Source organism: Cyprinus carpio, chromosome A19 (assembly GCF_018340385.1).
Source record: "Cyprinus carpio isolate SPL01 chromosome A19, ASM1834038v1, whole genome shotgun sequence".
In the NCBI taxonomy this organism is placed as follows: Eukaryota; Metazoa; Chordata; class Actinopteri; order Cypriniformes; family Cyprinidae; genus Cyprinus; species Cyprinus carpio.
This window is the reverse complement of record NC_056590.1, coordinates 8,007,044-8,067,991: the sequence shown is the minus strand read 5'-3', so window position 1 is coordinate 8,067,991 and position 60,948 is coordinate 8,007,044. Positions and strand designations below refer to the sequence as shown.

Below are 60,948 nucleotides of genomic sequence, written 5' to 3'. Positions count from 1 at the left end.
AAACACTCTAAAACCAAAGATAAACTCATCAAACAAAATCTCAAACACGCTGCCTGGTGCGTGCAGAAACGTTAGTGCTTACGGTCTTCCTGTGGCGTGAATTTCCACTTCATTAGGAAAGCAAATCCTGGTTGATTTTGCATCTCGCTTCAGCTCAAACAGGATCTGGAATAACAGCCCTGGCTCTTTTGCGTTTCAAACTGAAGCACAACATCTAGAGTACACAGGTAACGTGAAAAGCCCTTAACCACGTGTTTGTGTGTGCATGTGCAGGCCTGGATTCGTGTTTGGCAGCTTTTGTTCCAACTAGTCCAAAAAATACCACACGGTCCGTCACTTTAGTACTATTCCAAATAAAACACATATCAATTAAGTGAAAATCTGCCATTCTAATTACTGTAACTTCTTGAGTTAGTTTTAAATTGAATTAGATTTAATTAGATAATTATAAGTTTCAGTTTTAGTTGAAGGTATAATGAAAATGTTGAAATATTAGTTGTATTTCTAAGTGTTTACCACATGAAAGACACCATCAACAGGACAAAAGTCGGGAGTAAATGAAGGATGAAAAATCCAGATCCGTTTTTACCTGTTTTAATGAACCCTGATTACAGATTTAATTACAAGAGCAAAAGAAACCGCATGAGAAACTAAAGTATACATGGTTCCTTGTAACGTCAAGTTTTGTCTCTCTTTACAAAGTATTACATAACCATTGAGAGAGAGATGGAAAACTTTAAGAAAAAAGCAAAAGGAGAGAGACCTTGAACACAATAAAGAAATATTTCTTTTTCTTACATCATCCCCTCAAAATTGAAAATATATATTTATATATGTACACAGCCAAAAAAAAAAAGACTTTAAAATAAAAAATGTGAAAGCATAATGTCACCCTCCCTCTTCACCTGGTTTTCTAAATTACAGCTAAAAACCAGCAATAATACAAAGCCAGAGCACTTTTATATCATGGTATCAAAGAGGGTAGAGGAATACGCTTTATTAAAATGTTCATCTTAACAGGTTAAAATCCAGGTAAGGGGTACAAACGAAATACCAGCAATAATATCAACATTAAAATGATAAATGGTAATATAAACAAAAAAGGTATAATGAAACAGCACTTTTTATATCAAACAGAGAGCGAGAGGACAACAAAGTATTTTCTAACAAATAAGGCAGCTGTCAGTTAAAATACACAGATACTGAAACGGTGTAAGGCCACCAAACAAACTCCAAAAAAGTAAAAAGAGGGGGAAAAAATGAGTGTTAAGTGTGTCAGGTCCTATACTTCCTCCTGAGATCAGGGCTCAGAGGCTGAATGTCCACTGTCTAGTTGTCAGTTTGGTGGAGTGAGGTCCCTTTCTCGAAGACGTCATTGACTACGAAGACCCTGCATTTTGCTACAAATGGAGCTGGCCGTAGCCAAAGGCTAAGCCAAATAGGATGTGTTACCTGTTCAATCTTGATCATCGTAGATAAAGAACAGCCTCCTACAACTAAAACACTGCAGAGAGACTGAGATGGAGAACGCAAATGTGACGGGTTGAGTTAAAACTATACGTAGACCTTATAAGGCCAAGTACAGCTGTGCCATTCTGGGTTCTCAACGATTGGTCAGTTGTGTTTAACTTTGTCTATAACAACACTTTTCTTTCACAGTAAAGCACTGTAGGGCCCTGAAACTAAACGGAGTTACCATATAGATTTAACTTCTGAAATATAATTTGTATCAAAACCAGCGTTTGTTCTTTTATCAAATATATATATGACTATCGTGCAATAAAGTGAGAATATACGGACTCTAAATGCAAATCTTATTTAGGATAGTTTTTTTTTTTTAAGGTACAAAACTAAATAAGGCATAAAAGCAGTGTTTGAGGTCATGTTTCTAAGGCCTCTCCTTTATGTGAGTTTGTACGTGTCGATAAAGTAACCCATTTGAAAGCACTGTGGGCAGTCAGTCTTCTGTAAAAAGGCACAATGTTTGTTCAGCTGAAGGCTTTATATTCAAAGACAACCTGTTGAATAGAGGAAAGGGATGTGGGGAGGTATGCCTGAGATTTACCGCCAACAAACCATGAAGATTTGCGTTCTTTACAAAACAGCAGGGTGTACAGGATTGTTTAAGTGGTTTTAGGGATGATTACGAAGCTAAAACCATAAAGCGCCCTCTGATACGTTGCCCCAATGTTCCTATTACGTTCCCTCAGCATTATGAAAAATAAATAAACATGTTGGAGAAAGGATAATCATGTGATTTATAAATTGTCATCCAGCTGGTGGTCATAAAGATGGACTAAAATATATAAAATGAATCCCCCAATGTATATACATGTGTTAAGATACGTTAAGAGGTTGTTGAGTGGTCCCGTCAGCCGGCTGAGCTTGCTGGACAGCTGGTAAAGTTGGTGTCTGGAGCCGGGAGTGAAGGCTGATAGCACGCTAGCATTAATGGCTCTGAAGGCAGAGACATGAAGGTCCTGGTTTGAGAGCGAAAGGCAAGCTGGTACTGCAAAATGTCTGTGACTTGAATCTTGGTATGCAAAAAACAAGAAAGAGCGTCTGTAATTGCAGAGTCTGAGAACTATGATTGAGTGGGGAGTGGAGTGGGGGGGGTTTGTCAGCCAGTATCCTTCCTGCATTTTTCACTTCATCCAAGAGTGTCTGTTTAAAAAAAAAATAAAAAAAATGTCCACTTGCCTGTGACCCTAAATTTCATGGGCATGAACGACAAGACCAAAAAAAAAAATAATAATAATAATAAAAATTTAATCACCACCATCTTTACCCAGATTTTACAGAGGTGCATCAACATCCAGTTTCGGCACTACTGTAATCTCTTTATTTAAAAAAAAGTATTGGGTTGATCCCTAAATCCTAACAGAGAGCTTCTAGGGGTAAAAAAAAATCAATGAGACTAGTGGGATGATGTTAGTCTAACACGGCAAACAAAAAGGAATGGGTTTGGTAAGCAGGTGGCTCTGGCTAAACTTGAGAAAGGGGCCTGGTTACTTAAAATGCATAAAAAAAGATGTCAGTATTAATAATTTTTAGTGTTGCAAAATTTTGAAGTGAGTGAACCTGTATGTTCAGAAGTTTAAAAGGTGGTTTGGGCATCTGAACTTGCTGAATGGATGGTCTTCACGTAACATTTGAGAGCAGCAGTTGCCTTCAGCCCTTAAGGAGGACAGCTCTGTGTTGGCAAGTTTGTGTTTGACCACGTCCTCTTCAGCAAATGTTGTTTTCTAAAGACAGCTGTGCTGTCGCTCGCTGCAGCTCAGAGCTCACCCTCCTCTGGCCCGTCCCCAGGGGTGCAGCCAAAGTCTCCGGACTCTTCCGGTCTTCATTTTCCTCCACCAGTTTAGGCTCCACATCCTGGGTAATTTCCTCCCTCTCTGCCCTGCTCTTCTTGTCCTCAGCCTCTTCAGTTCCCGCCTCCATTCGCTGGTCCTCACTCCAGCGACGTTTAAAACGTAGCTTCAGAGGGATGCAGCGTGTACCCCCAGGGCTAATGGGAGCACCCTGGCCCAGGTTTAGCTCTCGGGGTTCCGCTTTAAGACCTAAAAGACTTGCCCCAACCCCTGAGGTAGGGGCAGCTGGGGTCTTGAAGACCTCTTCCTCAAGATCATCATCATCAGTCATGCGATCGTGGTTGGGTGGAGGGGCGAGGCCACCATTGGGGTGGGGAGGGGAAAAGACATCACATTCGTCATCTTCATGCTCCTCCTCACTGATGTCAGTGACCTCAACTTCTTCCTCCGACTCCATGTCTGAGATAGGCTCAACCTACAGAAGGAAGCAAAATGAGTGTTATAGAAAACCATTTTAATTCTCAAAGGATCTACAGTGTAGGGTTTTTTTTTTTTTTTTTTTTTAAGGTGAACATACCTTGATCTTTGGTGGACCAGCTAGGGTTGAGTTATTGGTCATCATTCCAGATGGAGCAGAGTTTGAGGCTGAACCAGGCTCCCCGCTGTAAGAGAAGGAAGCAGTAGCGCTTCCAGAATTTGGAGCATGTCCTGCTCCAGCCGGGTTTGGCCCTTCTCTCTGTTTGCGACCCAGTGGTGGTGGCTGTAACTTAAACTTGAATGGAGATAGATGAGGCTCCTCAGCCTGGTGGTGCAGAGGGTGACTTGACAGGTGTGGACCTACACCCGCTGGTCCTCCCAGTCCCTTGTCTGGGCGATGGGGCTGGGGGATGACGATGTTGGGGTAGTGCAAGAATGCACGAGGACTCAGATGATAGTTGTAGACACTCTGAGTGTGAGCTTGCAGGTAGCGCTTCATGTCTTCTGGATTGAATGAGAAGTGGGAGCCCAGCATGGGTGACAGGGATGGAGAAGGTGTGTAGGGCATGTGAGATGTAGGGGTCATGGAGAGAGCTGGAGAAAGAACAGGAGCCAGCAAGCCTCCAGGGCCTGGGAGAGGGGACACTGGGAATGGAGACAAGGATTCAGGGTGGATCCTGTGTGGGGGCGCATGGGGCCCGCTCCTGGGGAGCCCAGCTGGGTTTGGCGGTGCACCGTAGACACGGAACAAAGTGTCGTGTGACAAGCGCGGATGGAGCAGGTTTCTGAAGGCACGGTCAGCCGGGCGGTCATCACTGGGAGCCATGCCCGTTTCCTCAAGCTCCGAGTTGGTGGAGGTGCCATCACTGCAGTCTGAGACAGAGCCACGAGCAATGCGTCGAGGCACAGCACTGAAGACACCAGGACTGCGCAGTTCCTCGCTAGGAGAGAGGATGTCAGATGGTGTGGATGGAGGGAAGCGGAAATGAGTGCTTACACCAGACGGGACAGGCGGTGCACTTTGTGGAACACCAGAACCTATAAGTAAGGTTGAGAAATGTTAATAATTGTTTTACTTTGTACATCAAACTAAATGGGTGGGTTTGAGAAAGATTGAGATTATGAAGCGGGGTCTTCACCTGCAGAGCTCATGTCGATGAACGGATAGTTGACCAGCACTAGCTTGTTAAAGTTGAACTTGTAGGTGAATCTTTTCCCTTTGGTCTTGTGCAAGATCCTTTTGTTGTAGTAGTATCTGTGGAGACAGTGTTGGCATGGTTACACAATTGCCAAATCCATTATTAGGAGTCACAATTTGTTGAAGGCCGTCCATTTTTATGTATTTGACATTCTTGCTCGTTAAACTTTACAACGGCAATGACCAGTTTAAAGATGAAAAAGTTACAACAGAAGCACTGAATTTGCACATTTAATCAAATAAAAATGGAATGATCGGTTTTCAAACACATTAACATGTAGTTCTCTTGCAATAAGTGATGCATCAAAAATGAAAATTCTTGGCTCAAACTGGAAACTTGGGACAGAAAACCCAAACTGTTAAATTAGCTTCTAAATATCTGTAAATTCTATAAGTAATATCAATATTAATATTTAACATTATTAAAATTAGTCAAAGTAAATTCACTATATTCTTTCTTTAGTTAGACTGGCTTTACAATAACAAAAAAAATAATCATTCAAACGGCAGATTACATTAAATCCAATTGACCTGGATCAGATTACGTGCATACCGCTTCTTATGCTTAACAAATTTTCTTAATTTTAAACCGATCTGTTAAAAATCTTTTGTGTAGCCAAAATTGTAGTAAAGTGGTGTACATGTGTGAAATGATAACATGCAGCACCTGTCGGGAAGCAAAACGTCAGACCAATTTTCCCGAAGAGAGAAAACCCAAACCCTTTTCAGTTAAAGCCTGGCATAATTACTGTATCATTAAGGAGCACTGAAGTTTATTATAACACACATGTTAATTTCTCCCATACATGAAAGGATTCGACCAACCAGATTAAGATATGTGCAGAGCAGATACGTGACTTCATGGCTATTTGAAGCTTCGGATACTGAGATGATTTATGGGTTCAGTGTGTTTAATTAAGACGTCACTGAGGGTGCGGAGAGTGCATGTGTGAGAAGACATGATGTGTGAATCGGGGCACTGAAAAGTTCACAGGCGCATACTCAACCAACAGAGAAAAGGGCACATACACAACACTTACACATGCACAACACTCTTTGAAGTGCATTTGAACTTGCTTCAAAAGAGCACAAGATCTCTTAAGCGTGTCTGTATTTGCACACGCGTGTTATGCAGACATTCACATACATGCAATACATATGCTGTTGAGTAAAACGGCTGATCCATATGACCTTTTGTTTACTTTGAGCTTAACATGGACGACATCCATTATGAAAGCAACGGTCTGGTTATGTTATGGTCTACAAGCGGCATCAGGTTAACAGAACGAGTGTGTACATGTTATTTTGCATTGTGTGTTGGCCTGCAGTCTGTTCATTTTCAACAGCTCAACAATGGGATGCCTGTACAGCCTGAAGTCTGTCTGAATGGTGTTTGAATTTTAGGGAACACGTGCAACCTCTTAGGTATGGATGAGAAGAGTGAGCAGAGAGAGAATGCCTTTTAGCCTTTCTTTCCCAAATGACTAGAATCACGCTGAACATTTCCCAAAAAAATAAATAAATCAGAATAGATTTACTAGTAAAATCGGTAAACTAAATTAAAAAGTACTGTTATTGGTAGCTGAACAAACCATGATAAAATTAGCCAAAAGTGTACATATTTGACCATCTCTTCAAGTAACATTTATTTGAAAGTCTTTTAAAATGCAATTATATTCTTATAAAAGAAAATAATAATAATAATTAAAAAAAACCTAAATATATTAGTGATGATTGCCTGGAAAAAAAATACAAAGGATGAATGATTTGTAGAGTTTCAAAAACACTGGGCAATCAAATTTTTGCAGAACTCTGTGTGGGACTAGAAATCAGCGCAAGTATAGAGCCCCAAAATTCACAATTACGTGAACGAAGAAAGCCATCTTAAACAGGAGCTTGAACAGGTCAGTGTGAGGTCACAGTAGAATGTATGTGTGCGTGTGCATGTTTTTCAGAGTTAACTTAAAGGACATGTTTTGTGTCCTCCACACGTGTTGAACAGAGGCAAATTCCCTCCGAGATCTCTGCTGTGACACTGAAGAACTTTCTGGTTCACATCTGAACTATTCATAGCTTTCTGTTGCCTTTCTTCTCCCCCCTCCCTTCCTCTTTCATTCATATGTCCATATATCTCTTTGAGAAATGAAAGGAGTTCTCGGAAGTACAGGACGCACACTAGTCCTGTAAATGATGGTTGATGAGCGCTAAGTGTGCTTGATTATTCTGGGATGGTGAAGGCAGGTTCAGTAGGTTTGAGTGGGCATCCGCAGGTTGCCATGGTGACTGGTCCAAAGTGTTGAATAACACGAAGAGACAGACAAACAGGCAACTGGACAGATTGCGCATGACAGACGAGGACAGAAAAAGGAAAAGGCAGAAAAATTGTATACTTGGAGGAGCACTAACACAGAAAGACAAAAAATGCAGAGGTGCTGTTGATCAACGTAGTCAGTAACAAGAACAAGAGCACAAAATCATCAGAGAAACAAAGCGCTCTAGACTGAGCAAAGATAAAACTGGCAGTATTATTAGCCTACTTTACCTTGAGCTGGAAGCTTAAGTTTACAGCTACAAAATGCTGATTTTGTACAAAATTTATTAGATTTATTCCAAACTATAGCGAGTTGAAATGGACTAAAGTGAGTGAGATGAACTGCTCTTCATGGGAAGCAACTCGGCTAATGGTTACCACACAAACACTAAAATGAACCACGAGAGACTTGACTAACATTTACAGTTGAAGTCAATAATCTGATGTTGTCAAGTTGCTAATCTATGATACTATTTTATCAGTCTGGTTGTTAGCTTTTTGCCAAGTTAACATTCTACATTTATGCTAGCATGTCAAGTTGACACTCTAAGCAAAAGTGAATGATGACATTATTGAATATGCAGTATATAGCTACTATCTATTGGCATAGTGTTTCAGCAACTTGCTAAGCTAGCATGCTATCTTAAGTTGTCATGTTGCCAAAAGTGATAAGGCCCATTAACACCAAGGACGACTATTATGCAAACTATTTAACTAATGTGTTAGTAATCATTCTAATTCTATGACAACAGTGGCATCCACGTCACTGCTATAATAATGAAACACAGAAAAAATACTGTTGGAATTGCTTGACTAATCAGAATCCATCTGACTTTAAAGCACGAGTATTTAAAGCAACAGACGTCCAACAGGACTCTTCTAATACACATAATGTTATCAATAAACCATAATGGATTTTATTATCAGATTTAGTCTTCACCTGAGTGCTCGGCTGAGCTTGTCATAATTCATCTGGGGCTTGCACTTGCGGGCGCCCCACAGTCGTGCCACCTCGTCCGGGTCTTTGATGACGAATTCGCCGTAATCCCCCTGCCAGGCGATGACATCGTGGTACTCCTCCTTCCGCAGCAGCTCCAGGATGAAGTGCCAGAGCTGGATCTGTCTGGAACCAGGACTCGACTCCGGCTTGTAGGCCCAGTCTGGGAAGGCAAACCCTAGAGGTCAGACACAAAACACACTTGAAAGTCTTGACACTTCCATGCAATCTAGCCAACGATTGACGAGAGTAAGGTGAGGGCATGTTTCACCACATCTTATCTCGAATAATAAGGGGTTGTATTACTTCTGTTGTCTATTAAATTACATTAAGCCAAGGGAACGATGTGTTTCCAAGCCTGTGGGCCTTTATGCAGACTAACTCTCTGGATTTTAGTCTGGTAAAAGTTTGTATGCAATTTCTATTTATCTCTCAGTCACCTCCGATTCTGAATAAGCTGTAAGAAATGCCATAGTGTCTAGCTAACAAGCGCTTCTATCCAGAATCCTTGAGGCAGTAGTCAAAATAACACTCATATACACACACACACAGATGGTACACAGCCTCTACTATTAGACTCAATACTTGCAGAAAAAGAAGCAGAAGGGCGCTGGAGGCAACACAAAAACACAGCCATGACTTTAAGGGTCTATTGTCTCATTACAGAAACTGTTCTTTGAGACATTAACATGGACAGACGGTTACACAACATGCTAAGTGACAGACCCATTACGAATCCATGCACAACGCTGAGTCAACGTGACATCGTGAAACGGCGGAAAAGCTCTTTGAAACAAGCATGTCAAACACATCAGAGAAACACCTGAGAATGTTCGCATTTGGTGGATTTGGACGAGTATTAAACAGCAAAGTCTGCAGACTCAACCCGAACGAGGTGAAGTATTTTTACTTGATCTAAATTAGACACAATGTCCTATTAAGAAAGAAAAAACTAAATCAGAGCAAAAACAATGAACCAAGATTCTATCTCTCAGGCAAGCTATATCAGGTGGGAACGACTGAAAATAACAGCATAATAATTCACACACTCATACACGAGAGAGAGAGAGAGAGAGAGAGGGTCTAGGCACATGACGTGTTGTGGTGTTCACTGGAATGCCCCTTTCCAGAGGTGTAAAGAGTACATGAAACCATACTTGAGTAAAAGTACCTTACAGTGAATAGGGCCTTTCGCACCGCAGGAACCTATTCATAGTACCAGAACTAATTGTGGAACTACCCACTTTTGGGCATTTTCGCACCACCAGAACTGGATGCGATTTTAGTACCGGACTGCCTTTTTCGAGAACCAAATTAGCTCCTACTCCAGAGCAGGGTCTAATCAGCACAACTGGTACTACCCGTGACGTAAGTAGATATTGATTGGCCAGACGCATTCGAAAACACCCTCAGTGCGCCATAATTTAAAACGCTGTGTAACATACTGTAAACATTGTGTCAACTTATTTCACAAGTATGACGAACAGCGATAAATATACGGACACTGAAGTGCAGGGACTTGTAGCAAATGTAGCACTGCCAGTTGTCGTTGGAGATTCTTAGTCCTCCTTTCCGTTCTTTCAATCGCTTTATGTATACGTCGACATTCCATGTCCATTATTGTGAAACCCGTGAGACACAGCAAAAACACAGCTCCGATCAAAGCGTCCTCCATCCTCCTGTTGTAACGTTATTGAAAGCCGTGCACAAATGACATCGCTGTTCACTGGCTTACGTCGCGTCCTAGTACACACACTCTCGGTGTGAATGCAACCCTTTAAATGGTACTGGGAAACAGGTCACGCAAAATCGTCACAGTACTTTAGTACTGTACATTTAGTTCAGGAACTAAAGCGGTGCGAAAGGTCCTTATATTACTCGAAACCAACTTGAGTAAAAGTCTTAGAGTATCTGATTTTAACAGTACTTAAGTATTTTACTTATATTAAATATAGGCTCAAAGATGCACAAGTCAAAGAGACATGCCAGTGAAAACTATTATATATATATACTTCATAAAGTTCTCTTTAGCATAACAGATAAACAAAATAATGTTAAGTAAAATTAAAAAGAACCCTCATCGCCAGCTGCAGTCAAGTCCTCATCGTAGGGCTGGGCGATATGGCCTAAAAAAAAAATCCCTGATTTTTTAACAAAAAATCCGATTCACGATTTAAATTGTTTTTTTTTCACCTACTTAAAATCAATATTCAGATGACAAAGAAATTGTTCAAAACAAGTTTTAACTTCATTTTGTTTTGATTTTACCTGAAGGGTTGTGAGTTCGAGTCTCGGGCCGGCAGGAATGGGGGAGTCGTGGCCTAATGGTTAGAGAGTCGGACTCCCAATCGAAGGGTTGTGAGTTCGAGTCTCGGGCCGGCAGGAATTGTGGGTGGGGGGAGTGCATGTACAGTTCTCTCTCCACCTTCAATACCACGACTTAGGTGCCCTTGAGCAAGGCATCGAACCCCCAACTGCTCCCCGGGCGCCGCAGCATAAAATGGCTGCCCACTGCTCCGGGTGTGTGTTCACAGTGTGTGTGTGTGTGTTCACTGCTCTGTGTGTGTGCACTTCGGATGGGTTAAATGCAGAGCACTAATTCTGAGTATGGGTCACCATACTTGGCTGAATGTCATGAATGTCACGTCACTTAAATTGCAATCAGAAACAACAAGCCAAAAAGACAAAATAGCAGGTCCTGCCATTGTAAACCGTGAAAACGTTACATAAAATAAAATGTAACGTAACATTCTTATCATACTGGATACAGTCTGTAAAACTGTCAAAGGTCTTTACTATTTATTTATTTTTTTCATGGGAGCCGCACTGATAGGGCAGAGTCAATCAGAGAGCCACTTTTACCGCAAAGTATCAAAAGCTACAAAAAGCATCTTTTTATCAATCTGTCATCCCTGATATGCAATGCAATGCAATACAAAAGGGGCTATCATTCTTTATCATTTACCAGTCAAATTTGTAACTGAGACAAGATGATTTAAAAAAAAAAAAAATCAGTATTACCTTAATGCTGGAAAGATTATACTAGCCCATCATGCATCTAACCATCCATGTGCACACTCGGTGTTAAGAGCTGTTAAGATTAAAACTGCCAACTCCGCAGTGAGTCAGTGTCATGGACGTAGGACAGAGCAAGTGTAAATATATTTCTAGTCTATATCTCCATCTTGTTGTAAATAGAGCAGACAGTGTCTAACTGTGTCTACACCGTTAGATAACAAGAATAACAACGGCAGCTATTTTCATGAAAATCAAATACACTTCTTCAGTTTTTGAATTTTAGGTAGGCTATGTTTACTGAGGTTAGATTAATATATTAAATACATTTTAATTAGCCTAATACAATTAATAAAATTAAGAAGAATGTAAGAATTTCGTTTTGAAAAAACAGGGGGGGCTGTTGAGCCCATTCTGAACTACGGGAGCCCTGAGTGGAGCGCCGGCGGATGTTAAAAAGAAAACCAATTTTCATTCAAACAAATCGATGTAAACTACAAACTCCAGCTAAACTAAAAAACCCATCAAACACAAAACACCTCCTCATCGCCAGCTGCAGTCAAGTCCTCATCAAATATAAAACACCTGTGATTCACAACTACTTGCTAAGAAACTGGCATTTGCGTAAAGTAGCCTTGTTGACAAGTTTGGGTGAGTAAAGGCAAAGCGCATAAGATATAGTACTTTCAGTGCCCTGTAGTTGGCGATGTAACTTTTTTTTTTAGCAGAAATAAACTGCTGCAGAAAAAGCCTGGTGCCATGCAAAATCTACTGTGTAATTGCAACACTCACTACAAATGTAATGGAGTAACAAGTACAGATTCAAAAATTGTTTGTGAAACTTAATTGACTTATTCAAAAATGTAGTGATGTAGAGAGTAAATGTTGCTAATAGCTTTGATACTCAGTAAAACAACAGAGTATCCAAAAAGATACTCAGGTACAGTAATTAATTACATTTACTCAAATACTTTACACCTCTGCCCCTTTGAGGTGGTTTAGAGCTTGGCTGCTAATAAAGCCTATCGCCGTGTTAGGCATCGAATGCAGAACAGCTCAGCATTACTGCCACCGCCAACCGCACACATGTGCTGCGGGGACCCATGCTGCGCAGGGGGGCGGTAGGATGATTTGGACACCGTGGGCTGGTACTAACTGTCCGTGACAACTGCTGAACAGTCTGCAATGTGGCTTGACTCATGATTGAGATGTTTGGTTGAGAGATCTGGCAGATCGAAGATATAAAACTGAAAAAAGCAGCGGATCAGTTAGATTTCTTGAGGTTAACAACACAGAGTCATATTAGCAACTAGTCAATTAAGTTTCACAAACAATTTTGTCTCATGTATAAAAGTAATAATAACAGTTCAATGAGCGAGTCAGACGTTGATTCAGTAGCCACTTAGCAAGCTCATTCAGTGAAGGATACATCGAGTTGAGAGAGTGATTTAATCATGAATCAGACAATGCTTCTGATTCCAGCAAATATGAGACAATCAATCGTGATTGGACTACGTACAGGTTGCATTGTATGTTTTTGATTCACTGAAGAACCAGCTCATAAGAGTCATTTGCTATTGAATCAACTCGCCATTATTTAGCAAAAGTAAAAACATTCAATTCAGACTGCAAACTCATTCAAAACTTGAGTAAAACTCAAAAGACTTGATTCCTTTTGCTGGGTGGTGAACATTCAGGAAACACTGGCATAAATGCAAAAGAAATTATATAGAATAGTCGAAAAGGACTAAAATAGAGAAAAAAAAAAAAAAAAAAAAGCAATTGGTCCTGTAATTTTGGCTCCTTTTTCAAAAATGTTTATAGGAATGCGACTTCAAAAAGTCTCCAGATCCTCAAGTTAAATGCATTTCCCACCATTCATACCAATTTTCCCAAGACATGTCACACTAAATGCCTCATACATGATTAGTGTTTGTGGGACCAGACCTCCACTGAGCGAGTGGGCACATAGAAACACAAAGCTTCCCACAGTGTGTGCGCGTCAGCACTGACTCACGGCATATGCGTGAGTGTATCTGTCATTCAGTTTTCACAAGAAGTGCGCCTTTTCCCTCCACTCTCATACCTTTTTGTCTCTCGTGCATTGGGTCCCTGGCTCCCACACCATCTCCTAGCAACAAGACACTTTAGTGCTATAAATACACGTATAGCAGAGAAAAAAGAAAAAAAAACTGAATGCAATTAATCAATTAATGAAATCAAAACGCACAAGCCAAAATATAAAAGTAAATTTGATTCTAATCAACAGAAAGATTAAAGGGACAGTTTATCCAAATATGAAAATGTATTAATGTAGTTTCAAACCTGTATGACTTACTTTATTCTCTGAAACACTGAAGATAAGACTGTATTTCAAAAAAATGTCTCAGTGTTTTTTTGTCCATGCAATGAGAGTCAGTTTTGGACCCCACTGACTTTCACTGTATAGACAAAACATTCTTCAAAATACCTAATTTTAAAGTCTAAAGGCTTGAAATGACGTGAATTAATTTTATATAATTATATCAAATACGTTTATAACTTAATTTTTAATTGTACAATATATGAAGATGTCAAACTTTACATTTGTGGGTGAACTATCCCTTTAAGTAGCCAAGTCTATTTATTGCTATTCACAGGTGGTCTATGAGAATTTTATCAAACATCTTGGAAAAGTACTCAATATGCAACACAATTTGACTGTAGCAGGATGAGTTATGTGCCAAATTTTACCACATAAGCTTAGTGGTTTGATAAAATCTCTAACCGTAACAGGGATGTTTGCCTTACAAAAAGTGAACGAGAAAGCCAAAATTGGCAATATGGTGATGATCAACAGGTAGACGCCCTTTAATAAGAAGAAGGGACATAAAATAAACCCCAGATGAGGGCTTAACATCAGACTCTGGGATAGGCTGAGGAATGACTTTACAAGAAACCGCTTTGAGGTACTTTCAAACAAACCAGTGTGCCATAATACACTTTTTTTTCCACATAAGACCACAAGCCCACAAGACAACTTAACGCGTGCACACAAACATGCTCAATCAAAGCGCAATAACAGCTAAAACAGGCACGTCCCCTGGTGTCTGTGGGTTCTGCTGGGACTGCTGTTTCTCTGACGGTTACTGTCACTAATGGGCATGGAGTCAGGAGACCGCCAGACAAAACCCTCACTTGACAGGGCCCTGAACACACACTTAGAAAAACAATATGACATAAGCCTTACATGATAGCACCTGTACAAACTGTACCGGCAAGAACAAACAAACCGGCTGACGAACATCTGACCGAGCATTACATGCAAGTTCGAGGAAATTGGACGCTAATATCCACCTTGTAGGGGTGTAACGGTGCATGTATTTGTACCGAAATTTGCAGTCGGTACGCATGTGTACCAAACAAATTCATAATTGTTTTAACCACTGCACGAGCGGAACTTCATTGGAAACGTAAAAGTTTTACATATTGTTACTTTTGACAAGAAACAAAGTCTCAAATTACTTAAATTTTTTCAGAAAATTCTAACTATAAATGCCGTCTTGGTGCTCTTTGTTGTGGCGCGACAGAACGCAAATAAACACCTCTGTTCAAATGCAGCGTGGAGCATGAGTCAGCGCGATCATCCCTTCCTCTTTACTACTAGTTTTAACACGAAATAAACGTGAATGAACATCTCATGCCTCATGTAATCTCTCAATCAGCGTTTCAATAGCGGAAAGATGGCAATAAAACAGCTTATAAACAAAATGCATTTCAATCACCTAAGGCACATCATCAGTGTCCAAAGCTCATTAGTGCGCCATAAATGAAGCCTTGAGAAGAGCATTTTGCAAAATATTAGATAGAAGTTTAAAGTTTGAATAAATCTGTTATGAAACAAGAAACAGCCACTGTGTAAATGATGATTTAAAATCTGCATTATGTGAAACTTATTGTATAAAAATAAATAGTTACTAAATATAAGTTTACTAAATAGAGCCCGACCGATATATCGGCCGGCCGATATTATCGGCCGATATGAGCTAATTGCATTTAAATCGGCATCGGTGTTTATAACAGCCGATGAAACATAAAAAAACAGAGTCTCATGCTTCACTCATGTTATGAGTGTTGCATAGTTTGCCCACCAGAGGGAGCCCTGCAACTCCCCAGTTGACAACAGCGCCAGAAATCCACTACAGAAGAAAGCTATCAGCCGAGCCACTGAGATGTACTCTTTTGACGGTGAGTCTGTTGTTCGTCATGTGAAATGGTTGTAGATTTAGTTCATACACTGTATATAAAAACAGTGTGGTAGTTCTAGCTAACGGTCCTATCATTATCACTTCTAAATATTCTGTAACATCACTTACAGCCGCTAATGCATTGCTATATTAGATTAGCCACAAAGATAATACCATGTTTATCAGTGGAAGAGCGCGAACGTTAATAAGAGGTCAAACTATAAAGTTAGCGTTTAACCTATTCTAAATATATCTGCAGTGTTTCCCACATAATGACCGCGTAACTGTGGCAGGGGGGTGCGTGTAGTCAATGACTAGAAGTTATGTATAGCGTGCCTCGAAAAAAAAAAAAACAGTTACGTTATTCTAACGCAAACATAGCTTCCTTTTTAGCAGGCCCCTTAAATGCTTGCTATTAACTTGTTTGAAGGTGGTTCTTCTCAAAATTGACAGCGGTGTGTTCATGACACAAACGTTAACCATTCAACTTCGAATTGATTCCGTAATCTTCCGGTAACAGTAGGCTAACTTTACGTTCGCCAGCGCATGACGATGTTTTGATTCAGACTGCACAAAGAGAAGAGGAGAAGATATACGGGTCCATTGTGAATGTGTCTGTGAGAGCAAATATAGTGTAGTTACAGTAACTACAGTAGGTGCGTCAGAAATGATTAAACCAGAGGGGACATGTAAATAAATGTGAGCTGAACAAGCGCTTTTTCTTCTTTTTTTACAGATTGTTTCAAAGCAGCTTTACAGACATAACAGGAATATGTTGTAATAATATAGTTAAATATAAGTAGGTAATAGGTAATACCTATTGCTTGACAAATAAAAAATATATATATATATATATATATATATATATATATATATATATATATATATATATATATATATATATATTTCTCTATATTTCTCATTTTTGCCTATGTAGGAGATCCCTGTTTATTATTATTATAATTCTAATGATGACATGAGTAATGATACATGGTGATATTATTAATACACATGCTTATTCTTTCTCTGTCTCTCTTTCTGCCCTACAGATGGCTGAAAAAAGTGAAAGCTGTAGCAGCAAAGTGTGGGACTACTTCTGCAAAGATTCCTCTAATGCAGTGTTCTTTTGATCATTAAAAAATATATACTTTTGATGTGCAATTGTTTAGTCATTGAGACTGTAATCTAAGGCTTTTTTTAACATAATCCCTTCTGGAAAATGGTTTGTACAGCCCACATACATAGAACAGGCAGATATTTTACTATTGAATGTTGTGTAAGTGTAGTTTATAGGAAATGGGTCTAATATCCAGTTTATTTTCAAAATCAAAATATCGGCTTATAAATCGGCTCTTTTCGAGTTAATATCGGCATCGGCATCGGCCCCCAAAAATCCATATCGATTCTGTTCAGTTCCTTATTGTATAAAAATAAATAGTTATTAAATTTAAGTTTGGGCTCTGTTATTAGTCGTAAGTTGTTACCATAGTAATGTAAAAGGGCTCCCAATAGTTAAGAGCAGAATCAGAAGAAAATTTTAATTGTAATTCAATTTATTTAAAGAAAGAGCCATTTGTTCAGCAAACCACTGTTTAATGTTTAACAAAAACTACTTTTTTGCGAAGTTTTTTCCCCCTACTGTACCGAAACCATACCGAACGTGACGTCAAAACCGAGGTAGGTACCGAACAGTCATGTTTGTGTACCGTTACACCCCTACTGCCTTGGCATCGTTCTTTTGCCATTTCTGTGCAAAACTATTGCCGTTGTCTCTGTTTGCGATTAGCTTTCAGCTGCAACAGCTCTTTTTTATGGCAGAGCCGTGACGCAAGTATGAAAAAGAAAACAAAAACGCCGTCCTCTGCGTCTCTGGTCTGTATTTAAAGGCTCAGAAATGTTTAGGGCCCCCGCGCTCATTCGTTCTGTTTCTCTCCATCTCTCCCCCACTTCCCTCCCTTCCTCCTATTCTTTGTGGGCTCTATATTTAGGCAGAGGAAAAGGTCGTTCTCCATCTACTAATGATGATGGCGACAGGAAAAAAAGGGTACGAGTGTGTGCCAGCGTGAATGTGTGCAGGATGAGTAATACAAAAGAACCACGAGCGGCTCTGCTGCCTAAATCTTCCACTTACAACCGACAATGTTACTCTGCCTTGAAAAATACAGACAGCCGAATGATATGGGGCACGTTGGCGTCCATTCGACAGTTGGTTGCATTGATCCGAGCTGTGTAGAATGAGTCAGTGTTGTTTTGTGCTAATGAGAACGCCCCCGACAAAAAAATACAACAAAACCCTGCAACTGCAACTGTTTATGTGTCTCTCATTCTCTCGGGCGATACGGATATCACCTTCTTATTTGCGTTAAGACGACTCATCTGGGTGATACCTGAAGGCTTGGTTTAGATACATATAATCAGATGCCGTTCTGTTTGTAATAGGCCTATTTGTGATATATTCGATATTATGGTATCGGTACATATTGAATCATTACCAAGAAAATCGTGATAATTAACACTTTTACCAGCAGTTTTGTGCCCACTGCTTGTCACAGATTACACGAGAGTGTCAAGACAGAGCTATTTATAATAGCATCTCCAATTTAAACCTCAAGAATCAGAAATGCCAACGTTGTTTGAGGTGTTGTGATTAATTTCCACTTATCAGTTTTTTTAAACTGTCTGTTTAAAAGAATCACTGATTCAACTGTTTGTTTGAATCATCAATCAAAAATATAATTAACAAAAAAAAAATTTACTATTTAGGGAACAATAGTAAGAAAGTTTTCACTGACTTTTCAACAAAGGCTGTTTGGTCAAACCTAAGGTTCTTTTGATTGAAAAAAAAAAAAAAAAGAACTTTTAAACCATTAACAAAAATAGATAAAACTTAAGATAAACTGCCATTAATATTAAGAACACACAAAAAAAAAAAAAAAAAAAAAAAAAAAAAATATAAAAATCATATTTTAATATTAATAAATATTAATGGCCATTCACACCAAGGACGGTAACTATAACGATAACTAAACATTTTTATTTAATAATCACCCTAATTCTATGAGACTGGGCAAGTACACAATAATGCTGCAGAGAAACAAAATCATTGTAATCTGATGAACGATACGAATATTGCCAGCCAATCAGAATCCATCAAACTTTAAAGAGCTTGAGCATTAAATGCAGAAAGTATATCATCCATTGGTGTGGATGCTAATAAAGCAATTGTTAGAGTAAATATCTCTAGTCATTGCTCTTAGTGTGAATGGACATTTATGTGGGAAAAACGTTTAATCACACTAAGCAGAATAAGGTGATCAGTGGACAGGTACAGCGCTTTTACACCGGGGCTGGTGCCAGAGCCCAATTACAAATAAAAATCATTAAACTCCCAGGCCAATCCTCTCGCCGTACTTTGATGTCAAAACACTGATCGGTTTATGCAGCACAGATGTATTGCGAACAAGCCTATATTTAAAAGCCATCAAGAGTTCAACAATTAACAACAACAATTAAATATGTCGCTCTTCTTCCGCAAAAGATAACAAGTTAACAGTTCCGGTCACAGGTTGGTGACGTCGAGGGTTCAGCTCCCTGCCAGTGGAAACGTGAGCCGGTTCTGAACGAGTGCCAGTCTTGGCTGAGCACCGGTTCCAGCTCTGGCACCAGCCCCAGTGGAAAAGCGGTAACAGACAGGGATAGGGGACGATATGAAGAGAGCGAGTCACCCAGAAAGAGTGAACAGACACCCAAGTTGAGAGAAGAGGATCAAAGTGTCGGCCAGTCATCTGTAGATGAGCAGCGCTAGCCTGCAGCCCTCACATGATCGCCGCCATGCACTCTTACATAATGCGCTGTGTGTGTATTTGTCTGCCCACAACACAGTCATGCATCCTCTTGCCAACCCTGACAGTAAAGGTTCTGGGTTGTTGCCCCCAACAGGCACATAAATCCCTCCACTTCATCTCTATAACCCCCAAAGCAAATAACAACTTCTCTTATGCATTCGAGCCGCACCGGCGCCGCTAACTGGAGAAGGTGTGCTGATGCTCTGCTGGTTAATCTCTAGTTACCTACTGAAGGGTCAGGCCAACGGTGTGAGTTTCTTGAGGACACTGACCAGACTGGAAAAAGGCAGAGAAACTGTCTGACAGTGGATGAATGATACATACACGCAGCTATCCAATGAAATTTGCTTACACAATTGACTTCAATAAGTTATGCTGCATTGAAGCTGGCTCAGATAATTGCTAGAACCAGTTTACATGCTTCCAAATGAATTTTATTGATTTTCCATCTACGCTAATAAAATGCCGCTGCCACAGCGCAAAGGTTTACAGTTGCACTAGGTTGCAAAATGGATGCTAGTTTACTATATAATGAAGTAAGCTTTCTTTTGCATTAACATTAAAGTCATATTGTTACTCTAAACACATTTTTGATTGCAACAATTCACCAAATATGATGTCAATATCACTTTAATATCAATGCACAGGCCAAGGTCCAGTAAATAATAAGCTTTCTCAACAGTATTTAAAACTGAACAGCGTGTTTGCAAGGTAAACACTTCGACAGTTTTAATTTAGGATTTGTTTGTCGACACGCAACACAACTAACACGTTTGACTGAACAATAATACCTGCCTGTATGACGCGCATGTGACATTACCACTTTAACTGTAAATAAGTCAAGGTTGATTGATCACAGCAGGCTATTTCCATGAAGGCCATCGGTGAAGTTTACAGACGCATGACGACATGCAAATGAAATTGAAAAGTACTGACAGAACCAGGTTTACACAGATAGCGGCATCTCTAGAATAAAGGAAAGCTAATTCATAGTTGAATAAACAAGTGATAAAGGATTAGTATTTTAATATAATACTACAGCATTTGAACTAAATAAATAAAAAATAAAACATTAAAAAAAAAATAATATTTAAATGCTAAATACATTAAATGCATTTAAACAGAAATTACAAATCACAACATTATATGTACAGTATAAATTAAATTGAACAGTGCTATTAAACTATTAGTATATTTAAAGATTTTAATAATAATAATAATTATTATGATTATTATTATTATTATTATTATACAATTATAATTACAATAATAATAATAATTATACAATAATCAAATTTAAAAATATGAGAAATGAGCATGCACAATAAAAATACCCAATACTGACCAAAATGAATGAATGCATGAATGAATAAATAAATAAACAGTCTAATAACAAATATGATACCAACATATGATTCCTTCCTATTTACGTTTATTTATTTATTTTATATTGCAATTTTTTCTTTACATTAAACCTCATTTTGATACAATTTAAATGCAAAAAAATAAAATAAAAAAAATACCTTGGGGAAAAAAATTATAGATAGACTCCACTACTCCAACAGTATGAAAATAATGCAACAAGCAACCTGTGCCAACAGTCCACATTATAGACAAAATACAGATAGTCTCCTTGATCTGAAATGTGTGATATTGCACACTTGGACAGGTGTTTTGGGAACACTTTAACCCAAATATGAGAACGGAGGGCAAAAGGGATCAAGTGTTTTAATATGTTTTCATGTGTGTTATCCTCTGCACTAAGCTAGACTCTAGGTCATTTTGCCACCCATGTCACAACATAATGGTATTTCCCACCCAAGCAGAGACTGAAGAGCGCCTTGTGTCCCGAACACCTTCGCCAAGGAGGAGCCATTAGCTATGTCTAATACTTTCACAGCTGTGGCTCCGTAAGCTAAACATCTAGTAGCTGTTATTTTCATGTCTACAATCTTCATGTCAACACCAGAGAGACCAAAAACTCCAGTTACCGGCACACGGCGGTGGAGACAGTGCTCCAGATGTCCGGGACACCGCAGCGCGACGGCCAACTCTGCCCAGACAGAAACCAGACGTGTCACAGGGGAGTTCCTCGTAGGGATATGATTAAATCAACCATAAATGGTCAGGCAGGGCGAGTTTCTGGGCCAATTTTCCTGCTATGTGAGGACTGCTGAGCATGAGGAGCAGCCTGCGACGGCCGCCTGCCAAACAATCCTTACCAACAGGCCTGTGCAGGTCTCCTGAACCGCGTGTGCACTCACTAACCAGCCTGCAACTATCACCAAAACCTTTCTGAAACATTAGCTTGCAGTGCACCTCATATGGCACATGAAAACTTGGCTGAAAAGCATGTTTTTGGGTTCAATATGTAAGATGAACATAATACCTGCATTTTTAAACTTCTGAAGAGGACTATACTTTTCTGCAAGTTTTGTTCCAAAACTTGGCCAATATTTACATTTTTTAAGCTGGCATGAAACATGAACTGAATTATTCCATCCTGGGAAAACCAAGGATTTAGCTGCACAAAAGTTCAGTGTCAATCAAGCACTAATTGTGGATTTACTACAGAAAGCAAATGTGCAAGAGTATAAAAATGCACAGCTTATGGCTTGTTACTTGAGACTGTGTACATGTAAACATGTTCTTCTCACAGAGCCGCTAATATCATAAGAAAAATCAAATAAACCGTAAATGAAATTCAATCAAATTCATTAAAATGAAGTAAAACAGAACTGGAATACTATGTAATTTAAATATAATAGGCTAAAACTGACACTAAACTAAAATGCATGCCTCCGAAACTAATTAAAATAATGTAATTTATGAAATGTTTAATCAATTTATCTTCAGCTTATTAAATGCTAAAACTAATAGAATTAAATAAACTGAAACAGACAAACCAAAAAACTGCTAAAACTAAACCAACTTAACAGAGAGAACTATAACTGTTTTAACAATCTATTATTGCTAAAAACTCTATATTTGTTTTAACTTTTTAAAGATTTCTTCAAAGTAAATTAAAAACTATAAGTTATCCTAATCAAGTTATCATAAATCATTAATGAAGTTACAGTTACATTACAGTTAATACTAAATAATCAAGTTAATTTTCCAGGGCAGTAAAGATAAAGTATGTGTGGTTCATTGGTCAAGTAATCAATGCCAGCCTCCAACTTATAAATTATCCTTCATACAAGTCAGCCTCTTATTATATGCCTATACATGACGCAATCTCTTAAGAGTTCATAATGGTCTTTGGCAACTCGATAGGAAACAAATTCTACCAACATTATTCTTGAAAGAAAACAAGAATTCAATTCCCTCAATGTGAGATATTAAAAGCATGATTTACCAGTGCAAAAAAAACAAAAAGCTAAAGTAGTAGAAGTAGAAAACAGCAACTCCTTTAGTTGACTGGTAATGTGGAATTGCTACGATTCAATCTTAAAAGCCTCCCAACCATCATGTTCTCTTCAGCAGAGTGTTAAATCACACACTGCAGTGGCCTTCGCTCATGCAGCCGAGCAAAAGTCATTAGAACTGCCGAGGTTGCAAGGGTGATAGTGGCATTAGGTTTTATCAGCGAGACATGGATTTCTAATATCTTATCAGAGTAAAGCTCTCATCCTGGTTTTATCTCCTGCTGGGAGCCACTTCTACATGAACTTTTAACCGCTTACTTTTCCTTCCCCCACTTCTGTTCTCACTTAGTCATGGGCAGAGAAGATCAATCAAAGGAAAACCGGTGCAGATCTGCTTGATTTCTCAGGTTCCAGATACCGTTTCTAGATAAGGAAACCCAAAAAAACTGATAAGACACCTATGCCACAAAGTTCAACCTAGATGTTTTTAATGCTTCCTCTACATAGGTGAATGCTCTTCAAAGTTGAAAAGAACTTTTTCACCAAGTTTACCAAAATGATGTCATCAATTACTCATCCAATCCTGAGGAAAGGAGAGGACATTCTGAAAAATGGTTGACTTGCATTGTATGGATAAAAACTGGGACTGGGAGACTTTTTAAAATCTATTTTTTTTTGGGGTCCACAGAAGAAAAAGTCATTGTTTTGGAATGACATGAGGGTGTGCAAATGATGACAGGATTTTAACTTTTGGGTGAACGGTCCCCTTAAACCCGAGAAACTCCAAACCAGAGACATTGTGCATGGTAATGCTGACGACTTGAGGGAAACTAAAGCGAACCTCACCCTCCTGGTCTTGGAGGGCAGGAGGAAGTCAGCCAGATTGAATCTGGCTACGATCATCAAGCTCAGCGTTTTCTCCTTGATGCTCCAAGCTCATTCAGAGCAGCTAATTTTAACTGCCATCACGCAGCCTGTGCCAGATTATACAGGGCTGGGCAGGACCGACCAGGAGGACTCTTCTCCAGAGTTGCCGAAAACAGCAACACAAACTTAAACTGACTTAGCGGAGCAATAAACATGGTGTGCGCCTGTCTCGCCCAGTCACTGTGCTCCCTGTTATTGGTCTATTCAGAAGACAGCTTACTAAATTCTCTACGATGTTCCCTCCCAGTTGTGGGCTTTGATTCTGATTCTTCCTCGTCCAGTTGTCGGAGATCACTGTTCTATTACTGGCTTTTCCACGTGGCTGCAACTGGCGACAGATGCCATACCTAGCCCTTGCAGTAGTGCAAAGCTGTGCAAGTTTCTGTCGTGCTGAAAAACGAGGCGTATTCGCTGGTGAACCCTGCAATTTATATGATGTTGAAAACAGGATTTAAGACAATTCTCCAGCAACAACGTCTAAAAGATAGCATTTAACACAAAGCTCTGCAACTTGTTGCAGCACGTTTGAAGACATTCTCAGTTGATGTCCCCATTGTGAGATTTACCTGTGGATTGGGGGATGGGGACAGGTACTCAACTGACATGCAAAATCGGTTGAGTTAGCTAGTGTTGACTCAAAGATATACCAAAAAAATAGTTGCCATAACAGCGTCTTTCAAACCTTGAGTGCTGTATCTGAAGTAAAGGTTGGAGCCAGCACTGAAATAAACCTAAGCTTGCATTTTGCCAATGATGCAACATCTGATAACGTGACATGGCAACGTGATTGTCTGATTTCAAGCCCTGGCACCCTGTTGAGAGCTGTGATTGGTCCACATCAACTGCAAGAAAGCACCATTTAACCCAAAGGCTGGCCAGGAGACAGTCATCTGGGCCCCAGGTGATTCTCTAGATTGTATGTGTGTGACCTGGCTGAGAAGTGTGTGTGTTGTGGAATGTTTAAAGAAAAGTGAACAAGTTTGAGAGTGTGGCAGACAGGAGACTTGGTGTCTGAATATCTCCATGGGGACCCTGGAGGCAACGCTCGGTGTGTTCAACCTCCCCCATTAATGACCAACCACAGCAGGCAACAACTATGACTTGCATCTCACCTTTAAAGTCAACAAGAATTGGCATTTACAACCAATTTTAATTAAAAAATATTAAACAATACTGAAAATGCTTAAAAGTAAGGTCTGAAAATACACTTTTAAGAGTTTTAAAGAGTTTTTATGCATTAAAGCATGGCAAATTTTCATGCATTGGTTTTATGGTCCAATTTGACACTCAAAATTAGCATGCAGTTTTGTCAAATCTAAAACAAAGAAAAACTCTGATTGGATGACCATCGACTAGTTATATCTAATATTAAGGTAAAACTTTTTTTATGAAAGAAACTTTTAATTAAGCACATTAAAACCAGTAGTGTATATTTAGAAAGTAAATGGAGGTACATTTTGATTTCATATTGACTTTAATTCCACTTTCCACCTCTGTATCAGTGTGTAGTATTACATAGTTTCCTAGACACTATTTTGTAGAGTACCACAATGACTACAGAATGCTGCGCATTCAATGCTGATACCACCCATCTGGAAAGAAGGTTGAAATAAAAAAGAATTAAGAACGAGCAAGAACGTACTATCACAAAAGAGATCAAGAGCATGATGGAGTGGAAAAAGAGGTGGTGGTGTGGGGCCAAGAACGAGAAGTCAATAGATTGCCTCTTTTCAAGTTCTCTGTTGTGGTTAAATTTCTAGACTCAGTCTTCACTTTCATTTTCCTCCAAAGACGAATGAACAGACACACACACACAGTTGCTGATGGCACACGCCACGGCTCCAGCTGTGGGATTAGAACGCTGTCGCCACGGTCGCTCCCTGCAGTACCGAAAACCCTCGCCAATCCCCTCCCTCACTGCTAATGGGCCTTTCATTTACAAGCTTTCCATTAGCGCACAGACATCAGGCCTCCGCAAACTATGCACAGCCACATGTCAGTCACAGCCACTAGCTCTTGATGAAGTTACAATTAGCCTAAATGTCCCATTGAAGCCGGCATGACTTTATGGGTCGTTCTACACCACACGTTTTAAAGGTCTGGAAATCACCTAAGAGCCACAAGATGTCAGAATCCCACTGAAAACATTCGGTTCACAAATAATTTCATCTGCTAATACTCTTATTTCCACTGTTCTGCAAAAGTGGCTGAAAGTTCCACCGCCACATTCAGTGGCCTACACGGAATCAGAAACCCACTGACAGGTTCTGAAAGTACTCTATCCTCCACACAGACCTCCGTGACTCAGATCAGGAGCCCAGATCGAACCTGCATGAGCCCTATGTAGTATCAATCATGATCACTGACTCTCTTCCTCTCTGGCTCTCTATTCCCAGCCGTGCTGCACCAACACTGGATTCTGCCTGCAAAAATAAATTGGTTGCATAAAAATAAAAGTGGGAGCGAGTCAAAGTGGCGTCACCACAAAGATGGCAGCTCAAGAGACGGAGAGAGCGCACAACTGTGAGAATTAGGAACGTGTGTGTGCTGCCTCCTTGAGCGTACGCTGGTGTGTGTGTGTGTAATGCAACACAGACAGCAGCTATTATAGTGGAATGTGGGGGGTCTGGGCCCCACTAATAAACTATGTGCTCCACACATATGCACACAAAACACACACTTCAACCGTGACTTCTTGTCTTCATTACAACCATATTACGGGAATGGGGTGCGCCATTGTCACAAATTCACCCCGATTTATATTTTTCACAAACATAACAGTTTAAATGATAGAATATAGAGTTTTAAGGCCCGTTCACACCAAGAACGATAACTGTAAATATAATAATATTAGCGTCCACTAGGGCTGCACGATTATGAAAAAAATCGTAATTGTCAATTATTCCCTTGAAATTGTAATTGCGATTATTAATTACGATTATCACAATTTACGTTGAATGATGTTTATAACATTGCTTGTTGCACTTGCATGCCATATTTTTATATAAAAATAAACAAGCTGAAAACACTCTAAATGAAAAACTTTTAGTGCTTTTCTATAGTATTAAGTCTCAAATTTCAACTATACATCGGATTTGTTTCTTCTTTAAATTATAAAAAAAGTAGAAATATGGATGGTATTATAATTTTATACTAAAATTTAAATAATGGGGAAAACCCTTAACATAACATGTAGAAAGAAAAAAAACGCATCTTAAGCACGCAGAATAACATAAGTGTACTTCGAACGATTAATTGCTGCTTTGAACAATTACGTAATTGTGGCATCCATAATTGTAATCGCGATTTCAAATTCGATTAATTGTGCAGCCCTAGCATCCACACCAGCGATCGATATCGTCTGTGTACTCTGAGCACATGCCGCTTTAAATTTTCGAGCTTGTGATAGCAAGATGGATTCTGATTGGCTGTCAATATTTTTATCGTTCATCAGCTGAAAAAAAATTGCTCGGAAAGTGATTCCAATGTTATCGTTTCTCTGTGCCTTTATCGTTATAGTTGTGATGTGGACTCTGCTATTATTTAATATTGAGAACCATTTTTAGAACTATATCTTTATCTTTACAGATATCTTAATTGGTGTGAACAGGCCTTTAGAATAGAATCTATACAAGACAAATTAAAAAATTAGTTCAAAGCAATTCACTTGAATGGACACAGTACTTTGAAACTGTGACAAAACTATAAGCTGCATATTTAAAATTTGTTCAACTACAGTTACTCTGGAAAACAAAGTTCTGGAAAAAACTGTTTAAATTATACATTCTAACAAATAAATGTGCATTAAAAACAAATTTAGAAAAACAAACAGAAATGACTTAACTGAGCACAACAGGAATATCTGAGAGAGTTTTACAATGCAACCTGTCTTAACAGTTAAAGCACAACATGTTAACTGAAATACAATAACTCTGATGGAAATATTAAAAGAAAAAATTGACCAGTCATCCATTCAGACTCATGTAAAACAAAAAAAAAGGCACAAATATTTAAAAAAGAAAACATAAAACAGAGATTTGCACAGAGACGCGTCATTTTTTAACTAGTTTATTCCAAACAAACTGATTTACTTCAACAGATAGGAAACTGATTTGCTACACTTTATATGAGAGATAGAGAGTTTAGACAAGTGTGTTTGATTACTTGCCATAATTTGTTTGCTTGAACTGCATTGTGCAATATAACGTGACATAAAAGCCTGATTTGTGGCATTTGTGACGCCAACAAATATTCCCAACCTAGTAACCCAGGAATTTATTTTTTTGCCCTTTTCAGATAGCCTAGTTCTAAACTGAAAATAAACTCCTGAATGCTCGCTAACACTTCACAACTTTCCTCACCATAAGCCTGGGCACAAACTCCAAATGGGAATGCTCTTGAAAATGTCAGGGAAAATATACACATCACAAACTCACAAATTGTTACACGAGCGTGACCACACACACACCAAAAGGACGGCCAAAGCCACACGCTCACACAGACAAACACACACGGGGGGAAAAACTGTCAGCCACAGTCTCGACAAAACCTCAGAGTTCCCACCAAACCGTGGTCTCCACTAGACACAACACTCCACAAGTCGGTTGAGCTCAAACCTCAGTTAGCAACCTGCTTGGCACAATGATCCAGCGTGCACGGCAATAGATACACGGACACCTGAGTTCTGAAATGCAGATTAAAGAAAGGTGTGCCATTAGATGACAAAGCGCCACCTGAACCCTACACCACCTGTGTACTATAAAGAAACAATGTAGTCACATGTGATGAATCCGACAGAAAGATATTGATCTGAGATTACATACAGGAAAACAAATGAGACTGACTCAAGAAAGATAAAAAGAGAAGATATTTCAAGCCCTTTTGAACTGAGATGAGCCATTATATTTAGGTCACGGTGATTGAATCCATCTTTAGATGCCGGAAAATGCCTTGCACAATCACAACAGGATGTCCTATGACAAAAGGCACTCATCACAAGCTTTCCTACTATATATTACAGTCTATATTTTAAGCAGAAAATTTAGGACAGAGGTCTGGCAGAAGACATCCTTATTCAAAGGAAAAATAATAACTCGTGTCTATTTAATGGGGGAAAAAGTTTACAGATGTGATAAGGAAGCTTCAAAGTATCTGGCAGCTGATATCTAAGCTTCACTTCTGCTAGGATAATTTTCTAAATATTCTGAAATGAAGCTCACTATTTAAGAAGAAAGTAAATGTGTCACTATAGGTCAAATCGTAGTATACGAGTTTCACTGTGTGACTGGGTTAGATGTTTGTCTATACGGTGTTTCCAGGAAAAAACACAAGCCAGGAAGCACAGCCAATCTGCCAAGCCACATAAAACACACCAACCAATCGCATGCACACTTCCTGAGCGACTCTAGACAGGTTAAGTCTTACAAGTAAGCAGGCCTGATTACATATGCTAACTTGAAAAGCAAGACCTGTTGTTTAAAAAGAATCCAAACATTTAAAACAAAGAAACAAAAGGTTCCTCCATACTAGATGGTTTGTTATAGAAAAGCTGCATTTACAAACTGAAGGGTTTGGGGTGAATTTAGTATTAACACTCATCTTACTGACTATTGCTTACAGAGAGGGGAAAAGAGCAAAAAAAAATTATAATAATATGCAACAACATCCAAATAGTGAAAAGAAACACACATGGCACGTTCTTGCAGCGAATGAGAAATTAAACACCAACACCTACGCTCAGCCCAACCTGACCCTCCTTTGAAAAATAATGGCACCCACCACCACCCTCCCAAACCACTGGCTAATTGCCCATGTGGGTCCCTTAAAACTTCACACGCTGGAAGAGACAACAGAGAGCCCGGTTCCAGATGTGAGACTCACATGTGGCAAACTGTTGATATAATGAATAACGCAATTGGAAAAAGGCACCAAAAATAGGCCACTTATTGGCCCACAAGGCAGACAGACAGATATCGCGCTTAGCTGGGCGAGAGTTGACGGCCAAACAAGAGTGCCAAAGTGCAAACGACTGATGCAACGGTGTATCTTTTTGCAGAAACCCTAGCGAGAAGCACACTGGAACTTCAACAGCAGGTTTAATACAAAATAAATGTGTTTTCCTGTGATCTAAGCCAAATTCTGCGACAAAACTTGGAACTCACGTGTGATCAAAGCAGTATGGGAGTGACTTCATCCTAACACAATACTATTAACCGGCAGGTAAAATAGCTGGTTTAGGTGACTCTTTAATCCCTTGGGTGGCAAAGTAGCTATTCAAAAGAAAGAGGCCGATCTCATCGCTCCAACACAAAGCCTAGGTGACCTGGGCGGGGAACACCTCGCCTAAAAGGAACAATTTGATATGGCACAAGGATTAACCATACAGCTCATTTCCGCTTGTAGAAACTCTTTTCACCTTCTGTTTATTTTCCTGTCTAATCTTAAAATAAAGGGTTGGGTGATGGATAAAATCAATTCCAGCATATAGCCTACCTGACCTTCATGTTGTTGTTTTTTTTACCCACAATGCACTTCACATGCAGGGAATTTTAATGAACTCCCTGAATCAATGAAAACGACTTAAGAGCAGACACTTTGTGAGTTCTGCTACCTTTAAAACCCCACTCTGTTTGGAATTGACATGAGCTAGTAAGCGTGTGCAGAACCCCACCTCTGCACGCCTACACGAAAATGCAGACTTGCGTCCCAGACACGACGCACAACATGGAAAACTTCTACCATACCATAAGAAGGCTTACTTTATACTGCAGACCAAACGAGGGGGAGGACGAATGGAAGAATTAGCTAATGGTTTAATGCATAAGACCACGACTTCAGCGTTGGTGGAGCTCAGACAACCAACAGAGACCGAACTGACATGAGCTGGCAGCATTTTCACATACACCCAGATGAATATTCACCAGGTTATCATGAACCAGGCGGTTGTAAGGCACAGATTACAGTGCAAGACTACTGTAAGATACTCAGATGAGTTGGTATAAAAGCTGCCATCAACTCACTTTCATTATCTAGTAGTAACATGAACTGAACTCAAGGTTCATATCTTTGACAAGTTGTTGTTTATATTACAATTACACACTGCAAAACTAAAAATAAACAATCTTATGTTCCTGCCCATTTAAGGGTTACAGAAAAGTGGTTTTAGCTCGTCAAACAACCAGATCAAGCAAGTAAAAGTGATTGTCAGCTTATCCAAAATTAGCCTCCATACAAAGTAAACAAAGAAATGCAGGACATACTTAACGACCTGGAGCCCAGTGAAACACTCATGTGACATTCAACTTTACATTTTTAGACGCAAGACCCTATAAACGAACTAAACACAACAGTAGACACAAAGCATGAGTAAATGTGAACTATCTTGTGTAAGATCCTCCAGCTCACACAGAGAGGCGCTGTGATGGGATGCCACTTTCTCAGGGCCAAATGGCTGAAAGTTGCTCGCAAATGGTGGATGCCATACTTGGATCAACACAAGCTGTTAAAAAGCCCTTTTAAACACCTTTACATTTCTCACAAAGTGTAATGCATCTGGAAGCGTGACAAAGACGTTCAGCGTGTGAATCGTGTCAGACGTGACTGTCTAAGTCGGGACGCTTTAAAAGTTTTAAAAATGTGTGTTATCTAAAATATCGATTTTCCCCCTAAAAGCAAACTTTTCAGGTTAACGAACAAGTCAGAATTACAGATGCACACAAATACCTTGCTTGTAAATGTCATACAATATGAAAGTGATCTGTATAGCCTACATAAAAACAGACCCAAAAGTCATTAAAAGTAACTCTGGCAACTAGCTTTTAACTTTACAATACATTCCAAACAACACTATATGACTTTGTAACGTTTAATACCTATCTGACTTAAGTCTGTGCGCAAAAAAAGTCGCGTAAAATACTAATATTATAAAAACATCTCCTAATCCGAACGGAATTAGCGGGCTGTGAAACTCCTCTAAAACGACAAACACCTCAAAACTCTCTAAAAATACGTTTCTGGCATCTTGACGTTCTTTTAACAGTTATCTAAAGTTGGGTTATAACGATCTGTTGTTGTTGTTGTTGTTGTGTGGGGAAACTTACCCGTATCGCCCGGGGTCTTCATGTTGGAGAGTATAGCCGCTTCGTTAGCAGTCGTGCTAACTGAGAAAGAGAGCGAGTTAGAAAGAGAGAGAGAGAGAGATGAAATGAACTTCTTCCTCTCGGTGAGCTCAGGATCGCACACAAAACTCCTCTGTAAACTTTTCCTCCTCAAATCCAGCCCCTTCACTCGTCCTCCCCCGGTTTGTTTGCAGTTTTCGTGTTGTTTTTTCTCCCCAGCGTGGAGGACGCACGTCGCTGCCTTGTGGCCGGACAGACTCGCTCTTTTTCGGTCAGATATCGGAGCGCGTCGTGCCGATAGAGGAGCACCGTGTCCGCGCTGAGCTCCTGGTTAGTTTATATACGCTGCGAAGTTGCATATTCAAGGCTCCTCGCTGAAACACGAGGCGAAGCCGACAAAATCAAAACAACTGCCCGATCCACTTTTCTCCCTCTCTTTACACGGACTTTTTCTTTTTCCACTCACTCCCTGCAACTCTCTCTCCCGTCTGCCCCCTCCCTCCTCCTCCTCTTCTTCTTCTATCGGGGTGTCGTGTTTCGTTCTTCCAGCCACACGGGGCCGCCCACGCTAAGCGGGGGAGGGAGGGGCGGACCGGGCGAGTAGCCACGCCCACTCGCCGTTTGTGCCGCGGCTGGCGTCACTGCGGCGTTGCTGCGGAGACCGCCAACGCTGTACGATCTTGGCCAGCATAGCGAGGTGCCGATGACATGTTGTCCCGCAGAAACAGACCGAAAACCAATAAAATCTGTCGTCAGTGGTGGTCTCACGTTCCTCAGAGTTGACACTGCTAAAAACTAGCTTTGCATTAAGTCTCGTTGTGAATAATAGCTCACACAGAGACTGAAAATCTGTTTTTATTTACTCATCCTGGTGTTTTTCCCAATCTAAATGTGTTTCTTTCTTCGGTGGAACTCTGAAGAATATCAGTGCAACTCTTTTCTTACAATAAACATGCACGGAGTTCAAGATAGTCCATGCAACTTGTGCATAGGCCTACTTGATGATTTGATATTAAGCCATTTTTTTAAGCTTGACAATTTATATTTTGTGGAAAAGTGCCACTAATGAAACAGTCATATTTATTTTTTTGAATAGTTCCTTCGCCCCTGCTAATGTGACTCAAAGTCTGAGGATGAACATGCTTTAAAAAATATTTACATTTAGTCATTTAGCAGACGCTTTTATCCCAAGCGACTTACAAATGAGGACAACAGAAGCAATCAAAACCAACAAAAGGGCAATAATATGGAAGTGCTGTGACAAGTCTCGGTTAGCCTAACACAGTACAACATAGCAAGGTTTTTTTTTTTTTTTTTTTTGAATAAATAAAAATAAAACAAGAAGATAGAATAGAAAAAGAATAGAGGATGCTAATGTTAGAGGGTCTTTTTTTAAATAAAAATAGTATTGTTGGCATCGAAGATAAGTTTGACAGACATAAATATATATGCTGAGGAATATTCATTCTGCAGTAACCTTTTGGAGAAAAGGCCATGGATCCAACAGATGCTGAAATTATAGCTTATTATGTGTGCGAAGCAAAGTGTCACAGTGTCGTAGCATATGGATTGAACGCAACAGAATGTTCTTCAAGGTTGTTTACTCAGAAATATGCAATTGTTATTGTGAGTGCTAAATGTGGGCTGGAGTGAGAAACGAATGTGAGTCTGTAGGTGGCCTTCTCTTTTCCTTATCTCTCATTCTTTTCCTCCACCGCCTCCCTTTCTCGCTCTCAGAGCGGGAGCAGTTGTCAGTGGAAACTCAAGGGTAGTAGATGACATTTGTAAAGCATCTGCACGTAAGTGCTAAATTAACAATTCAGTGTTAATGCTACTAGCAAGCACAAGCACATAGGCCAGGCCTTGACTTCTTCTTGTATGCGAACCTCATCTCTGGGGACTTCCAAATACTGAGAATGCGACGAAACCCCACACTTCATCTTTAAATGAAAGCCATGGCAAAATAAATGATAAACAACATTCGTCTTTCATTAGCCATGATACATTTCACGCATGATGCTCAACCTCAATCATTAGCCTCTAATTAGCATTTAAAGGAAAAACTGACATCTACCAGTAATTGATGTTAATTTGAAGAAGGCTCTGGGTGTAAAACTCTGAATACACAAGCTGTAGCATAAGCAAATGACTCATAACGAGTAAGACAGAGAAAGAGACAGAGATCTGGTTTGTGGCCTCCTTTGTGGCACGACCCCGCCGTCTCTAATCAGAATGACAGACAGACGCGCAGGAGAGAAAGAGATGGGAGAGACGGAGATGAGAAAAAAAAAGAGGAGACATACTCAAGGCAAATGGGTCTTGGGAATATACAAAGTGGCACACGGCACGGGATGAACTGTAGGGCTTCTTTAGTGCAGCACTAATGGGCAATTCACATATTCTTGTAACTTAATGAAAACCATAACCGTGCGCTAACAGAAATAACCCTTTTTTGGGAATCCAAGAATATCAAAGCGATGGAAGGACATAGCAGTGTTAGTACATGATAAAGATTACTCCGAAATGGATTCATAGGGAGAAGAAAGAGGTAATTTATGTGCTGTTTTTTCCATGGTATCCTCAGATGCACAGAACTTTTGAGCGTTCGGGAATCTGAACACTGACATGCATGTGATCATGTGAAGACGAGAACGGGATCAGAGCACTGTTGCTGTGTCCGAAATCGCTCACTTGTTCACTGAATCACTATTTTCAACATGTAGTTTACCACTTTGAAAGGATAAGGATAAATGCTGTTCTTTTGAACTTTCAAAGAATCAAAGAATCCTGAAAAATTCACAGTTCCCACAAAAAATATTAAGCAGCACAAATGTTTTCAACATTGATTAAAAAAAAATGTCTTGAGTGCCAAATCAGCATTTTAGAGTGATTTCACAAGGATCGTGTGAGACTGAAGACTGATGCTAAAAATTCAGCTTTGCATCACAGGATTAAATTACATATTAAAACATATTAAAATAGAAAACTTTTCCTTTAAATTGTAATAATATCTCACAGTTTTACAGTTTTTCCTGTATTTATGATTTTAAAAATGTGGCCTTGGTCAACACAAAAGTCTTCTTACTAAAACATTTTTTAAATCTTAACGACTCTAAAGATTTGAACAATAGTTTAGTTCACTGCATGGGAAACAAGTGGACAAAAAAAAGAGATAAACCGTGGTATTAAACTTTATTAACAGATAAAAACAAATATTATAAATAATTCTGACTCACTACATTTTAATGTTTCAATTAATGTATGACTTATTAAAACAGTGAAAAAGCAGCACCAGTTTATATACAATAGTATCAGTTTGTATATACTGGCTGTACACTATATAAATCAGAGTGCATTATGGGTATAAAATGCTATACAATATGTTCACCATAGGGAGTTTGGACCAAGCAATTAAATCAAGTGTCAACACAGTCTAATGGGAGTTTAATGCACACTTTAATTGTTTTTAATTCCAGAAAGCAAGATAAGGCTTGAATTAACACCTTCCTTGAATTATATAACCAACAAATTCAAACAATTACCAATTTCTTTTTTCTATGCATGACTACATCTTTTGGTACATCACTAATTTCAGCCATGCTGCATTAAATTACTTGTCTTACATAGAAACAAGATAGATGTCATAACAAATCAAAGTGATCCTTCAGCCTGTTGTCCTTTATTTCAACTTCTCACCCCCTGACAAGTCAACACAAAACACCACAATCACTGCAATTAGCATCCTATCTCCCACACATCTGAGGCCAATGATCACTCAACTGAGTATTCGGAATGAATGAGGAAGATTAATCACTGACAGCCAAAAACTACTGATTAATGAGCGGTCATTAAACTTCATGAAGGACTGATCAAAGCAACTTTGCATATGTTGCGGCCAGGTTTACAGCGCAACAAATAGAAGTTTCTCGAGCAAGGCAGAACGGGGGTGGAAGGGTGTTTCTGCAATTTCTGTTGAAGGAAATCTAATGATAATGCGATTGGGGTTCGGCAGGAAAAAGCGTCCTCTCTTAGTCACCTCCCAAACATGACTATAGTTCTAGTAGTAAATGGCCCCCATTGACCCCGTGAAGGGGGCCCAATATACACATCCACATATGCATGCATGCAGAATCCAAACACACACACTCAAACGCACAAAGGGAGCATTGTGCACGAATGATGGAAGGTTCTTATGTGTGCGTGCATGTGTAATTGCTGTTATGAAGGTGTTTAAAGGTGTCAAGGTCAGCAACATGGCATTCCTTTTCATTTTTCTCACCAGGTTTTCAAAAATACAGTTAAACTATGGCATCCGAGGTCTCCTCTTCCAGGCATCCCAGCTGAAAGAGAGAGAGAAAAAGAGGCCGAGAGAGATGAAGAAGTGCTGTGGGACCGACAGGGAGGAATTCTCAAGGGAATCGGGGATTAGGAAAGAGTGTCAGAGAGAGAGAGAAAGGAAGGGGTTGGGCTAAAATGCTAAAAGTGCAAGGGGTAAAAGCAGCAGCCCAAAATTGGAGGGGGAAGGGAATGGGGGAAAGAAAGAAAGAGAGTTTATGTATACATCTGTGTGTGCGTGTAAAGGAGCGTGTGAATAGACTCTTTGTGATCAAAAGACTTGCTTATTTTCTTGGCGCTTGAACTCTTTAGGAAACACATTTGGCCTGTCTCTCTGCTGTCTGCCACACTAACCTCGTAAGACACACCTTTGACTTTACACACAACTGCAGAGACGGATTTTACATTTTGCGTTCCCAAAGACATCTCCTGTTCAAACGCACATGCACATCTCAAAGGGATTCTTGATAAGGAGCGTGCAAATTGACGTCCATGTTTTTTCTTTCAAGTATACATAAATTCTCCCTCTCATTCTGTTCAGTGTCCCATCTCTCTCTGCTTCTCTTTGCCCCAGCTGGTATTCACACATTTCTAATAGGATTACCACACTTTCACTTTGGGGAAAAGCAGATATATGTATATGAGTGATGATGGTGTGTAAGAAACGAAGTAGGGAAAGCAATTCATTGGGTTAAATGTGGATGAGGGAGATCCGGATTGGAGCTTGTATATGAAGAAAAAAAAACAGGTTGCTAAGGTGTTCAGAGTGGTTGCTAAGGTGTCTAAAGTGGTTGTTCTAGGACATTACTGGCCCTAAAGATGGTTGCTAGTCTATTGCAAGGGTGTTCTGGGTGGTTTCCAGGATATTGTGAAGTGAAATGAAGTGAAGTGACATACAGCCAAGTATGGTGACCCATACTCAGAATTCGTGCTCTGCATTTAACTCATCCAAAGTGCACACACACAGCGGTGAACACACACACACCATGAACACACACCGGGAGCAGTTGGGGGTTCAGTGCCTTGCTCAAGGGCACCTCAGTCGTGGTATTGCCAACCCGAAACTCAAACCCACAACCTTAGGGTTAGGAGGCAAACTCTCTAACCACTAGGCCACAACTTCCCTACAAGTTACTTGTTATGAAGTAAATAAGTTGTAATGAAGACACTGTGGTGTTTTTAGTTTCTAGGACATTAGGACAGAGTGTTACTATGTGGTTACTATGGTGTTTTTTTTTTTTTTTTTTCTAGGTCATTGCATGCCCCTAAGGTGGTTGCTCGGATATTCTGGGTTGTTGCTAGGGTGTTGCTACATGGTTACTATGGTGTTTTTGGTTTCTAGGACATTGCTGGTTCTGAAGGTTGTTGCTAGGCTGTTTTTAGGCTATTCTGGGTGGTTGCCAGGGTGTTGCTACACAGTTACTATGGTGTTTTTGGTTTCTAGGACATTTCTGGTTCTGAAGGTGGTTGCTAGGCTGTTTTAGGCTATTCTTGGTGGTTGCCAGGGTGTTGCTACGCTGTTACTATGGTGCTTTTGATTTTTATGACACAGCTAGGCCCTGAAGGTGGTTGCTGAGGTATTCTCTGTGTTTGTCAGGGTGTTGATATGCGGTTGCTAGGGTGTTCTGGGTAGTTGCTAGGTGGCTACTTACATCAATAGCCGGGTTTCCATATGTGATGAGAGGGGCGGGGCCAAGAGCCGTGGGAACGGAGCGAGGCCGGTAGAGTAAATGTGCAACACCTGCGCCACTTAATGGTCTCAAGTCCCAGGGAGGAGCTCCGGAAGGATAAAAGGAGGAGTGATGACAGTGTTGGATGAGAGAGGACCAGGCCTGGATTTTATTTTGTGTTTTGGTTCTGTTTGTGTCTTTTGTGTTTATTTTATTATTAAAGTTTTTGTTTAAATGTTCGCCGGTTCCCGCCTCCTTCTTCCCATGATTACGAACATTTGTTACACTATTCATATATTTTTTGTGGATTTTTGGATAAAAACAACACAGAGATTCAGAAAAAACGTTGAAATGTGCATCAAAAATTCCCACTTGATAATTTTTTTTAATATACTTTTTACATTTTGGACATAAAAATATACACTCACAGGCCACTTTATTAGGTACACCTGTTCAATTGCTTGGTAACACAAATTGCTAATCAGCCAATCACATGGCAGCAACTAGGTATGCATTTAGGCATCAAGATGTGGTGAAGATGACTTGCTGAAGTTCATCCCAGCATCAGAATGGGGAAGAAAGGGGATTTAAGTGACTTTGAATGTGGAATGGTTGTTGGTGCCAGACGGGCTGGTCTGAGGATTTCAAAAACTGCTGATCTACTGGGATTTTCACACACAACCATCTCTAGGGTTTACAGAGAATGGTCTGAAAAAGAGAAAATATCCTTGTTGATGTCAGAGGTCAGGGGAGAATGGGCAGACTGGTTAGAGAGGATAGAAAGGCAACAGTAACTCAAATAAACACTCGTTACAACCAAGGTATGCAGAAAACCATCTCTGAACACACAACATGTCGAACCCTGAAGCAGATGGGCTACAGCAGCAAAAGACCACACCGGATGCCACTCCTGTCAGCTAAGAACAGGAAACAGAGGCTACAATTCGCACAGGCTCACCAAAATTGGACAATAGAAGATTGGAAAAACGTTGCCTGATCTGATTAGTCTCGATTTCTGCTGCGACATTCAGATGGTAGGGTCAGAATTTGGCGTAAAGAACATGAAAGCATGGATCCATCCTGCCTTGTCTCAACAGGCTGGTGGTGTTGGTGTAATGGTGTGGGGGATATTTTGTTGGCACACTTTGGGCCCCTTAGTACCAATTGAGCATCGTTCAAACGCCACAGACTACCTGAGTATTGTTGCTGACCATGTCCATCCCTTTATGACTACTTCCAGCAGGATAATGCACCATGTCACAAAGCTCAAATCATCTCAGACTGGTTTCTTGAACATGACAATGAGTTCACTTTACTCAAATGGCCTCCACAGTCAACAGATTCATGTCACCAGGCACTCAATCCATGAGAGCAGCTTTGAGAGCAGCTTTGGGATGTGGTGGAACGGGAGATTCGTGGTGTACCTAATAAAGTGGCCAGTGAGTGTATAATAAATTAAAAACTATATATAAATAATTTTAAATGGCTTTTTCAGTGGCTACAACTTTTTTTATTGTGCTAATTTAAAAAAATAAAAAATCTAACAATATCATTCATTAAAGCAAATATTCCCATTTTTCAAAGAAATTACATTCATAACTTGCATGGAAAAATGAAGAAAGCTAATGATATCCTAGTCCCTAGATATGCCTCACATCCCTCCTTCAATGGAAATTTGTGCTGTGAGCGCTGACATTTAATACTCAGGGTTAACACCAACTATGAGCAATATAAATTAAATAGACCGAAAAAAGTGATGAAAAATTAAATACAGACCTCGATTAAACTTATTTGTTTCAAAAGCCAGGTGGATATTATACTCATGTGGGGCTGGTGACACTGACCAGCTTCTTCCTATAAGCAAATGCAATGAGAATGCAGCGTTAATACATCACACACACACACACACACACACACACACACACACACACACACACACACACACACACACGTCAGGCAGCGCATACATGGGCACCCTCGAGGTATTTAAAGTAAATATTTCAAAAGTGGTAAAACCAGGTGCCCTACGACCACTTGATTAGGTGTAAATAAAGTCAACTGTAATCCCTGAGAGAGCGAGACTGTGTTTGTAAGTGTGTGTGTGTGTGTGTGTGTGTGTGAGGCCTCATAAGCCAGCAAGGAAAAGACACTGAAGGAGAGGAATGCAGGAGTTATATTTGACCCATTTCAGGCTCTTTGCCAAGCACTGTGCCAAGCCTATGAGAGCAAGAGAGAGAGAGAGTGCTGGAATGAGGGTGAGGAATTAAAAGTGAGAACAGAAGTAAATTGTGGAGCAGAGACAAGGGGCACCAGCCACAAGAAACATGAGCGAGGTTAAGTGTTAGAGGACACCGAATGGCTACGAGAGCATATGCATGTTTATAAGCGCTCGCGAGGACTGCTGGTATGGTGTCAGTCTATATCGGGCCCGGCATGTGTGTGTTGACAGCATCTCCTGTATCTCAGCTAGGAACTCTCTCTTCCTACTGCTATTCGCACTATTCGTGACTTCCTACTCTTCTTTTACCTCGCTCCCGTGCACAAACGTGCACTCTTTCCATCTTTCTCTCAGCCTAAAATAGTCACAGAGTGAAAAATTTCAAACCGACATCTACACTTTGTTTTGGTTGGAGACGTCCTCAAAGTCTCCCGAAAATTTGCTTCATATTAAAGCAACAAAGCTCAGAGTTATATTTAAGTAAAAAAGACAGTGGGATGAGAAAAAAATGGAGAGGGAATTAAAATGATGGGGTAATATTGGGATATACAGGGTATAAAGTAAACGTGAGATGGAGCGCAGGGTCCGGAAAGAGTGAAATGCTGCCCGGAGTGGGTCTGTCGAACACTGCAGACTGTGTGGCAACTGCGGCCTCATTACCTAACTGGCAATGAAGTCTCAGCCCTGCCTTTTAACACAGAGGAAATGTGTGTGTGTGTGTGTATGTGTGTTTGTGTGTGTTGCAGTGAGAGGAACACAGTGTCGGTTTGTGAGGGGGAGAGAAATAAAGAAAGAGGGTGAGAATATGTGTTTGCGTACCCAGTGCCAGGATAACTGTGGTGTGCCGACAGCTTGCCAATGCTCCAACCTCAATCACGTTCGTCGGGTGTCGAGAAACACCTCGCGGTGTCTGTTGCTATGGCCATTAGTCTCCAACCGCACGTAGATATAAGCCAAGATAATAATACATAATCATTAAATGCAGTTATAATGACAAGACACCGTGATGCCTACGTCGCAGTTTGGCATACTGAACAAAGGATTCAAGTAACTATATTTAACAGGTTTAAACTCAGGCCTTTTTTGTTGAGTGCTATATAATTGCAGTGTGACCTTCCGAAGGCTGTGAAATTTAGTCAAATGCATCTACCACTTTCAGGACTAGCACTAAAAAAAGAAACTTTGCTGAAAATGTACACAACCCTCAGGCCATCCAGATTTAAATTAGTTTGTTTCTACATCAGAACAGATTTGGAGAAATGTAGTATTGCATCACTTGCTCACCAATGGATCCTCTGCAGTGAATGGGTGCCATCAGAATGATAGTCCAAACAGCTGATAAAAACATCACAATTTTCCACAAGTAATCCACACCACTCCAGTATATCGATTACCATCTTGTGAAGTGAAAAGATGTGTTTGTAATAAACAAATTCATCAAGACATTCTTAACTTCAAACAGTTGCTTCGCGTTAAAAAGTCCTCTATCCATAATATTGCTTTGTTATTGAGTCATCTTGTCTGAACCAGGAGAGAAATATGCACATTTCAAGCACAGTTTACAAATGAAAACAGTACATAACAAATTTGTCAGTGGATTTTGATGTGAGAGGACAACAGGTGATGCACTTTTCACTAGGGGAACCGTCATTATGAACTCGTATTTTGGTCAGAAGTGATGTATTGATTTCTTACAAACACAGCTTATCACTTTACACAACATTACATGATGGACTGGAGTGGTGTGGATAACTTGTGGATTATTGTGATGTTTTTGACAGTTATTTGGACTCTTATTCTGACGGCACCCATTCACTGCAGACAGAGAATGAAAAAAGAAAAGAAACAGTCATCTACGTCTTGAATGAACTGAGGGTGAGCACATTATCAGCAAATTTTCATTTTAGTCTTAGTTTACTTAGTTTACTCACCCTTCTTTTTATCAGTTGACCACCAGAAGTGCTTTTGTCCATACAATAAAAGTCTATGGGGTCCAATATTGTTTTGGACTCCACTGACCTATATCATATGGAGAAAGAAAGTTTAAACATCATTTAAAATATCTTCTTGTATATGTTCTGCAGAAGAAATAAAATCATTCATGTTTGGAACAAGTTGAGTATTTTCTAAGATATTTTTGTAGAAGGATACTGTGTGCATTGTGGATGTAGCCTTGGATTCCGGCACGCTGAACCACATGAGAGCCTGTACATTTTAAAATGTAAGCTGACATGCATTGTGTTGATGTCTTCCTTGCCTCTGCAAGTACTCCAGCCTACATGCTTGGCTGGCTGATGTATAACACGAGGCCTTGACTGTGAACGTCCTTGTTTGTTGGAACTGTTGGTTTTGTGTTTAAATGCGGAGGACATGGATGAGTAAATTAGTGAGGGTGAAATATCTTACCATGTTTTGCCTTTGTGTGGTATTATACGAATCAGCGTGTTCAACATTATACGCTCATTGAGGGATTCTGAATGCCTGCTATAGTACACTTCAATAATATTATATGAATTTTCATCATTGACGTAAAAGGTTTCATCAATGACTAGAGCTCAGCTACACAAATTAAGGTTCATTACATTATTCAAGTATACCTGCATTGTCAATTAGTTAGTAGGGATGTGCAAAAAAAAAAAAAAAAAAAAAAAAAAAAAAAAAAAAAAAACCCCCACCACTAGTTGGGTTCTTATGCATGCATAAGAAGTCAACTTATCTGTTTTACAGAAGCCCTGTAAAATTAGTCTGGTTTCAGGTTCACCTACGTGTTTCTTTAGAGACCTTTAACTAGTCTGCACCATTAAAGTGATAGCGCACCCAAAACTGAAAATTTGATGTTTATCTGCTTACCCCAAGGGCATCCAAGATGTAGGTGACTTTGTTTCTTCAGCAGAACACAAACAAAGATTTTTAACACAAACTGTTGCAGTCTGTCAGTCTTTTTAAATGTAAGTGGAACATTACATTTAAACTAAAAACTAAAAAAAAAACATATACAAACAAAACCAAATTAAACCCTGTGGCTCGTGATGATACATTGATGTATAAAGACACAAAACGATCGGTCTGTGCAAGAAACTGAACAGTATTGATATCGTTTTTTTACCTCTGATTCACGCAGTGTCCGAACTGTTAGAACTCTTGTGAATGCGTTCTCAGCAGCAGGTGCGTAAGGTGTCTTCTTCTTCTTGCTTTATGGCGGATCGCAGACTTATAAGTGCATTACCGCCACTTATCTCTCAAGTAGACCATTGATACTCTATCTACAATCTCAATGAGGAGTGTCAGTGTTTAAAAAATGTTTTTTTTCTTTTTTTTTTTTTGTATGTTTTAGCTGTAATTCCCATCCACTTTCATTATAAGACTGACAGACTGCAACGGTTTGTGTTAAAAATCTTCGTTTGTGTTCTACTGAAGAAACAAAGTCACCTACATCTTGGAAGCCCTGAGGTTAAGCAGATAAACATCAAAATTTCAATTTTTGATTGAACTATCCCTTTAACTGACTAGTTGGATAACCTTTGTGACCTATCCCTACTAGTTAGCATAAACCCCCAGAATCCATGTTAAAATGTGAGTAACAAAAGCGTTCTATGACAAAAAGCTAAATAGGATAAGTGAACTTTTAACAAAATCGACCATTTGGAGATTTTTGAGTAAACTCACTAACACACAATATTTCTTTAATTACGTCACAAGGCATTTTTTGTCTTCATGTATGTAAACAGTAAAATATAATAAATTATCTCTTTTAAATGTAACTAAATATGCGAAAAGAAGTTTGTCTGTCGTGGGAACGTATTTGTAGTAACGTTACGTCCACAGCTTCAAACCACTATCTGACTCTCTGAAGCTGGCATTCAAATATGTATTAAAAATAACTCACCCATCACACCCTGGTTCTGTCACGAAATGGGAAGTTAACAGTCAAGAGGTTATTTAAATGAATTCTCACCGCAAACACTAAGTCGGTTTTGCAAGTGGAAATCTTCCCGTAATCTAGTCAAATCTGTTTGGTTTGATGCTGAAAGTCGCTGTGTGAAATCAAACGGAGTTTGGCGTCTATCTAGTGGATAATCTCGGTATTGCACATCTAATCCAGTCAGAATGAGAAATAGGCGGGAAAAAGCATTCGAATCGAGATTTCTTGTTTTCCTCACGTTCTGAACAACATTAATGGAACAATCTAGTTTAAACTGTTCAACCGCTCAAATTGTTATCTCACCAGATCAGTAAACCAGGAACAAATGGTGCTGTTGTTGGCTGTTCGGCCCACTTGAACCAGATGGAAACCATACATTTCAAAACAGAGGATCTATAAACAAATTATTTAGTTGGTAGTTTCTAATGATTTGTTTAAAACTCTGTGAAATTAAATGAATACTGTACTTATGTAGAATCCTACCGAATCCTATCAAATGGACGTACCATCTCTGATACCATTATGGTACTGCCACAGTTGGCTTTAGGCTACTTATCGTTCTTCATTAAAGGGTTACTCCACCCCAAAATGAAAATTTTGTCATTATTCACTCACCCCCATGTCGTTCCAAGCCTGTAAAAGCTATGTTCGTCTTCGGAACACAGTTTAAGATATTTTGGATGAAAACCGGGAGGCTTGTGACTGTCCCATAGACTGCCAAATAAATAACAGTGTCAAGAAAAGTATGAAAAGCATCGTCAGAATAGTCCATCTGCCATCAGTGATTCAACCGTAATGTTATGAAGCGACGAGAATACTTTTTGTGCACGAAGAAAACAAAAATAATGACTTTATTTGACAATTCCTGTCCTCTGTGTCTCTCCAAATCAGCGTAGCACCATTTTGACAATTCTGAGCTGTACGCAAGCTGCTTACGCTCTTCTGAATCAGCTGTGCCACAATGATAAATTTTTTACGTGTATTTACGCTTTGGTTTGAAAGAAAACAGTGCATCGGCGCAGCGCGGCTGATACAGAAGAGCATACGATGCCTGCGCACTGCTCTGATTTGTCAAAATGGTGCTACGCTGATTTGGAGAGACACAGAGGAGAGAAATCGTTGAATAAAGTCGTTATTTTTGTTTTCTTTGTGTACGAAAAGTATTCTCATCGCTTCATAACATGAGGTTGAATCACTGATGGCAGATGGAGTATTCTGACAATGCTTTTCATACTTTGGTGGACCTTGAAACTGTTATTTATTTGGGAGTCTATGGGACAGTCTCAAGCCTCCCGGTTTTCATCCAAAATATCTTAAATTGTGTTCTGAAGACGAACAAAGCTTTTACGGGCTTGGAATGACATGGGGGTGAGTGAATAATGACACAATTTTCATTTTGGGATGGAGTATCCCTTTCAGGGTAGACGGGTAGAAGTTAAATAGACTGCTAGGGATTTTAAAATGTCCAAATATTTGTGTAATGAGTTTTAGAAGTGACAGCACAATGACGTCACACAGCAAAAGAGGTCAAGAACTGCTGTAGATGTTAAAAAGTGCTTGACCGACTTCTTAAAACACCTCATAACCAGCTTTTAAAAGAGTGGTTCTTAGAGACTCCAGTCTGAGAAATTATCAGCTTGTTAGTGTTAAAACTCAAAAGTGTTTGGAAATGCCTTGCATTCCCATGCTTAATGTTTTTCTCCTAAGGACCTGGATTTCCAATGCGTGACAGTTGGCGGGTGTGACATGAAAGTTTTCTTTTTAGAACTACCCATTCCTTAGCTAACATAAAAATAACTTATGTGTCATTTAGAAGACAGTTATTGAAGAATACGTCCTCCTGGAATAACATGAGGGTTGCTCTGTGGAATAATGGTTAGATGGTTCCTTCAGAACAACTCTGAAAACACAGCTCACCAACTACTGTTAGCATACCAGGCCTTCACACCATCTCCAGCTATAACGAAAAATGTAATTAATTTAAAATAAAGCAGTTTTTTCAAACATTAAGTTTTTAAAATCAGCTTGGATAAGTTTCCAAGAATAATCAACCTATAAAAAGGAAGGTAGCTAAAACTGTACAAGGTATAAGGTAACTGAAAGTTTGCCAGAATTGAGCAATGGTAACATCCCTTTTGCAAATTAATGAATACAAATTGCAAAGCAGATTGAAAGTTGCTTCTAGCCTTTCCCACCCTAGAACCACAGAATGACTGTAAAACTATTTAAACAGCTCAAGTAATACTGTCAATTCTTAAAACAAGACTTGTGAAATGTGTAGCAAGTGCTTTCATATACATTTAAACTTCACATTTCATTTAAAGCCTCCAAAAATCAGCCCCATTCAATTCCATTGCAAATGGCTCTCTATTTTTATTTAATTTTTTTGTCAAAAGGAAGGACTGTGGTAATCAACATTATGCCACTAATGCTGTTGATTGAATGTTACCTCTATTAAATATTTCTTTATTTGAGCTTTTCACACTTGAAATGAACTCAGGGTCATTTTAACTATGGGTCAATATAGTTCTGCATGATTTATCTTGTTTGATGTTGCACTTGGTTACTACATGGTTCATATAATAGTAATAAAAAGTAGTCAGGGTTTTGCAAAAAAACTGAAACTAATTGACATATTTACAAAACTAAAAATGAAATAATTTGGACAAGTGCAAGACAGAACGAGCATGCAACTTATTTTAGTTGGGAAACTGTGAATTAAATGGATTAATTTAACTAAACTCTTCCGTCACTGAATACTTTATACGTTTCCCTCATACACTGAAACTAAACCCAGTGCGTCAGTTTCTGTGACTGTATTCATGAAAGTGCATGAATATTTAATAAGGCAGGCACTGTTTACCTTATGATTGGATGGTAAACAACTGATGTTCTAGCAGCACGTTATTTGAAACTGCATGCCTTTGGCACTGCAAAAGAGCTTCATAACCCAGTGTTAACAGTGGAGTGAAATGTTACTTTACCCAGGGTTAAAAATAAATTAATCTAGCGCTAGACTTAAAATCCTTGTTTTCCCACACACACAGAATTTTTAAAAGGTAAAGGAAAAAACAGAACCAGACATGGACACATTTTTGGTCTAAAGTTGCACTTTAATCCTAACACTTATTGGCTGTTTGGCCCCCTCCCTTCTTTGCCCACCCCGTTCCCACCCCATTCAACAGGCACACAGAGAGCGATGAGTAACAGACAGTTCAACAGTTCTGAAACAAAATCCAGATTCAAATCCAGAGCGGATAACAAATTCCATGAAGAGCTTCTGAGGTAAGAGCGAGACACACACTGACAGAGAGGAAAAAGGATCTTCGCAAAAATGCAGATACAGAGTCGAAAGTGACCGTCGTCATCAACATCAATTGTCCAAAAGAGAAGCGAGTATGTGTTCTGAGAACAAAAGGAAAAGCATCTGCATGTTTCCTGACAACATGTTACGGCAGAACTCTTTGGTTTCAACTCTTGAGGTTTTAGCATGAAAATCTTTCTCTGTCGACCTAATCAGTTACCTTTGGATTGAAGCTGTAGTAGCTCAAGGGAAACAAACTGGAAAAACAATGACATGTTGCATTGGATATTAATTTAAACTGAAAAAACTGTTCTAAGTTCTAATTTGAATGTAGCTAAGATAGAAAATTCCGATACTTCCGTTTAAATGTGAGTATTACCTCTATTTGGCAATGCAAAACAACAGAACATACTGCACAAAATGACAACGATGCAGTTGTGGACATTCCTGCTGTAAATGGTTGAAGGACAGTTTTGCGTGTGCATGTCTACAAGAACGTCCATGCATTTGAGCATGTCTAGCATGTGAGAGGTCCTGCAGTAGAGGTTTTACTTTGGTATCATTCAGGGCCCCTCTACGGCAGAGCTGTCCACACACACCAACACACAGAGATATATACAAAAAGCAATCACATGAGCAACATACACATAGAAAACCAATGTAAAAAACAAAATCTGCCATCAACTGTTCATCAAAACCAATTGTGGGCCGGATAGTTGAACCGAACGTAGGACAGATAATCTGGGGAATTCTGTGAACCCTTATACTCACACGAAAAAGACCCTCTCCTGAGCAACATCTCCTCTGCTCCCCTTTGTCAAATTCTTAAAGCTTTTTTCCCATCTATTTGGCATTTCTAATCAAACATGAGGTATATGCAGAAGTGTATCTCTCTCACTCTTTTTCCCTCATCCAACGCATCTTAAAAAACGAAGCAAAATTGAAATAAAAAGAAACAGTTGGAACGAGAGTTATACTTAAAATTAGCCCATTAATATACATTGACTAAATGTGAGAGATATAGTTTAGAAACTTGTCATCTCTTGAAAGCGGTGGACAAATTTTTTTTAAAAGGTGCCCACAAAAACAGTAGCTAGTTTTGGTTTCAAAAACTTAAGTTTGCCATCAGATAAACAATGACACTTTCTTTTTTTCCTGAAGCTACCCCATATTTTCCCCAGTTTGGTTTTACGAAGATTTTAAAAAAGACCGAATTGATAAATGAAAATGCTATAAATACATAAATAAGCCAATAAATAAGATGAAGAGTTGGAAACATATAAATCATCGATACACCCTCCCCTCACATAATAAATACTAATTTTTGAGGGAAAAAAAAATCCAAGACAGACAATTTAAAGCTTTTGGTCTAAAATCAAGTCATCATCATCATCATTTCATAAGGACTATATTTATCACAGCCTTTTTTTTTAACTTTTTTTTTTTTACATTAGCAATATTAAGCAGTTGAACATAGATTTTTTTCCTACAAAATCTATCAAAGCACTAACAGGTACATTCCCTCTAGAAGTGTAACGTCAACTGGATTTCCAGTTGCATTTAAACCCCCATTCCACCCCGTCCCACCCACCTCTACATTTCTCCTTTGTCTGCGTTTTTGTTTGCGTCTAAGTCAAAAACAGTTTCGCAGACACCGAGTGAAAGTTACGTTGGCTTGCCGGACGTGTTTCGGTTTGGTTTCCATGCTGGAGATGAGCTTCCACATTCACACACATCTCCCTATCTCTCCTCGAAGAGACCTAGCACCAATACGGTCTTTCTCCACGTGTTGTGCATTGGTTAGGTTGCTATTTGGTGTCAAAAAAGAAAGGTTTTCGCTTTTGGTATGTCTTCAGTTTTGGCTTATTGTTTCACAACATTCGCAATCGAAGCAAAACTTGGAAGCTACATGTTCACAGTATTGTTTCAAACCGCCTGATGAGGGAAACCCCCCCTCGGCACGATCAATTCAAAATGACGAAACACACGAAATATGAAAATAGGCAATACGTCACCCCATTATCCCAAAAATATAAAGCAATGAGACGAGTCATACAGCATAAACAGACAGACTGAGAGGAAAAAGCAATAAAACAAAATATATATGTATATATATATATTCTGATGTTCAGTTCAGTGAGGTTAATAAATATTCTCCTGTCCAGGAAGGAGAGTGAAAGCATCGACTTAACAGAAAGAAGGAGGGAGGAGGTGAAGGAATGATCTTCTGGTCGAAGCCACGTCGAGTCTTTTCACGAGTCTTGCTACTCTAAACACCTCCTCCTCGTGCACCTCCTGTGGTCCACTCCTAGTATTTGGTTTCATTCCGTTGAGTAAAGCTCAGTTTTAGTCCATTGGTTTTGGTTTGGTTTCATTTTTGGTTTAATCCGTGTGTTGGAAAAATAAAAAAAAGCAACAACGGCGACATCACATGTCTCCCCTCTGCATCACGGTTGTTGGATTTCCTCCTGCGAGTTTCCTCGGATCCTCTTCAGTCGCTGCTCCTCTTGCTTTTCTTTATTTGGCCCATGTATTTTGTCCGAGGCACAGGAGAGGGGGTCCAGAGAGGATGGAGGGCAGGGGTTTGGGAAATCGGGGGATTCGTTTTTAAATTTTTTCTTGTGTATGTTTTTTTTTTTTTTTGACATGTCTGAGGTCTTGTCGTCTGAGCACTTTACAGCTGACGCAAAAGGCCAGACAAACGCTTTGGTATCCAAGAAAAGTGAGTCAAAGTTTGAGGCATGGATGCGTTTCAAGCGGATGATCAGTGATGGAAAGGGAATCGGGAATGTGTGTCACAAAAAGTGTCAGTGTATGTGTGTGTATATGTGTTATACTGTTGAAAGTGGGAAAAAATCCCTCTAAATTAGTTTGCTTTCATGTTTTGACAGGAAAAAAATGCTGAAAATATTATGGATCAAAAGTGAAAATGGAATGAAAAAGAATGAAAAATATCGAAATCCTTGGTAGCAGAGGTAGATTGAGAAATACATTTACAAATAGTAAAAAAAAAATAATTATAGGGGTGCATGGAAATATGGTATTTGGTGTCGTGTAGAGTTAATCTGATCCTGGACAAGTCAGGTTTCAAAGTCTTAGGTAAAGCTTTTCTCTCCGATTTTTTGGTTTTGGTTTTTGGTATTTTGGTTTTGGCATTTTTTGTCTTTGTGAGTCTTTCCATTCTTCCTCCATGTGTTTATTTTTTGGTTTCTCTTTCTACCGTCCAGTGACACTTGTCAAATGTCCTTCCTTTGTTCCATTCGCTGCCACCCGTTTTCCTTTTTTGTTGTTTCTTCGCAAAAATTTTTGCCTCTCGACCCTGCCCTCAAATTAATCTGTTCATTTAGGTTTGTCTTTTTCCATTTGGAAAGGAATAAATGTACATTCTCAAAGTAGCTCCGTTGAAGCCACCTCTCCACGCTGTATAGGTCAATTTTTTGGTTTAAACAGTCCCCCGTTATCCTGTTCTCTCCTTATCCCTGTTCTCTTCTGCTCATTTCTCTGTATTTTTGGCATTAAAAGACATAATGAGAGAGAGAGAGAGCACAAGAGAGAAATGGAGGGAGGGAGAGATGGCTTTGGTTGAAAAGGCGAGTCATGTCTATCTTCTTTCTTCCGCCCCTCTGACTCCCCTCAAGTGCAGCAGGTTGGTGTGGGCGTCACTCAGCCATGGCTCCACCCAGACGGGGCGGTGAGGCGTCGCCTAACGAGCAGAAGGAGGCGGGGCTTGAGCAGGGGGAGACGGAGCAGGAGTCTGGGCTTGTGCCGCTGGCGCCAGGTAGTGGAGAAGCCCTGGGGGTGCCGACCAGACCCATGCCTGCGCTCCTCGCCAGGGGCAGTAAAGTGGGGCGGTTTAGGAAGAGGGACTGGCGAAATCCAGCTCCTGGACCTCCAGCTCCGCCCAGGAACATCTGACCGCTGCCCTCAAGAGCGGAAATGGACATCTGCCCACCACTGGCAGCCAGGGCTGTGAAACAGAAGAGAGGGGAAAGAGAGCAAATCAGGGCATACAGTGCATATATACTCATACAAGGGCTGGCTGATGACTCTTTTCCACCAAAAAGGTGCTGGTGCTTTTGAAAAAAGTTTTGCTCACCAAAGCTGCATTTATTTGATCAAAAATAAAGTAAAAACCGTAATACTGTGAAATATTATTACAATTTACAATCATAATTTTCATTTATGTTAAAATGTAATTTATTACTGAGCATTTTCAGCATCATTGCTCCAGTCTTCAGTGTCACAAAATCCTTCAGGGATCATTCTAATACACTGATTTGGTGCTCAATATTGCTTAGTATATTTGTAGAAATGTCTTTACAATCATTTTTTATTTATTTTATTTATTCTTGCTGAAAGTATTAATTTCTTTCAAAAATGTTTCTTACTAACCCCATTCTTTTGAAAGGTAGTATAATCATACTATTCATATAAATAAATCAAAACGAATTATATATATATATAAATTTAAGCAAAATAAAAATATATTATTAAATATAAAATTAATATAATTTGGTCCAGAGTTGTCTTTTTTTTCAGGGTAAACCTATACAACGGTTCTAGAATGTGCATCGGCTCCAGCACTGTGTTGGTGGCAAAGGGTTTTAAGTGGTTAGGATGAAAATGAGTTCAAGAACAAACATAAGGGCACAGAAATGGCAGGTGCTTTTGAAAGAGACAGACAAAGTGCACAGACACACCACATAAATACGCACACGTACACAACAAACACACGTATGTAAGTAGTGAGGATGAAGATGTGATGAATATGCAGTGAGAGTATAGTAGACGGCTCTTTGATGATGACTGATGGAAATGTTATTCTAACTGATCTCTAATTATGTTTTCCTCCTCCATATCGTTCTGTTATAACACTTTCATGCAACCATCTGTCAATCATTTTCTGCCCTTTTTCTTGTCCTCTCACTATGACAAACCTTGCATTGTGGCCAGGGGGTTGCTGCTGATGAGGGCCTGGTTCATTCCTGTGCTTACACCCATCATTGTGTTCCTGTAACGTGTGTGGTGTCATTTACACGTGCCCACAAACACACGCCATTCATACATGCAGAGAGAAGCAAGCATTTTGAGTGACATTTCAAGAGCAACCGTGTCCATCGTGGAGTTTGTGTTCATTTCACATGCTGGAAAGACTTACATTAGACAGACAAAGAAAGAAAACTAAAGAGCATGAAATTCAGCAGGCGGTTTAGATTACAACTGATAGGTTTGGAACACAACTGAGAATAGAGATTGCATTGCGAAAACAAGTATGATAAGACTACAGCAAAGCTGTAATTATTTCAGTTCAGAAGGCCATATCATACTGAAAGCTGCTGACAGAATTACACTCTGTTGTAATGACAGGTTTCAAATTTATGACCTCAACATTTTGCATAATGTAGAACAATGGAGGGCAGATTTATTCAAATATTCTTGAATATCAGAGGTTTCATAAACAATAATAAATGAACTTTTACAATATTTTATGATTCAGAAATAATTAATTGATTGAAACAACCTAGATAGATTTTTTACATTATTATTATTATTATTATGCATTTTATTGTTAAAAGTATTTGTAACAATTACACTTACACTTATGTAACATTGGATACAAAATGTAAGCAAATTTTGCACATTTAAAATAATAATAATTATTATTATTATGATTATTAATTGTTGTTGTTGTTATGTTGTTGTCGTTTGCGTTATGTACAGCATTTAATACAGAATTTGTACAAATATTCTTTTCAAATGTCAATGTATAATAAACTGTAAAAGTAGCTGAGTAAAACAACCTAAACAAATAATTGATAATAATAATAATAATAATAATAATAATAATAATAATAATAATTATTATTATTATTATTATTATTATTATATTTATTATTTCTTTATATTTTATCTGTCTTGGTCTAAAATCATTTACATTAAGTACAGCATTGGATCCTGAATTTGTGCAAATTTGCAAAGTATAATACACATGAAGAAAGTAAAATTCATATATAATTTGCGTATATTTCATTCATATATATCATTCGATACATTACTTTCTTAGTTGATTAAAACAGCCGAAACAAATAATTAACTAAAAATAACCATCTTCATCATAATCATCTTTGTCAGTAATATTAATATTATTATTATTTATAATAACATATTTAGAACCAATTATAAAAATGTACTATTTACTGTTAATAATGAAAATGTATTATTATTATTGTTGTTTCAATTTCAAATAGTTTCTCATTATTAGTATAAAAGCAGTGTCAAAAGAGCGTTTTCCTTCCCTAAACAGATGAAGCTGCTTCTTACCCTGTGTTCAGACCAGGGCTGCTGAGACTGGGCGGAGTGGGGCTGACTGTGCTGAGAGGAGGCGGAGTCACGGAGGAAGGGGCGGAGCTCATTGCTGCATGTCCACTGGAGTTGAGAGGGCAGGCCACAGAAGGTGTGGGACTGACGGCTAGATTCAAGAGGAAGGATTCGGTGTCACTCCTCACAACCACAGATGTGAAGTTGTGCAACACTTCATTCATTCAAACTGCTCTTCTTACCTGTTGTGCTGAGACTGGTGACAACCTGAGCCAGTCCCTGACTGGACATCTACAGTGAAAAAATTAACAAGACTCTAATTAACAAAGATACGTCTCCTCATGCCGTTCTTTAATATTTTCCTTTACTTCCAAAGGTCCAATTATCATTTTATGGCGAAACATTACTCAGAAAGATCGTGACCAGACATGTCTCCTCTCCATTCTCATCATGCACCATCCAAACAACATTTCAACACCAGCCGTCTGCCGAAATGGCTTTGGGCCAGATCAATGGCTAAAGCCGTGAGCATGTGTACCATGTGCGGGCTGTAGCAGGGCGGTTTGTGCGTTGAAGCTGGATGATGGTTGGGCAGTGGAGGGGTGGCGCTGGAGGGGTTTATACGCTTCTCTTTCTGCCGTCGGTTGCAGAACCAGACTCGGATGACCTCTTTCTCCATGCTGAGCTGCTCGGCCATCAGCAGGATTTCTTCAGAAGTAGGCTTCTGGTTCTGGGGGTGAGATGAGGTGCATGAGTACATGAGACGTGCCAAACACTTGCACCAAGGCCAAGTTTCAGCCCGAAACAATTTCATGTCGATGCATGAAATACTCAATGCATGATCAAAGAAGCAGTTGAGCAACTGGTGCTCAAAAGTGCATGTAAACACAGATTTGTTCAGTCCTTAAGAACGTTTAGGGAATGACCGTAATACCTACAAGTAGAGTTACTCAGAAATGGAACGAAACAGTGCCTCGAGTGTATTGGCTGTTTGCCTTGACTTGATCTTAGACACTTTTCCTTGGAAAAAAGCATCAGTCTTACCAACACAGGTGTGGTGCTTACCAGAAAGGTGGTGTGATGCAGTGTTTTTTTTTTTAAAACATACAACAAAACTGTCTTTTGGGGATTAATGAATCTGTATTGTGTGGTATAAGACACTGAGATGATCCTGAAATGGACTTCTGGTTTTTAGATTCACCAACACTTAGTTTTACTTAGTGTTCCACTTACCGTAACACTATTTTTTATTTTATTGTATTTCATACATTTTATTTATTTTTAATATATTTATTTAATCCAAATTGACTTGCAAAGAACATTTTATTTTATTTAAACCGACTTACAAATGTGCATTGCAAGCAATTTATGATAAGATATCTTAAAATGCGTCGTCATTATAATATTATATGAAATACTATTATATTTTGGAATACTATTTTATTATTTTAGATTATTTTATTCAAATTGACTAAAAATATTGTAAGAAATTGATCATAGCATATCATAAAACTTATTATGATGAGAATATATTACATATTATATTCTGGAATTGTTTTATTCTATATGACATATTATTATATTTTAGCATTTTATTATTCTTTATTATTTTATCCAAATAGATCTACAAATGAACAACATTGCAAGCAATTTATAATAAGATATCTTAAGAGTTATCATTATAATTAGGTTATATATCATTGTATTTTTTATTTATTCATAATAATATTGTTTTTTTTTTTTTGTTATTTTTCCTTGGTTTTGAACCACTCTGAAATTACTACACTTTTCCAAAGACATTCTTCTTAAACAGTTAAGTAAGCTGGCCTATGATAATAATGCGTAATAATATGCTCAAGTAATACTTTTACAATCAAATAAATAAGGGGTTTAATGTGGTGACAATTTTTATACTGTATATTGCAATAAATTAGTTTTCTGGTAGACTTCAGATTCTCCATAGAGAGAGAAAAAAATGGCATCAGCATTTTCAAAAAGAGAACCAATATAATTTTTTTATCATGAGACGGCAAAAAACAGGTCATACCTGAAGCCGAGGTGTGCTTAAAATCTTACATCATTTGGTATGGTGTGTGTGTTCATGTGTGTGTGTCTAACCGAGATGAAGTTGCGCTCCAGGGCTATGCGGACGTTGGTCTCGATGCTGGTGCGTTTCTTTCGGCGGCGTCCAGACAAGCCTTCAAAGCCCAGCAGAGGTGAGGACAGTGAACTGGGGCTCGGCAGCATGTTGTCTATCGCCATGGTTTCTGTAACACAAAAACACACACATACATGAATCATAGGGAAAGCTCATGTGAAACGGCGATAGGGAACTGACAGAAACACACACCTGCATCGCTCAGCCATTTCTCCAGCAAGGGTTTGAGCTTGCACATGTTCTTGAAGCTGAGGTTGAGAGCCTCGAAACGTGAGATGGTGGTCTGACTGAAGTCATTGCCGTACAGTTTACCCATGGCCATACCCACGTCCCCCTGCATCAAGACATGGAGCAGAGTTACCATTCACATTTTTATTAATTTATCCGTATGCAGAAATGAATAGGTTAGTTTGAGGACAGCTCAATTTATGTTTCACAGACATACTATGTGATTTCAATAGCAACTTATGTGTTTTTTCTCACACAACCTCAGAAAAGTCCAGAGCAAATCCTCTGAGAAATCAAATCTCATCCAGACAGAAATGTCTGTGTTATTTTCTCTCAAAGCATCTAATTTATTTTGATCTTCACTGAATAGCGTTACTAAATCTAAATTTCTCACTATGGCAACTGTTTGCATCTGCGTCATGGGTTTTGACATTCTTGCCAGCTTTCTTGGTAAAATAACAGTACGGCTGGTGTCCTATGTGATTTAAAAATAAAATTAAGTCAATCAAGAAAGTCTGATCCAAAATAATACATTAAAATGGCATTCAATTAATTCAAATAAATGAATTATGAAAACTTGCGAAAAAATGCAATTTAAATGAATGCCTCCACTAATTATATACATATCCTTATACAGTATATGATGAATAAGTATTGTTTACTTCAAATGGAAATACAACAACAAAAAAGAGAATTGCATTTTTTTAACATTTAAATGTATTAAAGTTTAATTAAATTGGTATTAAATAAATTAAAACACAAAGATTTAAAAGCTGTCACTCTCATTTAAATGTCATTAATGCCTCCCTTAATTATATATATGAAAACTAAGTAGTGTTTATTTCATTAAAAATACTAGATGATAGTTTCATATTTTAAATATTTGTTAAAATCACAAATGCATTAATCTTGTATTAAAATGTTATTTAATCAATAAAAATGTAAAAAGTATTATTTCAATAAAAATACAAAAAAAATATTAATATTTTAAATTAATGAAAATAATTACCAAAAATATAAATCATACATTAAATCTTATTTGTTAACTGCATATCAAAAATAAGAATTCCCAAAAAAACACAAAAAAAAACACACCAAAAAAATAAGTGTTTTGAAAGAAAGTTTATATATATTTTTTGAAGTTAGATTTTTAAAACATGTTTCTAACTGTGACAGAAAATGCCCAAGATCCACACACACACACACACACACCTGTGTGAAGCCCAGTTTAATTCTCCTCTGTTTGAAGGTTCTTGCGAATTGCTCGAGCTCCTCCAGATCGCTGGGCTCCTCGGCGTGAGCTGTCACTGTGGACACGGTGCTCATGGGCGGGACTGAGGAGGGGGCGGAGCTTACAGCGCTCTCCACACTCTTCTCCCTCTGCAATGACCACAGCCTGTCGTCAAGATGATGCTACAGCACAGATTGGGGAAACACACTACTTTCTCAAACACAGGTATGCTGCGAGACAGACAGCGCTTCCATTTCAAACATATCGCAAAAATCCTCTTCATTTTCCCACAAGGTTCATTTCTACCCCTATGGTTTTGAACTGTTCAAAGCTTCAAGGTAACAAATCTAGGCTTAAGATAGCATACAAAAATATGCAAAAAATACACAAAATTTACATTCATTTAGATTTTTAAGGAGTCTGTAATATAAAAAAAATATAAAAAACAACACATAATAAAAAAAAAAAAAAAAAAAATCATTATCAAACGACCCAACTGCAATAATATTTCACAATGTTACTGTTTTTACTGTATGTTTGATCAAATAAATGCAGCCTTGTTAACCATAAGAGACTTTCAAAAGCAAAAAACATCTTACGACCCCAAACCCCAAACTTTAGAATGGTAATGCATGCACAATAAGCAACAGTATCTCAGCATACTTATTGAAATTATAATGTGCTCTACATACATCATATCACACATCAATAAAAACCACCTTCCTACTCATTATTTGATTGAAAAATCCAAAATTAACACATAAATATAAAAAAAAAATTAAAAATTTACAATTTAAATTAATAAAAAATAAATAATTTAATTAAAAATTAAATATTTATTGCTGAGATGATAACTGGACACCACTTGCAAATTTAAATAAGCAATAATAAGGTTGACAACAATGTAATTTGAATCCGTTTTGGTTGCATACCTGTGCTTGAAGGCCCAGTCTAGATGGGGAGGTCAGGAGACTCCCTGGGCTTTGCTGAGGTAGTGAAATCAAATTTGGTGTTGAAAGCAAACCTGAAAGAGCATGAATGGCATTTTTTCACTAAAGATATCAGTGAACACAAATGTTATTGGTGTGACAGAGACACCATAGGCATCATGAAAATGTGTGAACAGGCGCGTCTCACCTTGCTGACCCTGCTGAGCCTGGGCTTGAGGAAGCAGGAACTGAGCAGGAGACTGTAGAGGATGACCTGGCATCAGGACCAGCTGCTGTAACTGCAGAAACTGCTGAATGTCCCAGAGAGAGACAGAGAGCCATGAGAGTGAGCAACAAAAGACAGGGGAATAAGAGAAAAGGCACAGTTATGCTACAAAGTCAAGATTGAGAAGCTTCAGAAACAACTGGCTCAGGTAAATCATAATTTGTATTTGACTTAAGTCGTAGATCCTTTTACTAAATATTTGAAGTCTAGTTGCATTTCACATTCTGGTATGCATCTTTTAAATATTGAATAAAAATGTTTATGCATTCAAATTGATAGCATCAACTTTTATGAATCTTTTAAATACTGATATTCTACATTGCATCAATAAAAAAAGAGTAAAAAATGTGTGTGTGTTTTTAACACAATATAACAAAATAAAAATAAAATAATTTTATTATATAAAAATATTAAAATTATCGTATTTTTGTTTTAGTATTATAGAAATATGTGTGTGTGTGTGTGTGTGTGTGTGTGTGTGTGTTTAACTCAATGGGAAGAGAATTCCAGAGTTTTGGTGCACAGGAAGAAAAGGCCCGATCACCCATAGAGTGTAAACGAGTAGGGGACCACTAAGGTACCTGGGCAGTGAGCTGGATAGGCTGTGACAGAAGCGGAGGCGGAGCTTGCTCAGGTTTGGCTTGAGACTGGGCTTGTGCTGCTGCCTGATTGGCCTGCTGCTGTTGCGTCTGCTGCTGCTGATTGGCTGCCGCAGCTGCGTGGGCGGCATGCGCAGCGTTCGAATGCTGCACGGCTGCGGCCAACAGCTGCGCTTGAGCCTGCTGCAACAACAGCTGCTGCTGTGCAGGGAGGAGAGCAGCCAGCTGAAGAGAGGAAGGAGAGGAGCGAGGGATGAAGAGAAAAGAATAGCGTCACCAAGCAGAAAAGACGGCGTCTGTAGCACCTTCTCTTAAGCAAGCAGGGCCTAAGATGGCATCCACAGCCCGGTTGAGTTAGAAAGGCATGTAGTTGCATTTAGTTAATACAAGCATAGAGCAAAAGAGAGAGAGAGCGCGAAAGAGAGCAAGTGAGAGATCCGTGTATCGGTTTACATTTATGCATTTGGCAGATGCATTTATATTTAACATTGCATTCAAGATACACATTTGATCAATTCTTGCTTCAGGGAATCAGACTCATGACCTTGCTGCTAGCTATGCTCCACTGTTTGTATCCATATAATAATCATATTTGTTTTCATTGAGATGTATTATAACATAATATAGAAAATAAAAAATAAGTTTATTTCCAGAGAAGGATTTTCAAACAGCTTGTTTTGCCCTAAATAGTACTGTTGGTTAAATAAAAGCGCAACAAAGCCAGTGTTTATGCTTTACGTTGGAAGTAAACAACACTGAAATAATTACAAAGAATTGGCAAGCAAGACTTAATTAAACAATTTTAAGTAGAAATACTGAAATAGTATTTTTCCCCCCTTGAAATAGTACTTTTTTTGTTTACAACTTAAAAAAAAATAACAATGAATGAATGGCTTGTTTACAGTTGTCTATGCATACTGCAATGGAAAAAAAGGAAAGTATTTTAATAAATAAAAAATTGTCATATAAAATACATAATTAAAAGGTTTAATTTGGTAAAAATGTCACATTAACAATCAAGATAGAACATTTTAATCTGATCATTTTTTAAACTCAATAAATGTATCATTTATTATATTTATTTTAAAAATAAACATTTAAAATCTCAGTGGTGCTTAATTGATAAAAATCACTTAATTTAGGCAGGTACTCCAGTGCAGTTTTGTTCCCCCTCAAAAATGTTAAATATTTTGTTTTTAAAATCTTCACTAGAGTACCTGTTTGTCTCGTGTGTGTGTGTGTGTGTGTGTGTGTGTGTGTGTGTGTGTGTGTGTGTGTGTGTGTGTGTGTGTGTGTAAGCACATACCCCTGCGAGCTGACTGCCGGCCAGCATGAGTTGTGTGTGTGGCAGAGCCGGCTGAGCTGGAGGAGGTGGAGGAGCGTGAACACTGATCATCTCAGCGGCCTCCTCGGCTTTAACCTATCAAACACATTCACATACGTCACTCTGTGTATATATGTTAGTCAAAGACAAAAGGGAGTTTTCAAGCTTCAAAGCAATAAAAGTTTAATACAGCTTAAATTATTTTCCCACTACATTATGTGTCCTGTTTAACTATTTTTTTCTGAGCAAAAATGAACGACTTTCATATATTTTACCATGATTTACAGAAGACGTTCACTAAAATGTCATTCAGTGTAACAACAGTTCATATACCAAAAATCTTGTCAGGCACATTTATAATAAGAATCATTAGATGAGATTAAAGGACTCTGTTTGAGAATCACAGTGCAGCAATTCATTGTCAGTGTAAATCTTTACCAGTTTTTTACACTATCCTTCAAACCATTAGGTTATACCCATTTGTCAGCAAGTTTTTAATCATTCAAAATATAATAAAATGTTGCATGATCACATATGTTTTAATAAGTGGTCAGAATAAGTATGACGATGAACCATTATTTCACCCATATTTTGACATTTTATTTTCACAAGCGTTATCTGAAACATTCAAGGA

The 60,948-nt window shown here is 38.8% G+C and overlaps 2 protein-coding genes across 4 annotated transcripts in view; both read right to left on the bottom strand.

Moving 5' to 3' along the window:
- Positions 1-578: 578 nt before the first annotated feature.
- On the bottom strand, positions 579-32,314 carry LOC109111349 (ETS domain-containing transcription factor ERF-like). 2 transcript variants are annotated; one of them, XM_019124268.2, is made up of 5 exons: positions 31,775-32,314; positions 8,238-8,472; positions 4,928-5,043; positions 3,889-4,826; positions 579-3,786 (listed from the first exon to the last, which is right to left on the bottom strand). In XM_019124268.2, exons 1-5 carry the CDS (start codon positions 31,794-31,796, stop codon positions 3,229-3,231), a joined length of 1,869 nt encoding a protein of 622 aa, XP_018979813.2. In that variant the 5' UTR covers positions 31,797-32,314; the 3' UTR covers positions 579-3,228. The 2 variants fall into 2 exon arrangements, with proteins under 2 accessions (XP_018979813.2, XP_042632144.1); XM_042776210.1 differs by having other exon boundaries at positions 8,238-8,457.
- A 16,040-nt stretch (positions 32,315-48,354) lies between these two features.
- Positions 48,355-60,948, bottom strand: part of LOC109073046 (POU domain, class 2, transcription factor 2-like) — a 21,341-nt gene continuing 8,747 nt past the window's right edge. For both annotated transcript variants that reach the window (XM_042776204.1, XM_042776205.1), the window contains exons 5-16: positions 60,297-60,410; positions 58,973-59,215; positions 58,314-58,425; positions 58,109-58,200; positions 57,158-57,358; positions 55,910-56,051; positions 55,678-55,826; positions 54,098-54,289; positions 53,802-53,850; positions 53,563-53,710; positions 52,179-52,252; positions 48,355-51,208 (exon numbers count right to left, since the gene is read on the bottom strand). In XM_042776204.1, coding sequence (XP_042632138.1) covers positions 50,901-51,208; positions 52,179-52,252; positions 53,563-53,710; positions 53,802-53,850; positions 54,098-54,289; positions 55,678-55,826; positions 55,910-56,051; positions 57,158-57,358; positions 58,109-58,200; positions 58,314-58,425; positions 58,973-59,215; positions 60,297-60,410 — 1,824 coding nt within the window. In that variant the 3' untranslated portion in view covers positions 48,355-50,900. The remainder of the gene's footprint in view (positions 51,209-52,178; positions 52,253-53,562; positions 53,711-53,801; positions 53,851-54,097; positions 54,290-55,677; positions 55,827-55,909; positions 56,052-57,157; positions 57,359-58,108; positions 58,201-58,313; positions 58,426-58,972; positions 59,216-60,296; positions 60,411-60,948) is intronic.

Bases quoted from the DNA above. Each gene is read 5' to 3' on its own strand.
- LOC109111349 (XM_019124268.2), bottom strand. From the start codon at position 31,796: ATGAAGACCCCGGGCGATACGG. The intron at 8,473-31,774 runs GTAAGTTTCCCC...TCTGACCTCTAG, and splicing joins GAAGACCCCGGGCGATACGG to GGTTTGCCTTCCCAGACTGG. The intron at 5,044-8,237 runs GTGAAGACTAAA...CTGTCTCCACAG, and splicing joins AAGCTCAGCCGAGCACTCAG to ATACTACTACAACAAAAGGA.